This window comes from Equus quagga, chromosome 13, assembly GCF_021613505.1.
Source record: "Equus quagga isolate Etosha38 chromosome 13, UCLA_HA_Equagga_1.0, whole genome shotgun sequence".
NCBI classification, from domain to species: Eukaryota; Metazoa; Chordata; class Mammalia; order Perissodactyla; family Equidae; genus Equus; species Equus quagga.
The window spans coordinates 35,124,123-35,192,299 of record NC_060279.1 but is presented as its reverse complement, the minus strand read 5'-3'; the positions used below and the strand labels follow the sequence as shown (position 1 = coordinate 35,192,299).

The window sequence follows — 68,177 nt, the reverse complement described above, 5'->3', positions numbered from 1 at the left end:
CCTCTGGGATTCTCTCCGGGCCTCTGCCGGAGCCGTGAATGCTCAGCGTGGCCCCTCTGCTAATGGCAGACAGAGAGTTTTGTCTGCTGCCCGGGCGGAGCTTAGTGTGAAAAATTTTATATTGTGCATAGTTCTTAAGGAAATTCACTGGTGGATTTTCAGATAATATTCACCCAGAACTTTAATTATCCTTTTTCTTAATGAAAAAATATTACTATGTTCCTATAAGGACTCCTGGCTTCTTTCAGAATCTATTGGTGTTCTTTATTTGACATTCCAAGAATCCCTACTCCTGCCCCAGTATCTTGATTTGAGAAACTTCCTGCAAAAGACACTTTGTCCTAGTCCCATGTCCTATAGAAATGTAGGAGAAACTCTCTTGAACAAAGGGAGCTGCAAAAACATGGGTTTACTGTGACAAACACAGAAACAGATGTGTAACTTTTTTGATTATTTCCCAAATAAGTTAATCTGTTTCATTATATGAAATTGAGGCTAATTAAGGAATATCACAATGATCAGGCTGTGATGTTTTACCAGATAACAATTACATTTCATTCCAATATTTGAGAGCTATGAGGATAGGAGAGCTAAGGCTTACATGGGCATTTTAGAGGCCAGTAGCAGAAGGGAAATGCAAAATATTTGAGTTAAAGCAGACTTATGTTTTTGAGACAGGATGTGTTGAGAGAAGCAATCATTTTATCATAGTTAGAGAGCTCTGGTTTTGAAATGGGTAAGTAAGGCACAGAAATGAAGTTCTTACAAGATTAGGGATTTCCAAAATATATGTTTGAGTTTACAATTATTACACTGGCAAGGGGTCCCTAGGGATAAAAACAGAATTGTCTACTTAAGACAAGCTTGACAAAAGTTCAAGGAGATAAGACTAATAGAGGCACTCAATTTTCACACCGTAATTTCTCCCGATAGAGGCATTACAAGTGCCAAAGTCCCATTAGTCTATGGATTGAAAGTAGCCCAGATATTTTCATGGCTAGACACCTCTTCTTTATGAAGGTCGTTTGGGTCTGCAATGTATTCTTATATGGGACACTAGTCAAATATCACGTGTCATTCAGGTATTTTCTTCTTCTTTATTCTTCTTCCTTCAATCTTCTTAGCAGATGCCTAAATGAAGAACAGAATTTGAGAAGAAAAGAGTACACGGCACAGTTTAAAGTAGATAACTGAGCTGTGAACAAGAGGAACTTATGCAAATTTTTAGGCTTGAATTTCCAGGAGTGTGTAAATGGACACCTTTTATCAGTGAATGGAAAGAACCATGGCAGAGAGAACCTCGAATCCTGTTGAAGATAGTTGAATTTTCAAGAGATTCTATCCCTCCTATATTCTGGGACTGCTGAGGGGTGCTCCTGAGAAACTTGGCTGTGTTGCTTCACCCAATCTCACAATAATTATATGCTTATGTATATTTTTTAACAAGCTCCTTACACCTGAGCATCAAGCAATCAGGAAGGTTTGGGGAAACACTGAGCTGAGTATAGTGAAGAAATAGCCTCCTGCAGGGTGGAATTCTCTAATTTGGGGAAGCTTTACCATATTTGTAAGGAAGATGAAAGTGAGGAAACTGCCTGCCTTAAGTCTATGATGATCTGATAGTTGGGGAAGCAGTGAACATTCAGATGGTAATACCTGGGATACTTGTCTTCAGTGAGATGTGATTGAACAAGGCTAAAGATTTATAGTGAGTTCTGGTTCTACCATGTCAGTGGTTCTATACCCTTTTCTAAGTTTAGTTGATTTGAAGAAGATTGTTAAATGACTACCCCTTATTACAGCATTATTACCTTCTCTAATCCTCTTGCTACTCTATGAGCAAGAGTGGATATCAGATCTTTGGAGCTCAGGGTGACACATTCCCCAGAAAAAAATGAAAAGATTAAAAAAGCTGGATAACTGACATTTATTGAGATGCTACTATGTTTTAGCTTTTTAGATATCTGATTTTATGTATTTCTCTCAAGAATCTTTGGTGTAGGTGCTGTTATTACTATTTTGTAATTTAAGAATATGAGGTCCAGTGAAGTAAGTTTCTGTTAGTCACAAATTTGAGATGAGGCAGAGCCAAGAGATGAATACAGGTCTGTGTAAACCTAGGACCTTGCCTGTCCCACCATTGACTGACAACTTATGTGGAAACGAAATCATTCATCATCTGGAAATTGAGATGGAGATGTTTTTCATGAGAAAGAATTATATACAGAAAATTCGACCAGCTAATATCAAGTTCACTGAGTTAAGTTAATAAAAATTACACATCAATAGGGTCAAAGACGATGACGGTGCTTGACTGAAAAATATCTTCTTGGGAAAATTTGCACTTAGTTCTCATTCTTATGTACTTATCCTTTTCAAATCCCAAATGCCTATATGTCTTAATCTTAAAGATCTCTAACATTGATTCTATGATAGAATCTAGGGAATAGGAAATGGGGATTGAGTTTCATAATAACCAAATTTATCACCATCTGAGAGCAGAGAAAATCACTCACCTAGATCCATTTTCAGTCAGCCTTGTCAGAGCAAAGTGTCAAAAAGCAGGCAAACTTAAGCAAGTGCATGTAACATGGCTTCAGGTTTGAAGACTCTGAGTCCAGCATCTTAGATATCATTGCAAGCCTTTAGCGTATGCTCTTGATCATCAGATCAATTATAGGGCTTCCTGATGTATGTTTCTGGAACATCTACAGAAGCCAGAATGGAATTGAGCGTGGTGAATCACAGTTGGAAGCAGCACTAGGAAGAATCCAAACACAACTAAGTTGCTAAGTAGGACAGCTACACCATCGAGGTGATCTGCTGACATATGGTAAAATAAGTGCAACAAAAATTTAAATTTACAGATTACTTATGCGTGTTCCTTGCGCTATGCTTAGTACTTTACATATATTATCACATTTATCCTTTCAATGACCTTCTGAAGTTAGTACTTTGTTCCATTATAGAATTGAGGAAATGAAGGTTCTGGAAGGATATACAAGATTACAATGTAAAAAACAAAAAGCAGGGGCTGGCCCCGTGGCCGAGTGGTTAAGTTTGCGCGCTCCGCTGCAGGCGGCCCAGTGTTTCGTTGGTTCGAATCCTGGGCGCGGACATGGCACTGCTCATCAAACCACGCTGAGGCGGCGTCCCACATGCCACAACTAGAAGGACCCACAACGAAGAATACACAACTATGTACCGGGGGGCTTTGGGGAGAAAAAGGAAAAAAATAAAATCTTTAAAAAAAACCAAAAAAACAAAAAGCAAATAGAGTTGGGATAAGAACCTGGCTCATCTGATTGGGGAGTCTGTTTTTTTTTTTTTTTTTAACTAATCCAAGTATATAAATTATGTCATTCACTTGGTGTTTGGCTAGAAGTGGTGACTTTTTCCCCCAGGTTTATTGATATATAATTAATATATTACATATGTAAGTTTAACGTGTACAATGTGATGATTTGATACATGTATATGTATTTTGAAATGATTACTACAATAAGGTTAGTTAACACATCCATCACACATAATTGCAATTTTTTTTGTGTTGAGAACATTTAAGATATACTCTCATAGTAACTTCAGTTACATAGTATAGTATTGTTTACTATAGTCACCATGCTGAATATCAGATCTCCAGAACTTACTCATCTTATAACTGGAAGTTTGTACCCCTTGACCAACATATCTCCATTTTCCTCACTGCCCAGCTCCTGGCATCCAGCATTCTCCTCTCAGTTTCTATGAGCTCGGCTTTTGTTTAAACCTCACATATAAGCTTTCCTTGCATCATTTATGGAAAAGGCTATCTTTTCTCCATGGAATATTTTTAGCTTCCTTGTCAAGTATTAGTTGACTGTACATGCATGGGTTTATTCCTGGGCTTTCAATTCTGTTCCACTGGACTATGCGTCTGTGTTTATGCCAGTACCATACTGTTTTGTATACTATAGCTTTGTAATATAGTTTGAAATCAGAAAGTGTATTGCCTCCAGCATTATTACCTTCTCTAATCCTCTTGCTCAAGGTTGCTCTTTCTATTCAGGATCTTTTGTTCCATATGACTTTTAGGATTGTTTTTCATTTCTGTGAAAAATGCCATTGGAATTTTGATAGGGAATGCACTGAATCTATAGATGATTTTAGTTTGCATAGAATATTAATTCTTCTGGTCCATGAACCTATGATATATTTCCACTTATTTGTGTCTTCTTCATTTTCTTTCATCAATGTCCTATAGTTTTAAATGTACAGATCGTTCACTCACCTGGTTAAATTTATTCCTAAATATTTTTATTTTTACTACTACTGTGAATGGGATTTTCTTTCTTCAGATAGTTAATTATCAATGTACAGGTATGCAATTGATTTTCGTATATTTATATTGTATCCTGCAATTTTACCAAATTCATTTATTACCTCTAACAGGTTTTTTTTGTGGAATCTTTAGGGTTTTTTATATATAAGATCAGTTCTAGGATTTCTGTTTGTTTCTTTCTTATGGTTTATATTTGTTAAACTTCTCATTATGTTCATGTATTATTTTCCTGATTTTGTTTACTTGTCTATCTGTGTTTTCTTGCATTTTTTTAAGTTTCCTTAAGATGATGATTTTCAATTCTTTGTTAGGAAAATTGTTGAACTTCATTTCTTTGGGGTCAGTTTCTAGTGCTTTATTAGCTTCCTTTGGTGGTGTCATATTTACCTAATTCTTCATTATCCATGTAGCCTTGATTGGTGTCTGTGCATTCGAGAGAGCAAACGCTTCTTCCAGTCTTTACAGACTGGTATCAGCAGGCAAAGACCATCTGTCTATTCTCTGTGCTGACAGGATTGCTTCCAGAATCACTGTCATGCTGGGTTCAAGCTCGTTAAGGAGGTTGTTGCTAGGTCTGCAGTAGGTCTACAGTTGGCAGGCTTGTTACCAGGGGCTCAAGTGGGTATGGCTCCCACCAGGTCCCTGGGAGGGCTGCTGCCTGGTCACCGGATGAGCCTCTGGATAGGCAGGACTGGCCCTGGATCAGGGTTAAGAGGGGCTAGAACCAAGCCCCAGGGCTGTTTCAAGTTCCACAGACAAGTTTGAGGTCTGCAGACCTAGCTCTGGAGGCCTAGATGGGTCTATATCCAGCCAGATCCCTGGGTGGGCTGGAATGGTCCATGACTGTGGCTAGAGCGACTGGAACCAAGTATAAGACCCTTCCCTTTCAGGATCTCTGGGAGCACAGACAGAGGTGCCTCCTACTGGGGCCCTGGGCTGGCAGGTCTGCTGGTAGACTATGGGTATGAAGTGGTTGGAGCCACATATAGGGCCCTTTTAGGATCTCCAGGGGTGCAGATGGGAGTATCTTCTGAAAGGTCCCTGTGCCAGTAAATCTGTTCTTGGACTGTGACTGGAATAGGTTGGAGCCCAGTTACAGGGCCCTTTCAGAATGTATAATCTGATCAGGTTTGGCAGGCTTACTTCCAGGAGCTCCCTCACCAGGGCTGGGAGGGGCTGGATCTGGTTCATTGGCCACTTCAAGGTCTACAGCTGGGATCGAGGTCATATGTCTATCATGAGATGCATGAGTGGGTGTGACTCCTCCTGGGTCCCTTGGTGTATGATGCTGGTGACAGACCCAAAGCCAAATGGGGCTGTAGCCAAGTTCTCGGGTGTACAGAACTGTTTCCGAGTTTGTGGCCAGGATCATGGTTGGTGAGTCAGCTGCCTGAAAGCAAGCCTGCCTTCTTAAAATGGCCTTTCTTGTTCATGGGCTGCACTAGCTTCACAATCTACCAGCTGGATCCCAAAGTTCCCATGAAGGCACTTTCATCCCTGGATAGATAACAAATTATTGTTGTTAGGAGGAAGGGTATATGCGAGGGACATCTTTAGCCGTTTTGCTGGCATCACTCAAGAAATGATGACTTTGAATCCAAAATTATCTCCTTAGGTATAACCACTTTGGGGAAAAACTCTAAAATTTCTGTCTTCAAGGGAAAAATATTCTATGTAGAGATTTTTCTCTAGACAAATCTGCTTCTCCAAAGACAATAAAAAGGATTTACTATCATAATATAATAGAAAAACATTCAAAAAATAAGTTAGATTTGCATTAGTTTCAAGGTAAAGAACTAACTGTTGAGAAACAATTCTTCAGGCATCTCTCACTTTTCTGCTCACCTTGAGAGCAGAGGTACAGACCGCTTTTGTTGCAGAATATCTTTTCTACAGTGAACAGTCTTAGAAAAGAAGGATATTGTTTCTCTCTGGAGATAGGTGTGCTTATTTCCCATATAAAAGTTTTAGGTTCCCTATGTCAAAAGAAAAATTGAGCCAAACAATGTTAAACAAGCAAGGAAGACTTTACTCAAGGCTATGTAATAGAGGAGAAAGACAAAAACTCAGTCTGAACTCAACAACTCTGCCATAACAAAAACCGAGATTTTTTAAAGGCTAGAGAGAGCTAGTGGAGGACCTTAGGCCTTCTGTGTTTGCTAATTGGCTTAAAAAAATAAACTTCCATTGCTTTATGAGAGGAGGTAGTTTTGCAACTTGTAGCAAGGTGCCTACCAAAGTTCCTACCCTTCACAGAAACTAGAACATAAAAACATCTTCCTTGATGATTATATTTCAAAGAGATGGTTCCTGGGTTTTTAAGAAAGATACTTCTGGCTTGTAAAACTGACCAGAGGCTTTTAAAAAGATTTACATCTCAGAGGGACAGAAAAAGAATTTACAATTACAAGTTTCCTAAAGTAAATCCTTGAAGAAAAGGGAGGTCAGCCGTCTAGAATCAAGGAGAAGTCTGTCTGAAGTTTAGTCAAGCTGAGGGAAAGGTTAAGACTGTCCTGGTCACCTGTCCTGTAAAACACACTACTGTATGTGCAGGTGTCACTGGCCCTCTCCACATTTCCCTATGGAATTTGGGGATCGACATAAATTTTGATACTCTGGCTACTGTGACTACTATAAGTAATAAATTGTCCTTTGTCTTTGACCTGGAATTCTTCTACTAGCTTCCATGAATTGTAGCAGACATTTTAGCTTGCAGTTAGTGCAAAATCTCAGACTCTTTAACAGTTCTTGACACCAAACCTGCTTAATTTAAGTAAGTAAAGGTGATAATTTTTTGAAGGTTTGTAGACAGTTTATGCCCATGAAGAAAGACTCAATAACCAGGCCTTTTGAAATAAACAGAGCAGCTCCAAAGATTCTCGGTTGTAAGATCTTGTCAATCTCTTTAGGAAATTGTCATTGTATGATTTTCAACTCCCTCTGTCTTTACTCAGGATTATAAACCCTGGGTTAGAGAAAATGTTTTGCTTCACTGGAGCCACAAGCCCACACCTGTGGCCAAGAAGATAATTCCTGTAATTCATTTCCTTAACTGTTTTACACGGAGTCAGAGAGAGAAATTTCCCTAAAGAAAGATTGTTGAACAAATCAAAATAATATTTCTCTAATTTCTATTTCACTGCTAGACTTTCAAGCATGTACACACGTGTTTGCACACACAGAGATATCTCTTCCTTTACATAATTCCAAAAATGTCCATGTTTAATCTAATAAAATACTATTTACTGAGCACTTAAGTGTCGGGCATGTTCTAGTTAAAGGGCACATTAGTGAACAAAAAAGAATCTTTCCTTCATGGAGTCTATATCCTAGCGCAGAGAAAAAAAAAGATAAACAGTAAACAAGATAAATTAGAAAATTATATAACATGTTAGAAATTAGCATGTGCTATGGAAGAAAGGTGGAGCAAGATGAGAGAGTGGAGGTGTTGGGAGTGACGATTTTAAATAGGGTGTTCAGAGAGGCCTCATTAAGAAGGGGACATTTAAGCAAAGGAATGAAAGAGGTGAGCAAGTCAGCAGTTGCATGCACATCTGGGAAAGAATATTATGACAGATACGATAGTCAGTGCAGACTCGAAGGCTGGAGCACACCTGGGGTGTTCTAGGAAGTCCAGGGAGACCATGTGCTGTAATGGAGAGATGGAAGGAGAGAGTGGTAGCAGATGAATTCAGTTATTACCCATAATGGGGGATAAAAGTAGAAGCAGAGGGACCAGTTAGGAGGCTGTTATGGTAATCCAACTGCTCGCAGATTAAGCATGATGGAGATAGAGAATTGGCTATTGGATCAAACAACACAAGGTTAAAAAAAAGTGTATTCACTACTCCTGAGAAGAGACTATCCCAAACTACAAATTAGCTGTAGTAAGGACCTGTGGGTGATGTTCATCCCTCCTTTAGTTCTAACACAGCTCTATCATCTCAATATTATGCAGCTGTTGGACTTGATGTTCAATTTAAGCACTACCATTACACTTTTCAATACAAGAACATGGAATGCAAAATAAGTTAACAGGGAAAATATTTAAAAATTTTTTAATTAAAAAAAATTTTAAAAAGTTGTTATAGTGATATAATTGTTATTTATTTACGAACAGTCTATTCATTTGCCCTTTCTATGTTCCCCTACTTCACTTAGCCTAGTACTCAGTTGGCATTTGATTAAAATATTTGTTCCTGGGAAGTTAGAACCCTTGGAGAAACTACCTTCATGGGACTGTAGATGTCTTCTCTTATCTCTAGGCATGGTAGTACAATAAAGAATGATAAAACATTCTTAACATTTCCTCTCTTCTTCTGATCTCTGTAACAAGCCTATAGCCTAATTTCCTCAGAAAGTCAGGAAGATCACCCTAAGCAACACCATAATTCCTTTATCTCCTAGTTTTTTCAATAGCTTGGGAAACCTGAAATGACCAATTGTTCTCATTGATCTAATGACTCCATTATTGAAGAAGTGTTTTTCCTTTGGGGCCCAAATTCTATAGGCCAGCAGAGAATTTGGGTGAAATGGAGAGAAAACTCTCGGAAGAAATTATTTTGAGTAAAATTGGAGGTTAAATATTGAGAATTGATCCCTCCATCTCACTCCTTGGGTTTCCAACAACCCCACCATATACTAATTAAAGTTTCAGATTATGTTTCTTACACAAGGTGGTATACTTCTATTTCAAGGTGTTTTCTCAAAGCTGGTGCCATATTAAATTCTTAGTAGGTCATTTCAGCACATAGAAGGCAGAATTGTGACAAACAAACAAAAATAAATCAAAATTCAGTGTTAATAAATGTCGTTGGCATTCAGGAGTGAGTGGCAGCCATTATTGATCTCTAGTTTCATAGTATTATGGTTGGAAAAGATACTTGGTGTGATTTCAGTCTTCTTAAATATTTAAGACTTGTTATATGACCTAACATATGATCTGTCCTGGAGGATGTTCTTCATGTCTTCTTGAGAAGATGGAAGTTTGGCTGTTTTTGGCTTTTGGGTCAATTGTTCTGTTTGTTTGTTAGGTCTAGTTGGTCTAAAGTATAGTTCAAGTTCAATGATTTATTATGGATTTTCTGTCTGGATGATCTATCTATTGGTGAAAGTTGGGCATCGAAACCCCATACTACTATTGTATTGTTGTCTAATTCTCCTTTCATATCTGTTAGTATTTGCTTAATATATTTAGGTGTTCCAATATTGGGTGCACATATATTTCGAATTGCTATAGCTCCTTCATGAATTGACCCCTTTAACATTATATGATGACCTTTTTTGTCTCTTGTTCTTGTTTTGATTTAAAGTCTGTTTTGTCTGACATCACTGTAGCTACTCTTGCTCTATTTTGCTTTCTATTTGCATGCAATATTTTTTCCCATCCCTTCCCTGTGAATCTGTGTGTGCTTAGAGCTGAAGTGAGTTTCTTGTAGGCAGTATAGACTTGGGTCTTGTTTATTTATTTTCTTTTGTCCATTGAGACTTTTGTTTGGAGAATTTAATCTATTTACATTTAAAATAATTATTGTTAGGTAAGGACCTACTATTACTACTTTGTTAATTGTTTTCTTACTGTTTCCTAGTCCTTTGTTCCTTTCTTTGTTCCTTATTGTCTAACATTGTGAATTGACTTTTCACAGTGGTGTGTTTTAATTCTTTCCTCTGTGTCTTTTGTGTATCTACTGGAGGTGTTTTGCTTTGTGGTTATCGTGAGGCTGAAATAGAACATACTAGGATTAAAACAGTCTATTTAACGCTGATAACAATTTTGATCACATACCAAACCTCTACCATTTTATTCCCCACACCACATTTCATGTTTTTGATGTCATGAATTACATCTTTTTATGTTGTTTATCCATTAACAAATTATTGTATATATGGTTATTTTTATGGTTTTGTCTTTTAAACTTTATACCAGAGGTAAGTAATTAACATACTGCCACATTACAGTATTAGAGTATTCTGGATTTGACTATATACTTACATTTACCAGTGTATTTTATATTTTCATATGTTTCACGTTAATAATTAGGATCCTTTCATTTCAACTTGAACTCTTTTAGGCATTTCTTGTAAGGCAGGTCTAGTGGTGATGAAATCCCTCAACTTTTATTTTTCTGGAAACATCTTTCTCTCTCCTTCATTTCTGAAAGACGGCTTTGCTGGGTAAAGTATTCCTGGTTGTCAGTTTTGTTCTTTCAGCACTTAAGTATATCATCTACTTTCTTACTGCCCTCCAAAGTTTCTGCTGAGAAACCTCACGCCTGGCATGGCAACTGACAATTGGGAGAGAACTCAAAACCTGGAGCTTCTTCCTGAAAAGAGAAGTGTTCATACCCCATATTGAGCACTCCAACTTTTAAAACCTGAGAGACAAGCCCCCAAAACATCTAGTTTTTAAGATCAGTGGGGCTTGTTCCTGCAAGACCCACAGTGCTGTGCTGAACCAAGGAACGGCTCTTAAAGGCCCCTTGCACAGACCCACCTACACCAAGGCACAGTGCAGAAGTGACTCTTTGAAAAGTGCCCAGACTTTATGTGAAAGAGATTCATTTCTTAATTTTAAAGCATTGGTCTGAGGGTCATGGGCCTGCCGGGATACTCCTTGGGGTCAAAGACTGGTGAGTGCCATCTTCCTGCTCTCCTGGTGCCTTGCTAAAGCCAGGGAATTAGCATCATATTTGGTTATTTTTCTTTTTGTTTCCATTTCTTTCTTTTTTTCTCTTTTTTTCAAGGGTGCCATTCTTGCACTCCCCCTCTGCCTCACTCCAGCCAGTGAGATCCATCTTTGCGCTCTCCCTCTGCTGCATTCCAGAGCAGCACTATCTCCCAGAGGGGAACTTTTACACATGTCTGGTGCCCCAGTTTTTACATCTGGTGACCCAGTTTTTGCAGCTGTACCCAGGGGATGCCCTTGATCACCTAGCTCTGGAGGCCAAGGTGGCTTGTGTTCCTGGGTCCCATGGAACTGTAACAATGGGAGACACAGTTCTTGACAGATTACCACTCCCAGGGCACTGCACAGATAGCCGACTGAAACAAACCCCTAGCCTTTTAGAGAAAGAGGCCTGTTTACTTGTCCAGGAGTTGTGGCCTAAGGAGAAATCTTGTGGTTTGACACATTATAGAGGCCTACAGAGGTGTTCTCAGGGAATGGAGGCTAGGGAACGAAATCTTTGCCTTCTTTCTCTGCCTTGCTTCAGCTTGCTGGTATCTTCCAGAAAGGTACTTATAACCTTATTTGGCTCCCTGATTTTTGCAGCTGCTGCTAGGGGCCACCTCTACATCACTTGGCTCTGGTGACCAATGAGGCTTGTCCTCATGGGTCCCACAAAACTGTATCCAATACAGAAAGAGCTCTTAACAGCTACCACCACCAGGACACAGCAAGAAGCAACAGACCTAGGAGCTCAATCTTTCTGTGAAAGAGGCCTGTTTGCTTATCATTATAGCTTCAGCCTGAGGGGCAGGCTTCAAATTAAACACACATTTAAAGGCTGACTGTTCACTTTTCCTTAGACCTCAGTGATCAGACACTAGCTTTGCACTCTCCCTTTGCCATTCTCCAGAGAGCCAGCATCTCTCAGAGGGGAGCTCTTATATGTGTCTGGCACACCAGTTTTTATGTCTGGTGCCTGTTTTTTTGGCTACTGCCCAGGGGATACCCCTTTATTTGCCAGGTTCTGGTGGCCAGAGGGGCTTGCATTCCCAGGCAGGTCAGCATTCCCTGGGCAATGCATAGACATCAGACTGAAACACATCTCCAGTCTTTCTGTGAAAAAAAAGCCTAGGGCTTTGGCCTTAGGGGAAAGCTTAAGGTTAGACACACATTTAGATGCTACAGAGGTGCTCTTAGGGAATGGAGGCCAGAGGATGCCATCTTTGCACTTCCCTCTGCCTCACTACAGCTTGCCAGTTTCTTCCAGAAAGGAGCTAAGGAATACACAAGATAAAAAGATGCAAAATGTGACATCAAAAACATAAAATGTGAGAGATGGAGAGTAAAAATATAAGGCTTTAGAATGCATTCAAACTTAAGTTGTCACCAACTCAAAAAAAGACTATTATAAATATAAATTGGTATATATAAGCCCTATGGTAACCACTAAGCAAAAATCTACAGTAGAAACACAAAAGACAATGAGAATGGACTCTGAGCATATCCCTTGAGAAAGTCATCAAACCACAAAGAAAGAGAACAAAAGAAGAAGGAAGGAACAGAGGAACTACAAAACAGCCAGAAAACGATTAACAAAATGGCAACAAGTACCTACCTATCAGTAATTGTTTTAAATGTAAATGGACTAAATTATCCAATCAAAAGAGACAAAGTGGCAGAATAGATTAAAAAAAAAAAAAAGCAAGATCCATGTATATGTTGCCTGTAAGAAATTCACTTCAGGCATAAGGACATATGTAGAGCAAAAGTGACGGGATGAGGAAAGATATACCATGCCAATGGAAACCAAAAGAAAGCTGAAGTAGCTATACTTATGTCAGACAAAGTAGACTTTAAAACAAAGACTGTAATAAGAAACAAAGAAGGGCATTACATAATGATAAAGGGGTCAATTCAACAAGAGAATATAACATTTATAAACATATATGCACCCAACATAGGAACATCTAAATATGTAAGTAAATATAAACAGACTTAAAGGGAGAAATAGAGAACAATACAATAATAGTAGGGGACTTTAATACCCCACTTACATCAACAGATAGAACATCCATACAAAATCAATAAGGAAACATCAGCTTTAAATGACACATTAGACCAGATAGACTTAATAGATAAATACAGAGAAGTCCATCCAAAGTGACAGAATATACATACTTCATAAGTGCACATAAAACATTCTCCAAAGTAAAGCCACAAAACAAGTCTTAACAAATTTAAGAAGATTAAAATTGTATCAAGCATCATTTCTGACCACAATTGTATGAAAATAGAAATTAATTACAAGAACAAACCTAGAAAAAGCACAAATATGTGGAGACTAAACCACATGCCACTGAATAACCAATGGGTCAATGAAGAAATCAAAAGAAAAATTAAAAAATACCTTGAGACAAACAAAAATGGGACTACAATATATCAAAACTGATGGAATGCAGCAAAAGAAGTTCTAAGAGGGAAGTTCAAAGCTATAAATTCCTACCTCAGGAAACAAGAAAAAATCTCAAATAAATGATCTAACTTTACACCTCAAGGAACTAGAAAAAGAACAAATGACACCCAAAATTAGTATAAGGAAGAAAATAATAAAGATCAGAGCAGAAAGAGATGAAATAGAGACTGAAAAAACAATAGAAAAGATCAATGAAATCAAGATCTGGCTCTTTGAAAAATAAACAAAATTAACAAGCTGTTAGCTAAGTTCAAGAGGAAAAAGAGAGAGGGCAAAGATATATAAACTCAAAAATGAAAGAGCAGGCATTACAACCACAGAAATACAAAGGATCATAAGAGATTTTGATGCCAAAAAATTCTATGCCAAAAAATTGGACAACCTAAAAAACATTATAAATTCCTAGAAAGATACAACCTTTCAAGATCGAATCATGAAGAAACATAAAATCTATACAGACCAATTACTAATAAGGAGATTGAATCAGTAATTTAAAAACTCCCTACAAACAAGTCCTGGACCAAATGACTTCGCTGGTGAATTCTACCAAACATTCAAAGAATTAATGTCAATTTTTCTCAAATTCTTCCAAAAAATAGAAGAGGATGGAATACTTCCAAACTCATTTTATAGGGCCAGTATTACCTTGATACCAAAACCAAACCAAAATATCACAAGAAAGGAAAATTACAGGCCAATATCCCTGACGAACATAGATGCAAAAATCCTCAATAAAATATTAGCAAATTGAATTCAACAATATATTAAAAGGATCATACACTATGATCAAGTAATATATATTCAAGGGAATCAAGGATGGTTCTACACCCACAAATCAATCAACATGACACACTACATTAACAAAATGAAAGATAAAAATCATACGATCATCTCAATAGATGCAGGCAAAGCTTTTCACAAAACTCAACATCCATATATAATAATAACTCTAAACAAAAGTGGGTACAGAGGGAACATACCTCAACATAATAAAGGCCACATATGACAAACTCACAGCTAATATCATACTCAGTAGTGAAAAGCTGAAAACCCTTCTTCTAATATCAGAAACAAGACAAAGATATCCACTCTTGCCATTTTTATTTAACGTAGGGTTGAAAGTCCTAGCCAGAGCTATTAGACAAGAAACAACAATAAAATGCATCCAAACTGGAAAGGAAGAAGTAAAACTGTCAGTATTCATGGGTGACATGATACTAGACATAGAAAATCCTAGACCCCCAGCAAAAAAGTGTTACAACCAATAAATGAATTCAGTAAAGTTGCAGGATACAAAATCAATATACAGAAATCTCTTGTATGTCTATACACTAATGATGATATACTAGAAAGAGAAATTAAGAAAATAATCCCATTTACAGTTGCATCAAAAAGAATAAAATATCTAGGAATCAATTTAACCAAGGAAATGAAAGAGACCTATACACCAAAAACTATAGGATATTGATGAAAGAAATTGAAGAAGGCAGAAAAAAATGGAAAGATATTCTGGAATCATGGAATGGAAGAACTAATATTTTTAAAATGTGTATACTATCCAAAGTTATCTATAGATCCAATGTGATCTCTATTAAAATTTCAATGGCATTTTTCACAGGACTAGAATAAACAAGTCTAAAATTTGTATGGAACCACAAAAGACCTCAAATGGCCAAAGCAATATTGAAAAGGAAGGATAAAGTTCCATGGTTTCAAACTATGTTACAAATCTACAGTGGTTAAAACAGTATGGCATTAACATAAAAACAGATGCATGGATCAATGGAACAGAATAGAGAACCCAGAAATAAACCCTGCATATATAGTCAATTAATTTATGACAAAGGAGACAAGAATATACAACAAGGAAAGGGCAGTCTTTTCAACAAACGATTTGGGGAAAACTGGACAGCAACATGCAAAAGAATGAAACTGGAACACTATCTTACACCATGCACAAAAATTAACTCAAAATGAATTAAAGACTTGAGTATAAGACCTGAAACCATAAAACTCCTAGAAGAAAACATAGGCAGTATGCTCCTTGATGTCAACTTGGCAATGATATTTTGGATTTGACACCAAAAGCAAAGGCAACAAAAACCAAAAATACAGCAGTGGTACTACACAAAACTAATAAGTTTCTGCACAGGAAAGGAAACCATCAACAAAACGAAACAGCAACCTACTGAATGGGAAAAAATTGCAAATTACGTACTTGATAAGGGGTTAATATTCAAAATATGTAGAGAACACATACAGCTCCTTAGCAAAAACAACAACAACAACAACTGATTAAATAATGGGCAAAAGATACGAACAGGTATTTTTCCAAAGAAGACATATAGATAGTCAACAGGTACGTGAAAAGGTGCTCAAAAACACTAATCATCAGGGAAACGCAAAACAAAACCACAGTATCACCTCACATTTGTTAGAATGGCTATTATCAAAAAGACAAAAATAATCCTAGTGAGGATGTGAAAAATAGGAACCCTTGTGGGAATGTACTCTTCTTGGGAATGTAAATTGGTACAGTCGCTATAGAACAGTATGGAAGTTCCTCAAAAAAATTAAAACTAGAGCTACCATATGATCCTGCAACTCCCCTTCTGAGTATTTATCTGAAGAAAGTGAAAATACTAACTTGAAAAGATATGTGCAGCCTCATGTTCTTTACAGCATTATTTACAATAGCCAAGGTATGGAAACAACCTAAGTGTCCATCAATGGGTGAATGGATAAAGAAAATGTGTTATATATATATATACAATGGAATACTATTCAACTATAAAAAAAGAATGAAATCTTGACATTTTCAACAATATGTATGGATATTAAGGGCATTCTGTTATGTGAAATAAGTCAGGCAGAGAAGACAAATACCATATGATCTCATTTATGTGGAATCTAAAACAAAACCAAAAGTAAAAGAAAAAACAAAGCTCAAAGATACAGGGAATAGAGATTGGTGGTCGCCTAAGGTGGAGGGTGGCAAGTGGGTGGAATGGGTTAAGGGAGTAAAAAGGTACAAAATAAAGGTAGGGTTATAAAATCAATGCATGGGGATGTAACGTACATCATGGTAACTAGAGCTCGTAATACTGTACTGAATGTTTGAAAGTTGCTAAGAAAGTAAATTTTAAAAGTTCTAATCACACATAAAAATATTGTAACTGTGTATGGTGATGGATGTTAACTAGACTTATTGTGGTGATCATTTCACAATACATACAATTATCAAATCATTATGGTGGACACTTGAAACTAATATAACATTGTATGTCAATTATACCTGAATAAAAAAAAACCTGTTTCATGATAGAATTAAGAACTAAGTATATGCTTTTGGAATGAATAAATATGCAAATAGCGTCTCCAGGCCCTCCAACTGAGTACTTCCACACTGGATTGCATCCCCCAGATTTGCTTTTGCTGTTGTCACTGCTGGACCTACACCAGTCCATTGCTCTGTCACTTCGAAAAACATATTCTTCTCCTTTGGAATAGAGGCTGGAGTGCAAGGTAGAAAAGCATGGGAATTCTTGCCTCCAAGCAAAGGATGAAAATCAGGAACTACAGGAGATGCCCATGGGAGAGGGTTAACAGTGTCCAGCATCTTCTAGATTTTTAACGAGTTACCTCACTGGGGCATATAAAATAGGAAACTAGCAAATTCCCCTAGTCTATTGCATGGTTTATCTTTTGGCAAAAGAGCTGTGAGGTCAATTTTCCCCCTGGATCGTAGTTTCTAATTGAGGGAAGGCAGGACCTGTTTCAGGAGGAATATGGTAATGACTCCCTAGGGTGCTGGGTAGAAAAATTACCAATTACCACTAATGTTCATAACCAGAGAAATGCCTATTAATAATACTCATCAAGGTTTAGCTGGGTCAGTCCATTCAGAAGAGACACAATGAGCTCTGTTCAGGGAATATGATGGTGAGTTTTTTGTTACTGGTGGTTTTTGTTAACTGTAAAATTTTAAGAGAATGGGAGGAAGATCTGTAATACACTAGGAATGGTGCTATTTGTGGCAAGTTCTTGGGCATTTCCTTAAAGGTCCTGGGACGTGATTAGGAGATAGGACAACTGGATTCCACTGTACCCTAGGATTCACATTTTGGGGAAAGTGAAACTTTGACATTGGTGACTTGTTTTTCCTTACGTCATAAATAGCTTCAGGAATATGACTCATTAAATGATCTAAAATCTTATAGCACAGTTATGCTAACTCATAGATAATAACTAGTTATACCTTTCCTTTTATATTCAATTCAGAAATTATTGAGATCTTTTTAGAATTGTGATCTATATATAATGATAGTGAAGGATTGAGGGGTGATAATAGGGAAAGTAGCTGGATGGGAAAACAAGATAGTGCTCAGGTTGAGGTCTTAAGATTAAAAAAGGAAAACATTAGAGATGTTGCAGAATGGTCATAGAAGATATCCCTAGTATCAATTTCAAGAAGGAAGAAAAGAAGGAAATAATTAGGGCTCCTTATGTGTAATTCTGGGCTACAATTTTTACTTATCTGCTCATTAATCCTCATAATATCCCAAACTGCAGAAAAGAAAATTGAGATTTAGAAAGATTTAATATTTTCTGAAAATAATGCTACTAAAATAAATATGTGAATTTGTGCCTTAACTTCCTTGCTCATTTAACACCTCTATCAGCCACATGACAAATACTTATGAATCAGTTACAATGATTTATTCTTGTATTAATTTGTGTAATCATTGATTTTCTCACATTGATTTTGGATATTTGTTATTTGCTAGGAACTCTGATGCTCATGGGCTTGGAGAGATGCATGTGAATACATGGTGCCTGGCACATAAACTTTTGTCAAATGAACAACAACATGGTCTTTGTTTTCCAAGAACTCGAATATTCCTGGGCAAGGGAATTATCTAAAATGTGAGAGGTTCTAGAATTTATGTTTCACGAGGGCAGGAATCTTTTTGTTCACTGATGTATCGCAAACACCTAATGGAGTGGTTGTGACTTAGTATGTACTCAATAAATAGTTTTTGAATTGGAAAAAGTGCTACAGGAATGAGACTTGAGAGCAAATGATTTGCTCTTTCCTGAGAGTTCAGATGATCTGCCCTAAACAGGAAAAGGCATTGCTGTGATATGACATGGCTCACTGAATGCTCAATGAACTACATGAAGTTCCGTGTGATTAAAATATTGGGATAAAATGTGGGAGATGGAAGAGATGAACTTGGAGTGTAGTGAGAAACCAGATTATCAATATCTCACCCTCCCCTTTTTTTTTTTGCTAAAGAGTTGGGAACATTATAAAGTTTGCAGAGATCATTACAAGGTTTTGAGTAAGAAGGGAATTGATTAAAAGAAAATTTTAATGTCTCTGCATTCACCACTTCTTCCCAGTTGAACTGTTTCAATTCCCACTTCGCTATTTATTCTCCTATTTCTTGCCACCTTTTCCAAGCTGTTTGTGTCTGCAATGCCACGCCTCTCATTCTCAAGACCCTGTGTCCTTGCTTCCCAAAGAATTCTTGAAATACTCTCTTCCAGATGACCTTCCCAGGTCAAAAGCAGTGGAAGCAAAAATCGATAGACTCCTGCCTTGAATGGATTTGTCCCTTCTAATTTCCTCTTCAGGCCCTACTATGAGATAGGAAAGGCAAACAATATTGACAATAAACAGTATCGTGGATATTTATTTTTCTTTTTAGAAACCTGAATGTCTTCAGATTCCAGAGTTCTGCCTATAGAGAAGAATCAATCTTGTTAAAAACACCAGATATGGGAACCAGGGGGCCTGAAGAGGTAAAGAAAGCTCATTTTCCAAAAAAGCCATCAGTCCATTGTGTTGTATATCGTGTGTTCATAGCTCCACCTGCAAGACAAAGTAAGAAATATCGTTTAATTGCCACCTGGCATGCATGAGCACATGCACACACACAAACTGAAACAAAACATTCACTTTAGATAAGGGCTACTCCTACCTTGTGTACTTCCCCCAGTGTCTTCTCTGCTTCTCTCATCTATTCTATTTGGATTTTAAAACTGCAGGTGTTGACCACTAACTTGATTCTATAATCTCAGTGATGGAATAAGCACAAGGTTTCAAAATGACTGTCTTAGAATGGCTGATTTGTTTAGAAAGGAAACAGCAAGGAAAATAATAGCCAAAGAAAATAACACCAGTAGTAGCACGTCTTCTATGTAGTAGGTGCCATTTTAAGCACTTTACATACACAAAAACATTTACTCCTCACATCTACTCTTGTCCAGATGAAGAAACTTTAACAAAGACAGGTGAAGTAACTTGTCAAGGTCACATAGTCACCAAACGGAAGAACTGGCACCCAAATTCAAGTTGCTTATCTTCAGATTCTACACTTTCATCCTTCACATAATACAACCTTCTTAAACCTAATACTAGGAGACCATATTTGACTGCCAAATTTTCCTTACCATAAATATAACTTTCTGCAGAAATCTGTTATGGTAGAGTAGCTTTTCAAAAATGGAATTACTGAAAAAAATGGAATGGCTGTACTTTAAGAGTTTTTGATATATTTTGCTCAATTTCTTTCCCTAAATTTATAACCAATTTGTAATCCTATTAGCAAATATTTCTGTTGCTGGTCATGTAATCCAAATCACTACTACTAATTTGTTGAGGGTCTAATTTTAACATGCAGTATATTTATATATATTTATATAGTTTGTATTTATAATATATAATTTAAATTTATATAAATATAATTCATGTTTGTATATATATTTTGGTAAAATAATTTAGCCCTATATTCTAATATGTAGAATATAATTGACACTATTTTGTAGAACTTATTTTATTTTACTTTGTATTTACTCTTTGACCCAACAATTGCTTAATAGTGTCTTAAAATTATCAGATGGAAGAGCCTTTTTACTTTATTATCCATTAGCAGTTCATTACATGGGATTAGGAAATATGTTTGTATTCTTTTCAATTTGTGACATCGCATGACATTTTTGTTGTGTCTTAAAATATAGTCAATATTCATAAATATTTCCTGCACTTTGAAAAGAAAGTATATCCTCTTTTATTGGAATACAAAGTTCACTATCCTATAAGAAATACCTTACTAATTTTGCTGTTTAGGTTTCCTAAATCGTTAGTTATATTTTTCTTCTCGATTTGCTTTGACCAGAGAGCTTTATTAAAACTACTCATTATTAGCGTGTCTACCTGTTTCTGCTTGTAAATCGTCTATAGGTTCTTTCTTATGAAGGTTGTACCTCTATTTTGGGGGGCCACAAGTTCAAATCTATTATAATTTCATTGTGAATTGTAGATGTTAGCATTAAAAGTATCTTTTGTTGTTTTTGTTGTTGTTCATGTAATGCTTCTGGTCTGAATTTTAAACTGTCAAAAATCAAGGTCATAACCCTTGATTTTTTGGTTTCTGTGTGCTGGGTATAATTTCTCTGCTCTTCATGTTTTACCCTTCCTGAATCATTTTGTTATAGATGTGTCTTATATAATGCACAGAGTTAAGTTCCGCTTTGAGAATATATCTGATTTTTTAAATCTTTAGTCCTTTTTCTTAGGCATTCACTATTTGTTTGATCAGTTTTAAATGATAGCAATTGTGTCTCATCTATTACTTGTGGAGTAGTAAATAAGCTTTTGCTACTTCACCATTTCTCTGTTCTTTCTCTTCTTATTTTTTAAATGTGCTACTCTTTCTTTGTCAAGTACATAACATTTACATGCTACTTGAATCTACAGTTAAGTATATTTAGTTAAAGTCCACCTCTAGACCATTGGCCAAAGATGCACCAGACATCACTGGGTGAATAGATGTCTTCATCTAATGACTTCATCAAGAAAAGTTAGTGGTTTTAATATTCTTGAAGTTTTACCATATTTAAAACTATTTTGCTATATCTTTTGTATATGAGGACAGTATGTCTATGAATAAAATCTTGGATCAAACCTTCCTTCCTTGAATTTCTTGAAAATCTCCACACTCTCATCATGCATGGTATATTGCTGCCGAGGAATATGATTTCTACATAATTTTCTTTTTATTGTTAGTGATCAGCATTTTTGCTCAAAGGCACAGATCACTTTTCCTTATATTTAAATATAATAATAAGGTGAAAGGATGACAGATCATTTCAACGTGTGATGCTGATCTTTTTTTATTTCAGGGAAGTTTTCTTTATTAGTTTTAAATATTGAGTTTGTTTTATACAGACTCCAATTCTGTGCATGTTGCATCTGCTTTGCCATTCTTCTATGTCTATTATTTTCTCTCTAATCTTTGAAAGTATTTCTCTCTTTCATTAACTATATTTAATTAATGTTGGTTAGTTTTGCTAGAGTTTTCTTCTGTTTGTGGCTGTTTTTGTTATTTTTTTGTCATGTTTTGTTGTAGAGCTGTCATTTGCTGAGTTCTATCAAATATTTGCATGATTTGAAGTGTTTTCAAGTCTTTAGGTTTATTCTTCCTTTTTTGTGTGTTCTAGTATGTTTTACACCATGTTGCTTTGGGCTTTTTTCTTTTTCCTAATCCTTCATCAAAGATAGATTTCTCTCAGGCCAATATTCATTAACACATTGAAAAAGACTTCAAAAGTACTCTAAGTTTCTTTGCATTTTTACTACAGAAAAGACTATAGCAAACTTTGACCCCAGTTTACATTGCTTTTCATGCCCCTATGCCTCATATACAAAGTTTGTTCTAAAGGTAGTTTATGTATCAGAATTAAGTTACTCTACAACGGACCACATTTTGATCTAAGCATGGTGGACTCCACACATATCTATAAACAGAGATGTTGATGGGTAAGGGAAGTGAAAATTAAAGATGATAGGGATAATTCTAGTTACTTAGGAGTATAGCTATGCCATATATAAATACAGATAATGAGACTTTTGGTCTTATCAGTTTGAATCAGCTGAAAAATAAGTTCTTATCTTTATTGAATGTCTATATGGTGGCTGTTCAAGGAGGGCAAACATGAAATAAATAGTTGTTTTCAACCTGACTTTAACCCATCTGTATTGAATTCGATAGAACCTCTTTCTCAGTATTCTTCAGTTATCTGATATTCTCTTCTGTTTTTTGTATATATTTATGGCTATATTACCTGGGGCTTGGAGATAGAATTGGGCATTACTGGCATGGTAAACTCTAAGTTTTCAGACTAGAAATAATTAATTATTTAAATAATTAATAATTAATTAAATAAAATAAATAATTAATAATTTAAAATTATTTTACCCCAAATTTTTGAATATATGATGTGTTCCAGAAGCACATAAAGATCCCAGGGAAAGACTCAATTGATGAAAATTAAATGAATCCTAATGTCCCAAATGTTTTTATTTAGTGATTAAAATACACTCATATATGAAAAATTAAGTAGTCAATATTATATCTATGAATTTCCTCCAAAATAACCTTTTTAAAATAGCTTAATATACCATGAAATTCACCCATTTTGATTGTAAAAATTAATAGAGCTGCATAATTGTCATCACAATGCAGTTTTAGAACATTTTCATTAACCCAGAACGATACTTCTTGACTGTTGGCAGTCAAATCCTATTTGGTCCTATTCCCAGGTTGCTACTAATCTGCTTTCTGCTGACGTAGATTTTCCTTTCCTGGACATTTCATATGAATAGAATTTGAAATGTGTAGTCTTTTGCACCTGGCTTCTTTCATTTAACATAATATTTTTGAAGATCATTTATATCATGGCATGTACCTATAGTTCATTTCTTTTTATTGCTGAATAGTATTCAATTTCATGGCTATACTAAATTTTGTTTATCCATAAATTCACTTTTTCATAGACAATTGGATAGTTTCCTTCTTTTGTCTATTATGAATAATGCTGTTATGAACTTTCACATAAAGGTCTTTGGGTGGATAGTATTCATTTCTCTTTGGTTTATTCCTAAGAATGAAATTCTCAGGTATATAAGTCATTAGGCAAGTTTGTTTTACCATTAAAAAAAAATTAGGTGTTTGTTTTACCATTTTCAAAAGTGACTGCATATTTACATTTCCATCAGCAATATGAGAGTTTCAGTCTCTCTATATCCTCACTAGCACATTTTAGTGTCTATCATTTTAGTTAAACTCGTTCTAGTGCATGTGAACAGTCATCTCGTTGTTGTATTTTCTATTTCCCTAATGACTAATGATGTTGCACCAATTTTCATATACCTATTAGCCACTGATACACTTTGATGAAATGTCTATTGAAAGTGTTTGCCTATTTTTTGAACTGCATGTTTCTCTTATTACTTAATTGTAAAAATTATTTATATGTTTTTGATACAAATCCCTTATCAGATACATATTTTGCAAATACATTTTCCTCTATGTGTAGTGCTCTCTTCATTTTCATAATGGTAGCTTTTGAAGTGTATATTTCTAGACTCTCAGTTCTATCCATTGATCTATATGTATAAATACAGGCAAGTACCATACTTTCTCGATTACTACATCTTTAGAGTAAGTTTTGAAATCCGAAAGTATAAGTCCTCCATCTTTACTCTTCTTTTTCACAATTATTTTGGCTATTCTGAATCCTTTTCATATACATTTTATGATCACTTTGTCAATTTTTTTTAAAGCTTATTTATTTACTTGTTTACTTATTTTTTAGCAAGGAAGATTGTCCCTGAGCTAACATCTACACCAATCTTCCCCTATTTTGTATGTGAGATGCCACTACAGCATGGCTTGACAAGTGGTGTGTAGGTCCACATCCAGGAACCCCAGGCCACTGAAGCAGAGTGCGGGAACTTAACCAATATGCCACCAGGCCAGCCCCCACTTTGTCAATTTTTACAAGAAAGTCTGCTGCGAGTTGACAGAAATTATGCTGAATCTAAAGACCAATTTGCTCAGAACTGCCTCATAATAATATTGAGTCTTTAAAGCCAAGGAAAATGATATCTCTTCATTTATTTAATTCTTCTTTAATTCCTCTCAACAGTGTTTGGTAGTTTTCTGTGAATCTATCTTGCTCCTCATTTGTTAATTTTAATCCTAAATATATTTTTGATAGTATTATAAACAGAATTGTGTTGTTTCATTTTTGGATTTTATGTTGCTAGTAGAGCCAGCCCTGGTGGTCTAGAGGTTAAGATTTGGTGCTCTCACCATAATGGCCCAGGTTTATTTCCCATTCAGGGAGAACCACGCTACCTATTTGTCAGTTGCCATACTGTGATGGGTGTGAGTTGCTGTAATGCATAAAAGCTATTCCCCTGGTATTTCAAATTCCAGCAAGGTCACTCATGGTGGATAGATTTCAGCAGAGCTTCCAGACTAAGACAGGCTAAGAAGAAAGACTAGGCCACCCACTTTGGAAAAAAGAAATTAGCAGTGAAAACCCTCAAATAAAAGTAAAGCATTGTCTGGTATAGTGCCGGAAGATGGGAGGATGGCACAAAAAAAGACTGGACAGAGTTCCACTGTGCTGTATATAGGGTCTCTAGAAGTCTGAATCCACTCAATGGAACTAGTAGCAACAAAAGTTGTAGTAGCCAGAATAATGGCCCTCCAAAAACGTACATGTTATAATCTCTGGAATATATGAATAAGTTTGGTTACATGAAAAAGAAGAATTAAAATTGGAGATGGAATTAAGTTTGCTGATCCACTCATTTGCAGATAGATTTTCCTATATTATTTGAGTGTGTCCATGAAGTCACAGGGTTTTTAAAAAGTGGGATAGTGAATCAGAGAATCTAGGTACTGAATACGTTTTATGTCTTCCCTATTTTTCACAGGTCACAGCAGAAAACATCACCATGGTCACTGAATTCTTCTTGCTGGGTTTTTCGAGCCTTGGTGAAATTCAGCTTGCCCTCTTTGTGGTTTTTCTCTTTCTATATCTAGTTATTCTCAGTGGTAATGTCACTATTGTTAGTGTCATCCGTCAAGATCAAAGCCTCCACACTCCAATGTACTTCTTCCTTGGCATTCTCTCAACATCAGAGACCTTCTACACCTTTGTCATCCTTCCCAAGATGCTCATCAATCTCCTCTCTGTGGCCCAAACAATCTGCTTCATCTGTTGTGCCATTCAAATGTTCTTCTTCCTTGGTTTTGCTATTACCAACTGCCTACTATTGGGAGTGATGGGTTATGATCGCTATGCTGCCATCTGTCATCCTCTGCATTACCCCATCCTTATGAATTGGCAGGTGTGTGGAAAATTGGCAACCGCTTGTGGGATTGGAGGCTTCTTGGCTTCACTAACAATAGTAAATTTAGTTTTCAGCCTCCCTTTCTGTGGTGCCAACAAGATCAACCATTACTTCTGTGACATCTCCCCAGTCATTCATCTGGCTTGCACCAACACAGATGTTCATGAATTTGTCATATTCATCTGTGGGGTTCTTGTACTTGTTGTCCCCTTTTTGTTCATCTGTGTTTCTTATAGCTGCATTCTGAGGACAATCCTAAAGATTCCGTCTGCTGAAGGCCGAAGGAAAGCTTTTTCCACCTGTGCCTCTCACCTCACTGTTGTTATTGTTCACTATGGCTGTGCTTCCTACATCTACCTGAGGCCAACAGCAAACTATGTGTCCAGCAAGGACAGGCTGGTAACGGTGACATACACCATTGTCACTCCATTATTAAACCCTATGGTATACAGTCTCAGAAACAAGGATGTACAAGTTGCTCTCAGAAAAGTGTTGGGGAAAAAAGCATCTGTACAATTGTATAATTGAAATATTGTTATATTTTAGATTCTATGGTAAATAATGCCCTCCTTTTTTCATTCATATTATGTATGTAACCAATTCATTGAAATGATAATTCTCTATAAGATGCATATCTTAAAATATATTTTTTTCCTCACAAGTCCTTTAAATTATTTTTCAGCTTCTGAGGTGAGATCTCAGGATATCCTTCAAATTTCACTTATTCAATTCACTGGAATAACAGAAACACTATGCTTCATTTAGTGCTAAAATTTTCTCCTTTCTCTGGTGTTAGTATTCTTTAATTCATGAGGCCTACATTGGGGCCAGTGGAGGTTCACTTATTTATTAGCTCTGTCAGCCACCACTTCTCTCACTGCTGGCTTTCATGACCAATCTTCAAGGTTTGTGTCGGGGAGAGGGAACGAACAGGTGGAGGAATGTTCTTACTTGACTGTTACAGTCATGTTCTGGCAATGGTGCTCTCAGGACTTTGCAGATGTTGGACACTGAGTCCTTCTTATGCACTGAGATTTCATGGGTTTCTGGAAGCATTTCCTACTTGGAACTTTTACTACCTTTCTTGTGACAGGGTTGAAGCTGTCTCTGGCTGACAGCTTGTCAACTTACCTCTTAACTCTGAGAGTTCTCCACATCTCTTTTAGAGGTCATCTTGGGCAAATCCACTTTAACTGATTTCAGATTGACTTTTTCTCTCAACTGGCCCATATCTGATCTGAAATAAAATTTTGTGCTTCCTTGCCTCTCCCACAGTCCAATGAAGTGCAGACATCTCTCTCAGCTCTGGTACTTCACACCAATAGCCACAGACTCCTACATTCAGATTTCTCACGTAGAATAAGATACCAATCCTCTCTGTATCTTTGACTCTAGGTGGCACAAAGTTTTGAAGTGGTACTCCTTATGAGAGAATATGAAGTGTCAAGAACTCCAATAGCTTCCTCCAAAGAATATATTTCAATATCCTATTAACTGAATTTTTTAATTTTTTTGAAAGTTGGCACATTTTTCTCCCATTGCTTTTGTGCCTCAATTGAAACTAGGTCAGAAAAACTCCCTTGTTTACACCCTGTGCCACTGATGCCTGTTTTTACTCTAGAATAAGGTATTATGATGGGGTTTATTGGTAAATATTGAATCCAAAAAGTTATTTTTTTGTAAAGACTCAAGCCATTGGCCTAACCAGTGGTATAGTCATGGTTAATCACCTTAATTCTAGTCCACACCTTGCAACAGATATTTCTTTGACAATCTGTTGAAAGCAATATCCCAACATGAGATTATCCTCATGCACATAGGAAGGGGAAACTTGCTTACAATTTAAGGAGTTTATGGATTACCCAAGGCCCATTCATAGGCCCAAATCATGATTCCCTTGTTTATGACCATTCTCATCTAAATCATTTCACTCTATTTTTATCATTTATCTTTTCTTTTCTACTTTTGACACTTTGTTATAATGTTCTTTTTTACCTATTTGAGAAATTACTTATATCCTTCTGTCACAGATTTTATATGTTTTATAAATTAAACATATAAAAAGAGAAATTAATTGGCATTCTTGTGGCTACCTATTAGATTTTATCAACGGGTTAAATTCAGCTTCAATGTTGAATTTCAGAAAAACACACCATGGGGAGCAGAGATGCAATTCTGGTTGATTAGGACAGCACACAGAATTTTACTAGAATAGTGCTGTTTTGTTATGCCACATGCATTAAAAAAAATTTGGAGGAGCCATCTAGAATTTAAAGTTTCTGAATATAAAGCATGTAGATATTAGAAAATTAAATTCTATACTGTAGGAAATTGCAGTAATTAAAGAGGAAGTTCCAGAAATAGGCTTTCCACTTAACACCTTGGTCAACTTTCATAAAAGTGACTGAGTTTTGTGTCCAACACTAGTGCATAGAATATTTTCCTCAGCAGCCTCACACTAATGTGATTTTTAAAAATTTTCATCTCTCTTACTTTATGGGTCTAATTTCCTACTATCTTCTTTATGTGTGGGTCTCCTGAGTGATTTTTTTATTTAACTTTTACCTGTTCCTTAGTATTCCTATTGTAACAGCCTTAGAAGAGAGAGATGTTGTTGTTCTCTGTAGATAAGTTTTTTTATTGCCCACATAAAAGATTTGGGTTCCATAGGGACCAGTCCAGTGGCATAGCAGTTGAATTCGCATGCTCTGCTTCGGCAGCCTGGGAGTCACTGGTTTGGATCCTAGGCACAGACCTATGCACTGCTTATCAAGCCATGCTGTGGCAGGTGTCCCACATATAAAATACAGGAAGATGGGCACAGATGTTAGCTCAGGGTCAATCTTCTTCAGCAAAAAGAGGAACATTGGTGGCAGATGTTAGCTCAGGGCTAATCTTCCTCCAAATAAAAGATTTTGGTTCCCTGTGTTAAAGCAAACTGTGCTAGACAATGATAAACAGGCCAAGGACACTTTATTCAAGGTTAACAGAGGAGAAAGACCAGAACTCAGTCTAAACTTGGCAACTCTGCTATAACAAAGAGTAACAAGATTTTTAAAGGCGGGGATGAGTTAGTGGAAATGGACTGGAGGAACTTAGGCCATTTGTATCTGCTAATTGACTTTATTAAAAGGAAAAATAAACTTCCATTGCTTTATGACAGGAAGCGGTTTTATAAATTGTAGCAATGCACCCATCAAAGTTAGGTTCCTACTCTTCCGTAGAAACTGGAATATAAGAACAGCATCTTCCTTGATGATTATATTTCAAAGGGATGTTTTCCAGGTCCTTAGAACGACACTCCTGAGTTGTAAAACTGATAAGAGGGCGCTGGTCCGGTGGCATAGTGGCTAAGTTCGTATGCTCTTCTTTGGTAGCCTGGGGTTCACCAGTTAGGATCATGGGTATGGACCTACACACTGCACATCAAGCCATGCTGCGGCAGCATGTTACATAGAAGAACTAGAAAGACATACAACTAGCATATACAACTATGTACCAGGGCTTTGGGGAGAAAAAAAACAAAAGAAGGAGATTGGCAACCAACGTTAGCTCAGGGCCAAGCTTCCTCACCAAAAAAAGCATACCTTAAAAAAAGAGAAAGGCTATTTGTTTAAAGAAAAATCCTGACGAGAGGCTTTTAAAAAGGTTTATATTTCAGAAGGACAGAGAAACAATTTACAATTACTAGTTCTTTAAAGTAAATAAATAAGATGAAAAGATATAATAAAAGAGAGGTCAGAGGTCTAGAGTCAGGAAGAAGTCTGTCTGAAGTTTAGTCAAGTAGAGGGAAAGGTTAAGACTGTCTTGTTCACCTGTTCTCTGGGTCACTCTCCTGTAACACACACTACTGTATGTACAGGAATCACATTTCCTCATGAGTTTGGGGCTCATCACAAGTTTTAATACTCTTGCTACTGCAATTACTGTAAGTAATAAACTGTATTTTGCCTTTGACCTAGGGGACTTCTACCAACTTCCATGAAATTTTAACAGACTAACTTCTTAGCTTACAACTAGTGCAAAATCTCAGACATTTCACACCAAATAAGGTTAACTTAAGTAAGCAAAACTTATAATTTTTTGAAGGTTTGTGGACAGTTCATGTACATAAAGAAAGATTCAATAGCCAGGCCTTTTGAAGGAAATAGAGCAACCCCAAAACTCTCAGCTGTAGGATCTTGTTAATCACCTTTTGAGGAATTGTCATTGGATGATTTCTAGCCCTCTCTGTCTACTCATGTTTTTAAATCCTGGGTGAGAGAAAATACTTTGCCTCAGTGAGGTCACATGCACAAACCTGTGGTCAAGGGGATAACTTCCTGTAATTCATTTCCGCAATTGGTTTACATGGAGTCAGAGAGAGAAAGTTCCCTGAAAGTGGGATGCTGAACACATGAAACTGATAGATCTCCATTAGATTTCACTGCTAGGCTTTCAAGAATTTACATATGTGTTTCCATACATAGAGACACTTTTTCTTCACATAATTCCAAAAATGCCCATTTTTAATCTAATAAAATATTATTTACTGAGCGCTTACTAAATGTTAGGCACTTTTTCTTTAGCTAAAGGATATATTAGTGAACAAAAATGAAGAACCTTGCCTTCATGGAGCTTATATACTAGAGCAGAGAAAGAAAAACATAGACAATAAACAAGATCAATTAGTAAGTTATATATATACTAGAAGATTATGCGTGCAATGGAAGAAAAGTTGAGTATGGCTAGTGAGTGGAAGTGTTGGGAGTGATGATTTTATACAAATTGTCCAGGAAGACCTCATTAGGAAGGATACATTCAAGCAAAGACATGAAAGAGGTGAACAAGAGAATTGTGGTGGCATAAAATGTTCCTCCTTTTTGTCCACCTGTATAACAACTAAAATTCACTATTAAGCCACAAACAAAACTGCCTGTCTAGGAGTTGGGGGATCCAGCATCATACCCCAAGGGATCCCAGGAGTCTTTCCCACTTGTACACTGGGTAAAATGTAGACAGATGTTTTTGTGGGCCATGGAACCAGCAGGAGTCTGTGAACTGGCTTCAGCCTTTCTTGGTTGCAGTTGAGGAACACCCAAAGTGGGATGACTTGGGCAGACACCCAAGGATGAAAGAGCATTTGTGAAGCCCTGGTTTACTGAGAAGAGATTTTAGCACCATGTTGGAGGAAAAAATAAAACAACAAAAACAAGGTTAGATGCATAGGAGATTTTAAGAGGAAATTTGTTGCACCCCTCCCTCAAGGAAGCACAGTATGGGATAAGCTAGCTGGTGACAATCTCTCCTAAGTGGAAAGGGACAGAAATGAGTTAGTCCCTAGTATCCCCACCTATGTGGGATGCTGATGGAGAAACTCATTTCTCTCCCAGAGCACCCAGAGTATTGGGGCAGGACTTCCATGACTGAGTGGAGATAGGAGATCAGGAAAAGCAGATAAGAATATCAGAGGGCATTTAAGGGATGTGGTTCCTGTTGTTTGTGTCCAGAATTTCAGCAGGAAGTCCATTCACAAGCCACTGGGAAAGCCTCACTTGAGAATCTCTCCAGCTAGCCTGTGGGCACCCCCAACACTCCAGCTGCCAAATTCATACCTCCTCCAACTCCACAGCTGGCTCCTTGTTCATGCATCTGAGATGGCTGTGAGAGTAAGCTATAGTAGACAGGGAAGGTACACAGAAAACAGGAGATGGCCTATGGGCAAGGGAGAAAGCACAAAGTTGAGCTGTGGTGCCACCTTTAGGAAACAAAAGAGAGATTTTTATCATCCAGTCTGGTTTGTTGTAAAATCTAGAAAAGACATGCCAAGCTTAATAATTCTGTCACAAAGGAGAGCAAGAAGCATGGAGCAGCTGTATCCATACAAGGACAGAGAAAGACTGGGATAAAAGCAGGACCAACAAAAAGCATCTCCCTTCTGAAGGCAGCTAGTAAGGATTGGAGGAGGTGACTGCTACTTCAAATGCTAAAACAACAATGTAAAACTCCAAGGAACATGAAGAATCAAGGAAACATGACATCATCAAAAGATCACAATAATCCCCTAGTAACTAAACCCAAAGACATGAAGATATGTGACTTATGCAATAAAGAGTTCAAAATAGCTGTTTTGAGGAAACTCAATGAGCTATAAGAAAATACAGAAAAACGATTCAACAAAATCAGGAAAACAGTACATGAACAAAGTGAGAAATTTAACAAAGAGGTAGAAATCATAAAAAAAGAGTCAAACAGAAATTGTGGCACTGAAGAATTCAATGAATAAAATTAAAAATGCAATAGAGAGCATTAATAGCAGAATAGACAAAACAGAAGATAGAATCAGTGACTAAGAGGATAGGAACTTTGAAATAACCCAGTCAGAGTAGAACATACAAAAAGAATGAAAATGCATGAAGAAAGCCTATGTGATCTGTGAAACACCATCAAAAGAACAAATATCAAAATCATTGGGTTTCCAGAAAGAGCAAAGAGGAAGAAGGGGCAGAATGTTTATTTAAAAAAATAAAAGTTGAGAATTTCTCAAACCTCAGGAAATACTTGAATATACAATTTCATGGAATTATTTTTCATGAAACCATCATCACCTCATTATTTCAATTCAAAACTGTCTTCTCCAAGACACATTATAATGAACTTTCAAAAATCAAAGAAAAAGAGAAAATCCTAAAAGCAGCAATGGAAAAAAATTGTAACCTACAAAGGAACTCTCATTATGCTGCCAGTGGATTTCTCAGCTGAAACTTTATGGACCAGGAGAGAGTGGGATGGTATATTCAATATACTGAGGGAAAAAATTGCCAGCCAAGAGTATTCTACCTGGCAAAGTTATCTTTCAGAAATGGAGGAGAAATGAAGATTTTTCCAGACAAATAAAAGCTGAACGAGTTCATCTCCACTAGACGTGCCTTACAAAAAAATGCTGCAAGGAGTTCTTCAAGCTGAAATAAAAGGATATTAATTAGTAACATGAAAATGCACAACACACTGGTAAAGGTAAATATATAGTCAGATTTAGAAAATTTGAATTCTGTAATATGATGGTGCATTAACCACTCAACTATAGTAAAAGGTTAAAGGAGAGGAGTATTAAAAATTAGTATCTCTACTATCACTTCTTAACAAATACACAATATAAAAAGAGTTAATTGTGGCTTAAAAACTTAGAGGAGTAAAAGGTAGAATTTTTTATGCAGTCAAAGTTATGTTGCTTTCAGTGTGAAATGGACTGTGACATATATATATTTTATGTGAGCCTCATGGTAACTACAAAGCAAAAGCCTATAGCAGGTTCACAAAAGATAAAGAAAAGGGATTCTGAACACACCACTATGAAAAATCGCTAATTCACAAAAATAGGCAGAAGGAAAGGAAAAAAGGAAAAATGGAATAACAACCAACCAGGAAGCGATTAATAAGATGGTATTAGTAAGGCTTTACATATAAATAATTACTCTAAATGTAAATAAATTGAATTCTCCAATAAATAGCACAGAGTATCTGGATTGATAAGAAAACAAAACAAACTACATGCTGCCACAAAAAACTCACTTCAAGGACATGCATAGGATGAAAGAAAAAAGGATTGAAGAAGATATTCCATGCAAATCTAAACTAAAAGAAAACAAGAGTAGCTATAATTATATCATGTAAAATAGACTTTAAGCCAGGAATGGTAAGGAGACAAAGGTCATTATATAATGACAAAGGGGTGAGCCCCTTAAGAGAGTATAACAATTATAAACATATACACACCCAACATTGGAGCATCTGAATATATTAAGCAAATACTAAAAGATCTGAAGGGAGAAATAGACCACAATACAATAATAGTAAGTGAGCAGAGATAACAAATATCAGAGCAGAAATAAATAAAATAGAGATGGAAAAGATCAACAACACTATGAGTTGCTTGTTGAAAACATAAACAAAATAGACAACACTTTAGCTGGACTCACCAGCAAAAAAAGAGAGAAAACTCAAATAAATGTAATCAGAAATGAAAGAGGAGACATTACAACTGATACCACCGAAATACGTAGGATGTAGGAGATTACTATGAACAATTATATGTTGACAAATTGGATAACCTAGAAAAAATGGATAAATTCCTCAAACATACAATCTACCCAGACTGAATCATGATGAAATAGAAAAGTCTAAATAGACTGATAATGATGAAGAAGATTGAAGCAGTAATCAAAAATCTCCCAACACAGAAAAGCTCAGGATTGAAGGGTTTCACTAGCGAATTCTACCAAACATTTAAAGAAGAATTAAGGTAAATCCTTTTCAAACTCTTCACAAAATTGAACAGAAAGGAACAGAATTACCTGATACCAAAGCCAGATAAGGACACCACAAGAAGAGAAATTATAGATCAATATTCATGATTAATAAATGCAAACATTTTCAATAATATATTAGAAAACTGAATTCAACAACACGCTAAAAAAATCATACCCCATGATCAAGTGGGATTTATTCCAGGGATGCAAATATGGTTCAATATATGCAAATCAATAAACATGGTATATTATATTAATACAATAAAAGATAAAAATCATATGAATGGGGCCAGCCTGCTGGTAGAGTGGTTAAGTGAGCAACTTCTGTCATAGTTCTCTTTTGCTTTGAAATGACGTGAATATCATATTTATATTTTGGGGAAAGGGAAGCCTTTCTTACAGGAGAAGTTGTGGGATTTTCCATTTGTTATTCATGTCAATTTTTTCTAAAAACATACAGTAACATAAATGTTAATAAAACTGTAGATGTTTGTTTTGACCAACATTTTGTCTTTTTTTTCAGCTTTATTGGAGTATAATTGACAAACAAAATTGCAATACATTTAAAGTGTACAATGTGATGATTCGATATACGCATACATTGTGAAAGGATTCTTCCCATTTAGTTAATACAGACAAAGATCACCTCACATATTTATCTTTTCTGTTTGTTTGAGGACATTTAAGTTCTACTCTCTCAGCAAATTTCAATTATACAAATCAGTGTTACCAACTATACTCACCATGCTGTACATTAGATCCTCAGAACTTAGTCACCTTATAACTGAAACTTTGTACCATTTTAGCAACCTGTCCCTATTTTCCCCATGCCCCAGGCTCTGTTAACGACTTTTCTACTCTCTGTTTCTCTGAGTTCAACTTTTTCTTTTTTTTAGATTCCACAGGTAAATGATACTACACAGTATTTGTCTTTCTCTATTTGGCTTATTTTACTTAGCATAATGCCCTCTAGGTTCATCCATGTTGTTCAAATGACAGGATTTCCTTCTCTTTTTAAGGCTGAATAATATTCCATTGTATATATACCACATCTTCTTTATCTATTCATCTATCAATGGACCCTTTGGTTGTTTCTATATCTTAGCTGTTATGAACAATGCTTCTATGAACATGGAAGCACAAATACATCTTCAAGATAATGATTTCATTTCCTTTGGATAAATACCCAGAGGTGGAATTGCTTGATCATATGGTAATTTTATTTTTAGTTTCTTGAGAAACCTCCGTACTATTTGCCATGGTTGCTATACTAGTTTACATTCCCACCAGCAGTATACAAGGGTCCTTTTATCTCCACATTCTTGCCAGCAGTTGTTATCTCTTATCCTTTTAATAACACACAGCCTAATAGGTATGAGATGATAACACATCGTGGTTTTGATTTGCATTTCCCTGATGATTAGTGATGTTGAGCCCCTTTTCATGCACCTGTTGGCCATTTGTACATTTTCTGTAGAAAAATGTCTATTTGGATACTTGGTCAACTTTTTAATTGGATTGTTTCATGGCTATTAAATTGTCTGAGCTCCTTATCTATTTTGGATATTAACCCTTTATTGGATATGTGATTTGCAAAAATTCTCCCTTTCCCAAAAATATAAATATGATATTGACATCATTTCAAAGAAAAAGAGAACTGTGACCTTTCTCTTTGAGATAAGTAATAGGTACTTTCTTTGACTAGTTACTGGAGGCAGAAAATATAAATTATTTTCCTTAAAACTAGCACTCTAGTTAAATGTAACATTTTACAGCCCACTTCAGGTAATCTTTCTTTTCAAGCTTATGTTATAGTTGTTCATTATTGAAAAAATAATAGCTGGTGTGGGCTATCTGGCCAGAGCAAGTGTACTGCTAGTGCTAATTTCAAGTAGTTTTCCTTAACTTTCCCCCTTTTCTGGTGACACAATCACTTTCAAATCACTGAGAGAAATTTTCAGAGGCAGGTGTGTTGATGCACTTGAAAAGGTACATTGAGGGAACCCTGGAATTGTGAGAGTATTTTGCCTTAGAAGAAGTTACTTGTCTGATTGTTTGAAGAAAGAAAGGGTAGAGTTTGAAAGAAAGGTCTCAAAGAAAAGCTTTGAAAGTGTGAAAGAAAAACTCCCATTTTCCAGGTACAGATCCCCACAGAGAAAAGAGAGATGACAACTTGGGGTCTAGGATGCCTACCCAACCCACTAAGTTCTGACTCAGTGTTCCTGAGGCAGCTGGTGATTCAGGACAGGGTCGCAAATGGGAATTAAATAGGGACAGAGCCAAAACCTGGGGAGTACCGGTGTGGGGGAGCCTTTATGTGTCTGGGGGAAATGAATTAATGTCCCTCAAAGAACCATGGCACCTGGGAAGCCCTTTGTAAAGAGTGAACCAGCACTGCCTGTGGGTGATGTAAGAACAGCCCTGATAATGATGTTGTGAGTGGCAGGAAGCACAAGCAGCATATAGAGAACCAGCCTTCTCTCTGCTTTTGAATGGAAACCCTCTTGACTCTCCTTTTAAATGTGCCAATCCCCAGAGTTTCTGAAAAATTCAGCTTAGAAGGCCTCAAGAAGGAAATAGTGACTATCTTGCTAACAAGGCATGTGGGGGATTGAGCTCTAACGTGGGAAAACAAGAGTTGTAACTGTATATTCAACTTGAGTTGTAGAGCTTCATAAAATTATATGGCCTTAAGTAGTATTTAAGGAAAATTAATCAACTATACATTCACCATTTTAACACAGTTCACTCTTTTGATTTTGGGGTTTTTTGTTTGTTTTTGCTTATTATGTCTCTGTATCATACACAGAAAAAAAATATTTTTACATCATTGAAATTGAAAGCATACAATAGAAATCCTCTCACCTAACCCAATAAGGTTAGGTAGTTGGTTGATTAACTCAAAAAGCCTGGTAGAGTAGAATATCAAAAGAATGACTCATACAATTGAAATGCTTTATTTCAACTCAAAATCCTTAAATATACAAATTTTTGTAGATACTTTCATTTAGGGATAAGATTTTTCCTTCGAGTATTGGACTACAGGATGGGAGCTCTTTAGAGCACTATCTAGCATAAGCTCACCCATAATTCATTAGAAAAATTCTGATAAATTCAAAGATGACCAGAAACTTAGAGACACTTGCAAAATAATCTAAGTAAATAACACTTCTAGATTTCTATGATTTTTGTTTTCTCCTGTGATCTTCTTGTTCATATTTAATTTTTCCAAAACACTCGACCTAGCTGTGTTAGAAACAAATGATCCTTTTTTGCAATCATACTTCACCAGGCTACATAGTACAAAATTACATTTCACAAGGAAAATAAACAGAATAACAAATACAACTGTCATAGATAGTTTTGAGAACAAACATATACAATTTAAATTGTAAGGGTTGAAATACACAGACACACTAGAAAGTAATTAGATATGAGTGTTCATTGTGCCATGGGAATCAAGCAGGGTGTTTTACAGAGGGAGTAGACCATGCTGGTTAACGTCTTATATAAGAAATGTTTTCCTTGTTTATATGTAATTTTCACAGTCACACAATTAATGATAACAGTTTTCCCTTTGTGTGGTACAACATAATTTTAACAAATCAGGAGATTTTTATTCTAGATGGGTTGGGTTGCTGGGCAGAAAAAGGGTTTAATGAACAGTAGTTGATTCTCCTAACCAGAAGACAAGCACTGTGCTAACTAGATAATTCACATATTCACTCAAGAAAACCTCAGTTGTCCAGATGGAAAAATTCAAGGCAGATCAGTTTCAATAGTCTTAAATATCATCTCTCAAATTACATGGCTTGAAAACAATAGAGTTGAAATTTAAAATCAATTCTGTTTAGTATTTATAATTCAAATTATTACAATAAAATGCTAGATTCATATAAGTGTTGCTTTATGACTGTCACAGAGTTGGTCCACTGAAAGATTCGGGCCATCTCTGTCTCATCAGAGCATTATGTTCCTCTTTAACAGCAAACGCAAGGATGTTATTGTTGGTTGTTTCATGTCCATTGTTAAAATTACATCCACTAAAAACTCATATCACTGTGGAAATAAAGCAAAACTACGCACGAAAAATGGAATGTGTTTAATTTATAATTAACATAAAATATTTAGTATTAGATTTTGAAAAATATCTACAATTCTGGTACAATTGACTAATGTTTTTGTCACTGGAAAACCCAGTTACTTAGTACTGAAACATTGTTCGCCATTTAAGGCTCAGTTCAAATTTTCTTTCCCCTCCTTTCATCTCACTTATTCCAAACTTTTGTTCTTTCACAAGGAATAAATATTTGTTCTTTTGGTACTCATAACTCTTTGTCTGTATCCTTTTAACAGATCTGATTATCTTGTATTTTCACAGTTTTTTTCATTGTTCCTCTTTCTACTTACTCACTCCTCCACCTCCATGAAGTATCGATTTTTTCAGTTAAATTTTTCCCCTTTACATGGAACCTGGTGCACATTGGGCTTACTACTAGGTGAATGCCTGTGTCCTGCATAAGATGCTTCCAATAACTTCAGATTTAATTCTCTCTATCCAACCAGAAAAGTAATCCTTGGCCACCTCTCATTTTGAGTATTGCATCTTCCCTTAAAGAAACTAAATTTGTCTCTTTTTGGCAAGTGTGAGTTTCTTTCCTTCTCTCTCTTTTTTTAACCAATTATTGAACAATGTAACATGTAGATTGACTTGCACTTTTTCTGGAATAGGAGGAAAGGAAAAGGCAACACTAGTCTTAGTCCTTGGAAACATTGTCCAAGTCATGACTGGACTGATAAAAGGACAGAGAAAATTTCATGCCTTTGACTTCTTCTGTGACTTCTCTAGTTCATTTAAAAAATTTTTGTTAGATCAACTTGGTTACCACAGGCACTCCCACAACTCTTTTCAGTGCAGTCTTCACCTCCTGGTTCCTCAGACTGTAGACAAGAGGATTAAGCAGGGGGGTAACCACAGTGTAGGTCACCGCCACTAACTGATCCTCGTCTGAGGCAGACTTGGGTTTGGGCCGAAGGTAGATGATGGAGGCACAGCCATAGTGGACAAAGACCACGGTGAGGTGTGAGGCACAGGTGGCAAAAGACTTCCTTTTGCCCTCAGTGGAGGGGATCTTCAGGATGGTGTTAACAATGAAGCCATAGGATATGAGAATTAACAGAAAAGGCATCATGATCACCAGGATGCTGAGGCTGAATAAAGCCAGTTCTTTTACATGAGTGTCTGTGCAGGCCAACTTAATAACAGGTGCCATGTCACAGAAATAGTGGTTGACCATATTGGGGCCACAAAAAGGCATGTCACAGATGAGGTTGGTGGCCACCAAAGCAATAAAGAAACCAGTGACTCCCGACAGAGAAACTAACCCTAATCCTAGCCTTTTGTTCATGATGAGTGTGTACCTCAGGGGATGGCAAATTGCCACATAGCGATCATATCCCATCACAGCAATGAGAAAGCAGTTGGTACAGGCAAAACCAAGGAAGAAGAAGAGCTGGGTGGCACAGGCCGTGAAGGAGATAGTCTTGGTGGCTGAGAGCAGGTGGACCAGCAGCTGAGGGATAATGACAAAAGTGTAGCTGGATTCAGAAAAGGAAAGAATGAATAGGAAACCATACATGGGAGTGTGTAGAGTTCTGCTGAGGCAGATAACAGTCATGATGGTCGCATTGGCCACCAGGATTGTCAAGTACAGGAGAAGGAAGATGACAAAAAGCAACAGTTGGAGCTCCCCCAGGCTAGAGAAGCCCACCAGGATGAACTGTGAAACCACAGTGGTTCTATTGAAACCTTTCATCTGAATAACTTCTTTCTGTGAATGAGTTTAGGAGAGACAAAGTCATAATTATCATTGTAATAAGAACATTTTCCCAATGCCTTCACTTTAAGTATCTTATTTTTAGACTGGGGATATTGATAGATCGCTCTCCGTCTCTGTCTCTCTTTCTCAATATATCTAGATATAGATATTCCCTTTGATGATTTTTATAAGAAATTATTAATCTCCAATAATGAGAGAATGACTAACTATATTATAGACATACACAAATATTAAAAGAAGCAACCATTTGATATTTCCAAAGACTATATAAGGACATGAGAAAATTCTGCTAATATAATAAGCGAAAATGGAAACACAAAGCTATATTTATAATAAGATTAGAGGTGATTTTGATTTACTTTCTGATATATTTTTATATTTTCCAAGTGTTTAACAATAAGCATATTTTAATTTGATGATGCTAAGTATACTTCACTTTTATCCAGTCCATAGTATTTCCATCTATTTTTGGCTACATAAACATAAACAAGAACAATCTGCTGCTTCCAAAAATGTTATTATTTTTTGCTAAATAAAAAACAAGTTACTTTTGTAATATCCATGCATCTAAATTATGCATGCCATTTATAACATGTGGTTGTGCAGATGATTATTGGTAGCATGATATACTGTGCTCTGATCACTGGCAGTCACAGTGGATGGACTGCCGGAATGGTAGCAAGTAAAGAAAGCTCATATCAGTGACCAAATATAATCAGCAGGTAAGTACAATAATGACAGCAAACTTATGATTGTTTATTTTTGAGTTCAACAACAGTTCAATTGTTCTCTGACTGAGAACAGTCAGAGAATCCAACACATCATTTGATCTACGTCAGAAGGCATCTGAGAGGATTTGGGATGGGAGTGGTGATTTGAGGGAAAAGGGAGACTTCCCATGCTGTGATTAGTAAACTCATTTCCATTATTCATTTGTGAATGGGGCTATCTATGGCACTTTGGTTCTTAGAGACAGAACGGCAACAGCATGGGTCCTGGTTTGCCTCAGGAAAAGGACCGTCTCTCCAATGCTGTCTCCACATCACACCCTTGAAAATTTTTCTACCAGTGCATAGCTCAGTAAAAACATGAGAGGAAGCAGTAGTAAGTGCCTCTGGAAAACAAAATTTATCAAGAACTAACTTCAAACATTTCCTTCCCTTTATTTTATATAGCCTCATTTCATAATGTCTGCTTTTATTTAGAGAAAACGTGCTATCATGCCTAGGCTGTTTTATGCTGTAAGTGTTAACAAAATACAAATAGCGCCTATTTCATAACACAAAGCAGAGGAAGATTGGCAACAGATGTTAGCTCAGGGCAGCTCTCCTTCAAGCAAACAGAGGAAGATTGGTGCCAGCTGTTAGCTCAGGGTGACTTTTCCTCAGGGAACAAGAGAATAATAACATTCAGAGCCCTAATCATTTTTGCTTTCAGAATCAGGTTCAGAAACTCAGGAGAAATCAGGCATACTACCTGTACCACACAACATCTCCCAACTCGTTGGCTACTTTAATGGCTGCAAAATATAAGGAGTTGCTTGACATAACACACTTGTATGTTCACAGTTCATCATCTCTGCCATGGTTCTTTGCTTAGAGAGTTCCACACACACACACCTCCACACACCTCCTATAATAACCTTTTTCCTTTGTATCATACTTTTCAGAAAACAAGATGCTTTCATATAAGCTACCTTACTTTGAGCCTCACAACCTGGTAGACAGCACAAGTATATTTGTCTCCAAGTCATAGGTAAGGTGAGTGTACTACATGCCATCTCCTGAGCAAAGCAACCTGGGAACATCCTCATCTTTGCACTTAACATCTTGAATTGGATTCATCTCCTTATATGTTTGGCTCCCTCTATATACTGTAGCTTCTTATGGACAGGGGCAATGTTTTTTAATAATAGTTGAAACTCTAGCATGTAGCATAGTTTCTAGTTTACCATGAACTCAAAGTTTTTGACCTGAATAGGATCTAAAAAAACTAAATAATATGCTCAAGTAGTAGAGTCAGTATCAGAATTTAAGTATTTTAACTTCTAATCCACTTTCTACCTACCACATTTTATGCCATCCATTCTTTACTTTGTCAGAAGAGTATGAGTCCCACATACTTTTTCCAAGGGACTAAAGAATGATTCCATGCTGCTTGTTCAAGTAAAACTTATTTTACCATTTCTGACTTTCCTGGCATAATCCAATTTTAATTTTTCAATTTTCTTGGATTATGAAATTTTTTAATATAAGATTTATTATCTCTAAGCCTTCAATTAGGAGGTGAGAAAAAAAGAAGAAAAGGAATAGAAGAACAGGGAGTCAAGGGTATGGTAAACACATGCAGAGATGGGGAAGGTCGGGAGGCTGTTGCTTCATTTTCATCAGTTTTGTGAATCAAACTGCTTCCACAGCTCCCTAAGTCATCAACTTCTTTTTCTGTGATTCAAGCACAAATTTCCTTCTAAGAAAGCCTCTATTCTTGACCACAACCATAGTAGTGCTTTTATACCTTTTCTTATGCTATTTCATACACTTGTATAGCCTGTTGTTTTCTGTACCCAAATCCCCTTCGCGTCCTATGTTCTTCAATAAACCTTCCCTGACTACTAGAGTCTAAACAGATGTTCTTTCTCTTCATAACACTCAGAAATATTAAAATCATACTTGTATGATGAATAGCTTAGACACTATCTTGTATTTATAATTAATTTGCATATACATATAAATACATATAATATTCCTCCATAAATTATCTTTGGGGCAGGGGCCATAGCAATGTACTCTGAATGATTTGCAGGCCCCACCACAGAAGAGGGCACATGATAGACTCTAAACAAAAACTTAGTAAATGATGGTATGATTTAATTTTCATTTTGTTTCTGAGTTTTCTCATATACTAAGATTTTTTTTCTAGAATGTGTTCTCTGCTCTTCTACTACAATCAATATCATTCCTAAATTCCTTGTTATTCTCAAAATCATCTTTTTGTAAAAAAAGAGAAATCTATGCTGATGAGCTTTCCTGCCACCTAAGTTACTTCTATCACTTGATTTCTCAGCATTTTGATTTCATGTATGCTGTGGTATTTGTGTATATGTGTTTCCATTTGTATATGTGTGCATGCTCCATCAAAGTGGAAGCTTCTTCCATTTTAAGATAAAAGCAAATAAAGTTTTACTTTGGTGCATAATCTTTTTCATAATAATACAAACTATTATGCAAATGCATTCAAATTTGAAATTTTTGATGGAAAATGTTTCCTTGTTCGGATAGTAACCGACAAAGAAAATACACTTACCTACGTATATTCAAATGATCATGGAAGTTGACATATGACTGAGTTTAATGACTCACAGTCTTGTAGGTCTTTGGAATGCTGAAAGAGGCAGCAGTAGAAGGTCACTTGTAAAAGCAATGGCATCTGTCCTGAAAGATTACAAATGATTGGAAAAAAAATTACTGAAACATTTCATAGCAGGTTTATTTGGGCACTTAGATGCCCGAACCTTTTTAATTCTTAAATAAGAGGCTGAAAATAACCCAGTCTGTATTCATATGTCAATTCAGATTCTATAATTATGTTGAAGTATGTATAGCCTTCTGGGATTCTAGGGACTAGGGCCCTCTGAGACTCAATGAGAGCTAAAGCAAGAGGGAAAATGAATGACTAAACTGGGACAAGGACATCTTATTTAATACTGGAAGAGAATGATTCAGATTGCAAAAGAAACTTTCCATCTCCTTAAAGCACTAAAAATGTAAATAAGTATTCTTTCAGCATAGAGAAGTTTAGTTACTTTCATGCTAAAAGGTAACAAAACACTGAGATGCCAAGAGAAAACAAATTCTTCAACCTAGAGATTTACATGAAGACTGATTTGATAAAGCGTAAGAGATGGAGGCAGGGGTTGATAAATGCAGGCATGCTTGGCACTTTGGAAGATTCCATAAGTAATCTCTGTCCTGCTTCTATACCCAAAGCCTGAATAAAAAGTCAAACAACTGGATTTCTTAATTACCTTCAGGGAATTTTTTAAGGTAATGACTTTTATTCATCAACCATTCATTGCGTACTATGATCTGGAAAACACTGCATTAGGGATTGCACTGATATGAAGATAAATAAATGACATGAATCCATCTAATCTAATAGAGAAGACAGACATAAGCATAACTATGTGTAATAAGAGGTACAAGGAAGCACGTGCCAATAAACAACAGGATAGCTAGAAATATAAACACCCTGCACACGGTGAAGGTCATCTTGAACACAACCAGGACTGAGATTCAGTCAATGACTTAATGAACAAAAACATTGGGAATAAGAAAGCTAAGTAGAAACTACTGAGTCTTTTGTGTCTAGGACTTTCAAAGGAAAAAGAGTAATAGGAAGGCTGAGAACTCCTATTTCTGGTAGCAGCTAGTCTGATTATTTGAGGAAACCATCTTTCTGAAAACAACTAAATTTGTTGGCGAAATATTTTTAAAATCTCCATAAATATACTTATGAGCTGAAAGTACAGTAGGAATTTCCAGGTCAAAATCTGAGAAAAAGCAAGAATCCAGAGAGATGAGTGCAGTACTGGAAATTGTATCTACACTAAGGATGTTTACTTACCTAGATGGAATTACAAACCCTATCTGTTGATTTGAGAGAATCATAGGATGAGGTAGACAGAAATGAAAGTCCAGGTTATCAAAAATAGGAGCCAGAAAGTAGATGTACTTTAAAGCTGGAATTCTGAAGGATGACACCTAAGATAAGGATGAGGCAGGACCAAGGTCATTCCTTAGCTGACTGTTAGGAGGAGTGATGGGAAAGTTGCCCATGTAGAAAATCCTGAAGAATAGATTAAAAAAACTCCTGGAACTAGTAAGTGATTCCAGCAAGGTTGCAAGATATAGAGTTGATGTACAAAAGTCCATTTTATAAAATTATAAAATATTGATGAAAGAAATAGAAGATTTCAATAAATGGAGGAATATTCCATGTTCCCAGATAGGAAGACTCAATATTGTTGATACATCATTTCTTCCCGACTTGATCTATAGCTTGAATGCAAACCCAATCAAAATCGGCAAGCTATTTTGTGGGTATCAAAAAACTGTAAAGTTTATATGGAAAGACAAAGACCCAAAATAGCCACCACAATATTTTCTAGTTTCTGTATCTGATATTTTGGCATCTGGGCCTTGGAGATCAGGGAGGGACTGAATCTCTAGGATTAGAGGGTTTCAATTATTGGAGATAACAAACGACTTTTCTTAGCGCATATCTTTCATATGCAAATTAACAAATCCAGAGCCCATACTCCCAAAATTCTGCTTTTTCAAGCTCTTACACTATTCCCTTGTCCTAATTACCCCATGACCAGGCATCAGACAACTGGGGACAGCCCCTACACCTAGAAACCCATTGAAATAATTGAAACTGGCCAATGCTAAACCTGCTTACCCTGCCTTGTCTATTCCTTCACATGAATATCACACATTTATTTCCCAGAGCTTTTGCGTTAATTCCCTTATCATACATAATTTCCAATTTATTAGCCATAAGTCAATGTTTAGTTAAGGCTTCAATTAGTCATTCTAGCAGACTGTTAATGCCATTTCTGGATGCATGAGCCAACATATTAAATTCTGAATTTCAGGCAATTGCTCCTATGTCAATGAATTTGATAGGATTGAGATTTTGGTTTCTTCCCCATTGGTCTAAGATCTTTATAATTTTCTCCTACCTATGACCCCTATCTCCCACAGATACAAATTGGCAGGCCTTTTAGGTTTTTTGGTGTTTAAACTATCTGAGAACGGACCTTGTACCTCTCTCTCTGGTTTACATCGTGATCTAGTTCCTGTTATGGGCCTAGAAACAAAGTGAGGTGGTGGGGCAATGACCCCAGGTGCAACCACTGAGTCTTTCATGCAGAGAACGGTTGATTCCTTCAGTTGTGTATGTGTGGGGGTGGGAGTGGTATCTTCCTCAACAGACAAAGGTGGTTCAAAGGAACTAGAGAATCAAAGTCTCAGCCTCACTCAGATCTGCTGAAATGTATCCATCACTTGTCTCAAGGTCTTAAAACCTAGATTTGTATTTAGGCTGTGAACTTCACGCTCAGCCATAGTTGCCCTAAGACCACAGATTGTGTGGACCCATTCAAATTCTCCAATGAGGACATTCTGATTTTCCACATATCTTTTAAATTGTTTATTCATTGCTTGTAACTTCATTTTTGTCTATGTTCATGCTCTACAATTGTAAAATATCCCGGAGCTGAAAAATTCTCTGTAATCACTCTTATTGCCATACCATCTAAGTGAAAATTACATGACTGACCAACATCTTGCCTTTTCTCTATAATTCATCCCATGCTACTACTGGTGCTTGTCTGGGTAATTGAAATGGCATCAAATCCCAGGATGAGCTCATCTCTTTTCACCCCAGCAAGGAGATTATTCGTGTACTCTTAGATATACGAGACATCCAATCCTAGATTCCCATTTTGAGGACTTTTTTTTCTGAAGTCATCTCTGTTCCCAGACACTGTATCAACCAAGGTCCTAATAGAAAATAAATGGCACATTGAAATTGAGGCAATTCAAGGTATAGGAGAATCCTATATACAATGGAGTAAGCTGGGGTTAGCAGCATCCTAGTTTTTATGTCCTCTTTAATTACATCCTATCACTATAATTCATACAGGTCAGCCTCCTCAGGGAGAAAGCAGGGTAAAGAATGGAAGATAGTGGATCTGGAGTGAATATGCATATATTGAACATCAGGACAATATTAACTCCAAAACTTGACAAGGATAGTACAATAAAAGAAAATTTTCAGGTCAATCTCTTGATTAGAGATAGTGTGGAAAATTATTATTTGTTGCTCTTTATGTAACAGCATTAATATCTCCATGCATAACCATTTGATCGCCAGTGCTTCACTGTGGGGAAATTATATTTAATTGCCTCATTGACATCAAGCTTGGCCATGAGATTTGCTTTCCTCAGGAAACATAAAAGTTGATATGGACCACGTTTTAACAGAAGATTTAAGAGCTATGGAATGGATTTATCCGCTCTTTTCTCTCTCTACAATGAGAACAAGTTGCTACAAACAAGGGCTGTTTCTTCCTTCTGGATCATAAAAAAGAAGCAGAGCCATAATGCAGAGGTGCAGCCATCTGATATCCAAAACACATGCTCAAGAAATAAACCTTTGTTGTTGTAAGCCACATAGACCTTAGAATTGTTTGCTACTGGAGAATAATCTGGGAAAGGCCAACTAATAAGATGCAAAAATAAAAACATATACTCAAGACTTACAAAAATCAAACAGAGAAATATAGTGTAGCTTTATTAAAATGTGACATATTAGGCTCTATAGCAAAAAAAAATTACAAGTGATAAAGGAGATTGATTTATAATGTATAAGTGTTAATTCATTAGGAAGTCACCATAATTCAAATATATATAATATTTATATAACATCGGTATATAAATATTAACAGAGGTAAGCAAAGACATTTAAAAATCTGCAATCATTGTGGGAAGTTTAACATATCTCTCTCAGTAATTGATATAAAAAATACTACAGATTAGTGAAGATATAGATAAACAATCCTAAAGATTTTATTTAGGAAACACTGCAAAATGCTGCATCTAACTACTGCAGAGGCACATGGAACATTTACTATACACTGGACACAAAGTAAATTTCAACTGACATCAAAGGATTAAAATCACACAAAGCATGCTTTTAGCCTACAGTCTGCATATACATAACAGAAAAAATAAAACCTCCACAAGGGCAAAGATGTTTATTCATTTTGCTCACTGATCCATGTCAAGTATTACAAGGATGCATGACATATAACAATCAATAAATATCTGTTGAATAGATAAATGAATGGAAAATATAACTAGAAACCCTCTCCCCCTATGTTTGGAACTTCTAAGCAACCCGTAGTTTAAGAAGAAGCCTAATTTTAGAGGGAAAATATTTCAAATTATTGCACAAGAAAAGTTGTGAGATTCAGCTATATTAGAGCTTAGAAGGAAATCTATAGCCATAAATATCTACATTAGAAAGGAAGAAGGACTTACAATGTTAATAAGAGAATACTGAGAAGAACATTATCCATAGATATGTAGAATTTAGATGAAAATCAATTCCTCGTAAAATAAATCTTAATATGACTCATTCTGGAAGAAGTTGAGCATTTATATAAACATTAAAGAATTTAATAATTTATAACCCACTCATTAGAGAAATGTCCAGGCCCAGATGGCTTCAACAAAAATCATATAATTTTGGGTGGCCCTCGGGTGTAGTGGTTGGGTTCACGTGCTCTGCTTGGGCGGCCTGGGTTCGCCTGTTCAGTCCTGGTGCAGACCTATGCACAACTCGTGGAGCTGTGCTGTGGCAGGCGTCCCATGTATGGAATGGAGGGGGATGGGACGGATGTTAGCGTGGAGCCAATCCTCAGCAGGGGGAGGAGGATTGGCAATGGATGTTAGCTCAGGGCTAATCTTGCTCAGAAAAAAAACAATTACATAATTTCATGATTCACAAATTCTTCAGAGAACATAAAGAGAGAAAAATTCTCAAGTCATTTTATGAGGTCAGATAATCTTGATATGAAAACTCAATGAGAATCGTAAGGGGAATGAAAATTTCACACCAATGTATACACACACTCACATATTAGCACATACTTTAAAAAGATAACACAAAATGACCTAAATTTAGTTTAATCCCCAAAATGTAAGGGATTCTGTCTTTTTGACATTAAAAAAAAAGTTACTGTAATTCCCCACTTTAACTGATTAAAGAAGGACAATCGTATGATCATTCATAACAAAAACTTTTATCAAATTAGAAATAGAAAGCAGTTTCTTAGTCTAGTGAAGTTTATCTACAAAGAAGCTAGAGCAGGTTCAAATCTAATAGCAAAATAGTGGAAGTTTCCCTTTTGAGGTAAATACCAACAGCCTGTTAATATCACTTCTATTCAATATTTTACTTGAGGCCCCTGAAAGTATAAGAAGATGATAAAAAGAAATAAAAGAATAAATAGTGGGAAAGAAGAATCAAATTGTCCATTATTTGCATATGATGTTATTGTGTGTGGGAGACTAAAATAATTTACATATTTAAAAAACGAAGACTGAAGATGAAGTCTCCTGTATCAGTAAACTCATGTGGGAGGGTTATTCAGTTCTCATTCAGTGCCAAGTTAAGTATCTCATAATAAAATGTCCATAACCAACACCAGGCACTTCGGACTGCGTAATCAAGAAAAACATCATGGTGGCCCAGCTGGTAATGTACTCTAGAATCCATTCATTTTACCGTTGTGGTGTAGCCTCCCCATTGTGGACTATGAAAGTAAAACCTGTTAAAAAGACAAACATAATATTATAAGAAGACAATAAAATTCATCTATACTCTCACTACAAAGATATCACCTCTATTAATGTTTTGCCACATAGCTCCTTGACTTTTCCAAATGCATACTATGCAGAAAAAAGTTAACATAGCAGATCTGAACCGTTATCCTTAGGAACCCTTCCTGCAAGTTTGGCCCTTGGATGGACTCTGGGAAGTTGGCTGGCAAATTGCTCCTTATACTTACGCAAAACTTTCTCTAATTGATAAAGGTAGCTCACTCTACCTGATCTATTTGTACAAAGAATGTGGAATTTTGATACATACTAAGCAGAGGGTGCCAATGTAACTGATGCCCAGTAAAATTCTTGGACATTGAGTCTCTAGTGTGTTTCCCTGGGTATAAACATATCACAGATATTGGTGCCTTTTCGTTGCTGGAAGAAGATGCAGTCTGCATGATCTTCACGGGAGAAGGACAGCATAAGGAAGTCTGCACATGGATTCCTCCAGACACCTCCTGTGTCTTATGATTTAGCTGTGTGTGTATTCTTATGAAACTCTTGTAATCTTAGCTGTGAGCACAACTATCTGCCGAGTCTCGTAAGCCCTCTTGGGGACCCCCAATAAACACATATAATATTTTTAGAAAATGAGATCATATTATATGCACCATTTTGTACTCCATCTTTTCACTTAGAATACATAGAGAATATATTTTCATATCAATAAATATAGATCTACAGTAATATTATAAATTATTGTGTGGTATTACAATTATTGCACTTCAGAGGGTTTTTTATTTTTTACTCCACTGTGACTTAAACAAAAACACCTTGTGATATAGCTCTGAATCCGTGTTCACCACTGCCTGTGGAAAATTTAAGAAGTGGTATTTCTGGGCCTACCCACATTTTTAAGTTTTTGATACGTATTGTAAATTGACTTTTAGAAAGCATAGACCAATGTCCACATTGAAAGGATGTGTAAGAGAAAACCTCATTTGCTATTCCTAGAACAACAAAATCATTAATTAAAAAATACTGAATGATTCAGAGTGATAATAATTTCTTATTTTAAATTGCATTAATTCAATTGCTTATACAATTGAACATTTAAACTTTTTTTTGATATATTGGTTATGTTTTCTTTTTTGAACTGCTTCTTCATTCATATTTTCTACTTTTTAAATTGTTTCGCTTTACTTTTATTCTATTTAAATTTCTTTACATAAAAGAAATAATTATTCATCTTTTACAAGTGTTTAAATATTTTTGCTCATTTTGTCCTTTATTTTGATTAACTAATTGATATCATTATATAAAGCATTTATACTTTCAAATAACTTCCTTTATGCTTATTACTTCTGTTTTCATGTTTAGAGAGCTCCCCAGGATTAGATGTATTTCCTTAAATTTTCTTTTAAATTTACTATAATTTAAAAAGTATTTTGATATCAAATCAATTCTATTTTAGAAGAAATTATGAAATGGAATTAGCATCCTTTTAATAGTAAACAATATGCATAACTCCCTTCCTTTAAAAATAATCCTTCCTTAATTATTTTGCTACATAATAATATTACTTTAGGATTTTCCATTCTGTACCCTAACCTGTGGTCTAGTTTGCTTTAATAATATATCATTTTAATAACTTTAATTTTTTAAGTGCTTTTTTCTTTCTGGTGGGTCAATTCGTCACTGCTCTTCAGAATGTCCTTGGATATTCATCTATAATTAGTCTTCATTTGAAATTCAGGGATATTTATCACAGTATCAAAAATAGACATTTGATTGAAATTTACCTGAATTTAAAGAGGAAATAAGGACTAATTGATTTCTCTACAAAATTGAGACATTTTCTCCTTGTGTAAAGTATGTCTCTGTATTTATTCAAATTTTATTCTGTATTCCTTAGAAAAATTTCTTCATGGCTTCATTTTAATAGGTCTTGCAAAGAAATTGTTAAATGTATTTCTAGATGTTTTGTGAAGGGAATAATTTAGGTTTCCCATTTTTCGACCACCTTCCATTGACCTTTCACACAGCTATGTTGATCTCCCAAAGGAACTCATATATCTTAGACCTAAGCCTTTCCTTTCCTCTTGATATCCTCATTTGTAGGCTATTCAGGCATTTACTCTTAAACTTTTAGAGCCCTGTGGGCACATACAGGGCATCCAGCCCTTCTCTCTCCTCCGCTGGATCACTACTCTGTAGAGTTCATCCCTTCTACAAATTCATTCTGAGCAGTTGCACCAAAGATCACCACCAATGATGTCTCTGTTGCTCTCTTGCTGAGCACAGATACAACATCTGGTCTGTAGTTGTGCTATCACATCCCCTGGGAATTATTACTGCCTTTTGTTTTGATACAAGTTCTCTCCACCTTGCTAATAAAGATTCATCAAGGGAAATGAGCAACTTTCTTGACTGAGATGTAAGGAGTGGAGAAGTAAAAAGTAAAATCAGGTTCCAAAAGGTTTTCCATGAGGGAAAGTTTAAAGTAAAGTGGAGTGGTTGGAAAAATCCTCTCAGGAAATACAGAAGTTTTTTTGGAAATGATATAGGAAGTCACCTAATAGAGCATTGAGGGAATTTGAACTAACACATGAAAGCTGAGTCAGTTAGTGCAGAATGGGCTAGAGATGATTTCCTATGTGATGGGGATTTCTGGAACCCCATTTTGCCACGAGCTGATTATTCTCTTCCTGTTACATAGATGCTGACTGTATTTCTGGTCATTGGATTCAGTGCCCTATTGAGACAGGTACACTTGTGCCACAGTCACATTTCAATTGCAAGGATAACAGGAAGAGGATGGTTCTGCACATATAACAATGTGCATGGGTGTTTTTCTGAGGAATTGTCTTTTCAAATGAAAGATGTCCTGGAGAGATGTCCAGAACTAAGTTAGCCCAGGTAGAGTTAAATCTTTTATTTTAAAATGGCTGGTTATCTACAAATGTGTGAAACTATTAATATATCATTGAAATCATCAGGGAAGATGCTAATTTAGAAAAAAATAATGCTTTGATTTTTTTTGTCTGAGTGTATTTACTCAATCAACCTAATCAACTCTCCATCTTTGTGAATGTTAAGATTGTTATAATTAATAAATAGGAACTCAAAAGTCTGTATTTTTCTTTTTTTATAATCTTACAGTGACTTATGTGAAATATATATCCCTGAGGTGGGAGAATCTTTGTGGCTAAGAGCAAACTTACTCATCTTCCTCAGTGTGAATATCTCTGTGGTAGTTATTTAATTGTTGTCTCTCAGCTCTAATTCACTCTTCTCTACTTTATTTGTAGCTAACATAGGTTGATATTCTTCAAGTTACATTTTCTTGAATTTTGATTGCTCGCCTCAACATTAAAGGGTATCTTAGAAGGCCAGACTTTTAGGCTACAAATCCTCTTTGGATTTAGTGTTATTATATTGTACAAAGTCATGGTAATTCTCTAATCTCTAATTCTGCTTTGGTTTAGCCTTTCCTATGCTGTATTCAAAAGACATGTAGGAGATGAATGGGAAATAGACACGACAATTTATTATTATTGGTCAAATTTATATCTGAAACTCAAGTGCAGATTCCTCTGTAAGCTCAGCTGGAATACATAGCCTATTTTGAAGGCCTAAATGACTTTGCTTTCTCACCAAAGCCAACCCCAAATCGAAATATCTTACTACTTTTCCTGCAAGTTATATACGACTGAAGAGTGGAGCTAAAATTAACCAAGGGTGGGCACGCACGAGTATGTGTGTGTATGTGTGGTGTGTGAGAAAAGAGGAAGAAAGAAAGATGTTCAATTCTAACCCATGAGTTCAGGCTCAACATCAAATTAATTCTGTGGTCACATGAAAAACCAAGAGCAAGGATAGAATGCCAGAAGGAGAGTCATTCTGACATACATGACCTTTAACACACAGTAATTCTACGCACTTGTCAGTGTTCTGGTATCTAACTCTAAATAATAGTATCCACAAGTCTTGGAAAAGAAGAAAGCAAAAAAGTAGGAGGTTTTCTTATTTCCCTTCCCTTAAGACCATATCATATTACTATAGAGGTTAGCTACACAGTATGTTATGAAGGCTATTCATCTTATGCCGAAGAATGTATTTTTTCCACAGATGTCACATGGTTTAGTCCTCTACTGGTAAAGATGAATACTTATGCATTCTACTCTTTATTAATTAAGAAAGTCATAGTCTTGGCAAGAGGTCATGTGAGAGCGTTGTAGGGGCATTAATAAAGGAAACATGATGTGGGTTCAATATCAATTCTACTCATTAGTAGGCAAGATATTTTAATTCTCTGAGTGTCAGTTTTTTCATCTATAAAATATGGATCGTAATATATATTTCCCAGGGCTGCCCTAAAGTGGAAATAAAGTAACATTTTTAAACAGTAGCACACGGTGCAGATTTGAACAATTAGTACATTAAACTGATTTGTATTAGGAGTCATCAGTTCATTTCCTTTTCATGAGACAACTTGATAGGCTGGAGGCCTGAGCTGAGCAACTGGCACAAGGAAAGCAGAACTTGGTGATTAAAGAAATTAATTTTGCTTCAGTCTCTGTGATCTTCATGCCCTGCCCTTATCAGTTTTCAAGCTTCAAAGAACTGGAAGAAACACAGTTGACTTACATACTTGGCAGAAAAGCTCTACATTCCACAACAAAACAGACCTGCAAATGAAACATCTCAGTTCATTCTCTCTTGCTTCAACCTCTGGAAGGTATATGTTATTGATGAGGAGACTAGTGGAAAAAAATTAGAAACAAAATAATTCAGTCTGGGGCTGGCCCAGTGGTGTAGTAGTTAAGTTCACGTGCTCCACTTCAGCAGTCTGGGGTTTGGAGGTTCAGATCCTGGGAGTGGACCTACACAGCATTCATCAAGCCATGCTGTGGTGGCATCCCATATACAAAACAAGAAGATTGGCACAGACGTTAGCTCAGAGCAAAGCTTCCTTGCCCCTCACTCCCAAATGAATAAATAAATAATTCAGTCAGAAGACTTTTATAACAAATGACTCTTGAACAGAAATATAGAGCAAGAAGGCAGCTCTCTCCATGGAACTCATTGTTTGTTCTCATTCCTGAAAAAAGAAGAGAGAACTAAAAATGTCTAATTCAAATTGTAGCCTGAAGCACACATGCAGACTCCTGAGTTGCATGGAGAACAGAAAGAGTTTGCTCTTTACACAGCGTTTTCTATTTGGTGAATGTTTAATGAAATGGGTTTAAGCTTAGCCTACCTTTCTTGGCCACTCTGTGTGATTTTAGGTCTTCTCTTTACCTGTGCCCCTATGAATATTGTCAAGGAATTCTGACCAAATTTAGATTTGTGTAGTGCATAAAAATTAGAAAATAGTCAGCACCCCTTAACACATTAGAAATGCAGAAATGGATAACTTTTCTATAATTTTCTTACTTGAACATTAGTTGGATATATCTTATGCACCAAACATTGTAGCAGGCACTTTACAAATATTATCTCATTTAAAAATTGTGATCTGAGGGGCTGGATCAATGGTATAATGGTTAAATTTGTGTGCTTTGCTTTGGCTGCCTGGGATTCATGGATTCAGATCCCAGGAGCAGACCTATGCACTGCTCATCAAGCCATGCTGTGGCAGCACGCATACAAAATAGAGGAAGACTGACAAAGATATTAGCTCAGCAATAATCTTCCTCAAGCAAAAAGAAGAAGAATGACAACAGATGTTAGCTCAGGGCCAATCTTCCTTACCAAAAAAAATAAATAAATAAATAAATAAATAAAAATCATCATCTGAGTATATTGAAAGACTGAGATTCAGGAAACATTCAGAAATGGAGAACTACAGACAGGGGAACTTCCTGGGTCCTTAAAACTGAGAGTTAGGATTGTGCAATATTTTGCGGTGTTGGTTTCTAGTCTGGCTAAGATTGGGTAATAGTATTTGCCAGGGCCTGGAATTCTGAGCATGTATATGTTTTTCTATAATAGACATCCATTATTTTCCCCTCAACTGGAAAAGCTTCTATGGGCTAATGGCAAGAAGCTGTTTTTCTGAATTTTATATTTGGAAATGAATGAGAAATGATCTCTGTTATTGAACACTATGCTCAATTGCTTAATCTTGTCTGCTCTGGGAATTTTTCCCTATATGCATTGTACTTTACTACTTGGAAAGAGTAGGATGTAGATTAATGTTGTGGCAGAGAAATAGTTCTTCCCACAACTCTACGGAGAGCTGATTTGAACTCTTTATTTCTCAAGCTGTAAATCATTGGATTGAACAATGGAGTTAGGATAGTATAGGATATTGATATGAGAGCATCCTGACTTGAGGAGAAGTTGGACTTAGGCCTTAAGTATATAAAGGAGGCACAGCCATAATGAACAGTGACAACAATAAGGTGAGAGGCACAGGTGGAGAAAGCTTTGTGCCTGCCCAATGTGGAAGGAAACTGGTGTATGGCAGAGATGATGTGAATGTAGGATACCAAGATCAATAACAGGGGGATAACCAGGACCAATGCACAAAGTATGAAGATGACAATCTGACTAAAGTGGGTATGGTGAGACGCCACCTTGAGGACAGGAGAGATGTCACAGAAGAAGTGTTGTAGTTGGTTGGAGGAGTAGAAGGGCAGGTAAAATACCAGGGATGTGATGATCTGCGCAACAATAAAGCCACAGGCACAGGCAGCAGCCACTAGTCCTACACACATCCCATGTCCCATGAGCACTGTGTAGCGCAGAGGGTTACAGATGGCCACATAGCGATCATAACCCATGGCTGCCAGCAGGAAGGAGTGAGAGCAGCCAAGGAAGAGGAAGGTAAACATCTGGATGGCACAACCCAGAAAGGAGATTGTCTTCTTTTGAGCCAATAGGTCAGTCAGCATCTTGGGTACAATTACAAAGGTGTAGCAAGTCTCAGAGCAGGAGAGGACGGCAAGGAAGAAGTACATGGGGGTATGAAGGGCTCTGACCAGCACAATGGTGGAAATGATGATGGCATTGGTGCCTAGAGTGAACAGGTAGAGGAGCAGAAAGACAATGAAGAGCAGCCACTGCAGCCCAGCCAGAGATGAGAAACTGAGGAAGACAAACTCTCTCACCAAGGTCTCATTGACCTGCTCCATGGAAGGTACACATCAGGAGACAATCTCAGAGAGAGGAGGAGACATTGCCAAGAGAAATCCCTGAAAATTAGTAAATTCACAGGAAACTGATCATCACAGAGCATGAATTCTCAGATTTTGAGTTCTAAACTCACTATTCCTTCTCCTTCCAGTGTTTTTAAGGTGTAAAAAAGTATCTAAAGTCAGGTAAAGTGTACCTCCAACTTTGAGTCTCCACAGTAATTCCAACTTCGTAGGCAAAATGTTCTTGACATTTCTCAGATTCAGTTTTCCCTTCATCTCCCTTCCCAGGATGAGAATTTTAAATTCTCAGCCTCTCACTCTCACTTTAGCCTGCAACTCTTGTCCATTTGGCTTTCTTGCCGAACACTCTTCCCCTTTCCTGCAGCTTCGAAACAAATCATCTGAATACACTACATTTACATATAACATTATGTATGGTGATCGACAGCTTTTCATTATCATTCTCCTTACATCTAAACTCCTACCCTTAGTTTTAATCTATCTATAATCTAGACCTGCATTCTCTCCAACTCTGTTTGCCTTACTTCCTGGCATGAGTTATCAGCTCCACCTTCTTATACTCTCATTATGCTGACTCTTGCTTCTGTATCTTTATTCTTTTCCCAAAGCTGGAAAATAGTTACCCAACATGGAATCCATCTTCATGTCCTCTAATTTATATCTCGGTCAGAGCCCTGTCTCCTGAAGAGAGAACTATGCTCTTTCTTCAGGAATCTTAGCTATTTTTATCATTTCTTTTGACTCCTACCAAAATCACATTATGGCTATCTCTCCCATCGACAGTCTCACATACCTTCAATCCCTCTTTCTCCTTTCAAACTTATGAATTATAAATTGTATCATATTGTTCCCCCTCTCAAAACTTTTACTCACGACTATAGCATGAGGTTCAAGTCTTTATGGTTTTCAAGGTCTTGTTTTGGAAACCAAACTATGTTTCTGTGATCATCTATAGAACTTTCTGGGATGCATCACTATTGCTCAAATATGTTGTGTCCTTCTTTGGTTATATTCCTGGCTCATGTTAGTTTTTTTTACCCATTTTTTATTTGCAAATATTTTACCATTATGATGAAGCCTCATCCAAATCCACCGTTTTCTGGAAGTTTCATTGATATCTCCCTTTAAAAGGAATTTTTTCTTCCTCAGAATTCACATAAGATATTATTGGCAGTTTGATGTATCATTTACTTAATTTTTAAACATTGTATTGATTTTTTCTCATCTCTCTTTTCCACTAGATTATGTACCCTTGAGGGGAAGATGTGAATTATATGTATTTTCACTTGAATTCTTCTCAGCATCTAGAACCATATAAATATCTAATAGCTTCTAAATATAAGTTTCATATAAATAAGAAAGCTAACTTGGCATGTTGTTACATATCTTATTCGTGTTGCCACAACCTTCCTAGGATTCACAGAGTAAGAGAATCCTCAGTGTTATCTTATCCTGGGCATGAGGATTGCTCAAGACCAAGAATATCCAAGATTACAGAAGAATTTCTGTATCATAGAACTGAGCTTTACCCTTTTACCCTTTCAAACCAAAAAGAGAAATTTCAGTTTATAATAGGAAAATAGCCTTCAAGAAAGCATTTGGTCACTGGAATTCTATGTACCTGGGTTTATTCCCAATTCTTAGTACATTTGCTGTTCTCTAAAGTATACTTGAATGTAAATAAATGAGAGGAAAATTATAAGGTAACCTCATGTTTACCCAATTTAAAAAAATATGTCATTCAAAATCATTATCTTAACTAATATTAAAAACAACAAAAAAAATGGCAATGTACCTTATCCTTAGCTGAGAATAACTAAATAAAGAATATCAAGCACTAAGCAACAAGTATTAAGTAGTGTGATTACAATTGTGTGTCAGGCATTAGGTATGTGTTAACGATACAAGTATAAATAAGACGCTGTCCAAGGCCTCAAGTTGCTCACAGTTCAAGAGTAAGATGTATTCAGGAGAAGAGATTACTATAAAATGATGTGGATGAAATGACAGATATGCACTTGCAATTGTGCGAGCACTGAGAAAACAAATCTTTTATACTTCCTTAGAAAAGAACATTTTTTTGTACTTGTTTCTGCATTTCTTTACATCTGTTACAGAAATGCTACTCTAAAGCATTTTTGGAACAATATCATGAGACTCGGCACTATTTAATTTTGACTTTAATCTAGATGTTCAAAGATTTCAGGTAACCACAGTTACATCTCCTGGCTTATGGGAGAATGTTCTCTGGTCCCTGATGTTTTCTGCTTCCATAATTATTCCCCTCACTCACTCACTCCCCCCAACTCAAAGCCTGTGAAAGGAACCAATCTCCTCTTCCTCCATCTTATTACCTTGATTCTTTGCTCAATGCCTAACGCAAGGATTTTTATTGCCTAGGTGTATTTACTACTAATATACTGTTGTCTTTCTAATTCCAGGATCCAAATTCTCAAAACTACTAATGAATTTCTGCATATATGATCTCAATTTTATCCTAAAAGGCAAACCAAAGTTGAATAATGTAGGAATAAAATGGATTTTGAACTTAGACAGATGTAGGCTTTCATCCTGACTCTACCATGTTCTAGTGGTAAGATGTTAAATTCTCTAAGTCCCATTTTCTCATTTGTATGGTGAGAAAACTATAGCCCTGCTTCCCAGGGCTATAGTAAAAATTAATTGAACCATGTATATGAAAGAAACAAATTCAATAAGTATTGAATGCTTAATAAATACTTACCTTTTATTACTTTATTGCTATTCTATGGGGATTGGGATCAGAAATATTTTCATCAATGGTGTAATGAGCATTTAAACTCATGGCAAGTTGTTGAAAATGCCTTTTTTGTATATTCCCAGGGAGGGAAAATTTAAGAGGTATTATCATTTCCTTGAGTGTCTCCAAGCCTGACTGAAAGCAACTTGGTTTTCCATGGAGTTCTATTCTGCACTGAAAGGAAAGAAAGAGTTACTGGTCTTGAAGTACCATGCAAGTCCTTTGGTATCTGGTTGCTCTGTAGTCAGTCATCCATGCTGGTCATCTATACCTGGTAGAAAGCAAAGGAGGTTTCCCAATTTTTTTAACTTTTGGGGGGGGGGGCTTTAGGACAAATTTAAAAGATAAAATTGTCATATATAAATAAACATTTAGAAGTTTCTTGTTATAGATGCTTCATAATGCCAGTAATGCATATTTTATCCACCATGTTTTATCTACATATTTAGGAGTCAACCTCAGCTATTTATTGAGTTCTAAGGACTGGAATAGATTATTTCATAATTCTCATACTTTATTATTTCATAATTTCTGTTATGTCTTAAACTGTACAGATATAAATAGGAATTAAACTATTGTTCCTTTCTCAGAGAACAGAGAATCAAACAGCTAGCCACATTACAAGATGAATTATGATAAACATTATAAAAGAAATAGAAGCAAAATGTCCTGAAAATCTTGAGGAAAAAAATAAATAAGTTCATGGAAGTCTTTGAAGAACAAATAGTATTTGAACATCACCTGTAAGCATTTTAATTAAAAATATGTCCTGAGTTTTAGTGGGATTACTTATGTAGGCATTGTGATAGAGCTGATTGATTTTTTTTTCTTAATGTTGACTAACCGTTCAGAATTGAACAAGTACCTGTTGTTTTGCTGTATAAACCCGCAGAGACATCTCATTTACAAAGGAAATACATAAGTTTGCACGGGTCTGTGAAACAAGAGATAATTATTTTCTCCTTTTTCTCTTCTTTTGTTTCTTTACCATAAATTCCATATTAAGGTCATAAATTCAAAATAACAACAAACAAACAAATAAACAGCTCAATTAGGTTCTTTGGGGAGGATCATCCCAGCCTATCAGTCTATCAGTATTGCTTTTGATATTTCCAGGAAGAAAAAGAGGACACAATTTTGTTACTAGTTTATCAAACAAAATTTAGATCCATCTTTTAGAAAAATAATGTGAACTAACATTTTTTACATGTTCTCCATATTCTAGATAGGGTGGAAATACTGTTATATATATTCTTTCATTCGGTCCTCATAATGACTTCATGGGGTAGGTATTCCTTTTAATATCTGCATCATAAAGAAGAGACACTTGAGAATCAAAGTGTTTGAGGATTTCTCTCAAGTTCACACAGCTGGTGGAACTAACACTAAACCACAGATCTTCTGATTGGTGTAGGAGTATAATCTGTGTGTTTGTGTATGTGTGTGCATGTGTGTGTTGCTGAGAAAGGGAAAGAAGTATTCTGTCACCCTGCTTCCAGGTGAAAGTATTTATAGAAAAGGGTTTCTATTACAATTTTCTTATGGTCTCAAGTCTCAACTCTACCATGGATTAGTTCCTTGACTTTGACATGTCTGAATCAATTTCCTCATCATTATAATGGGGTTAATTCTGATATCAGCTAACCTAACTTCCAAAGTTTCTCCAAAATGAATGAAAAAAATATTTTGCAATGGTTGAGTATTACACAAATATTAGTTTTGTAATTATAATTTAGATTGAAAAGGGGCAGGCAGTTTTGAGAATATTACTTTGGCTCTGTCTGCTGCACTCCACTGGTTTTAGAAAGGATTTAATAGGGTAAAGATGATTTCCCTTCACAGGACTGGGAAATGTATGTTCCATTAGTCCTTGGCTCTTCCCCAGGAGGATCCCCAGAAAGCATAAATGTTATGGCTGTAGGGAATCTTCAAGATCTAGCCTAGTAGTCTCATTTGACAGATGAAGAAATTGAGCTTCAGAGAGTATTTATGAAAATCTCAAGACCAGAAAGCAACAGAGTGGATGTTAGCAAAAGAACAGAGGTCTTTTGTCTTTCAGATGAATGTGATTCCCACAGTATTATGCTGCCTCCTGAAGATGTTTATTCTCTAGATAATGACTTCCTCATTGCGTATTGCAGTTACTCCTCTGTTCATTTTCTGTTTCCTGAGTCTACCTGTTTTCTATGAGCTTGTGCTAGTGCTTCTGACTGTCTCTGAGTTTGTGTTCCCAAAAGGCAGTGTTTCTGTGTCTTTATATCTGTCAACTGTAATTATTTGGAGAGCACTCACCAAGTTGTTGAACCTGTATTAGATATTGTAACTTCATCTAGATCCCATCTAATGCAATAATTTCTGGAAAAAGGTTGTTATTCAAGATTTTGTAGTTATGCACATACAATGATATACTATTCAGCCTTAAAAAAAAGCAAATCCTCCCTTTTGCAACAAGATGGATGAACCTGGAGGATATTAGGCGAAGTGAAATAAGCCAGTCACAGAAAAACAAATTCCACTTAAATAAGTTATCTAAAGGAGTCAGAATCATAGAAACAGAAAGTAGAATGGTGGTTGCCAGGGCCTAAGGGAAGGCAAAAATAGCTTGTGACTATTTAATAAATATAAAGTTTTAGTTATGCAACATGAATACATCTCAGAGATCTGCTGTACAACATTGTGCCTATAGTCAACAATATGCTATTGTGTACTGAAATATTATTAAGAGAATAGATCTCATGTTAAGTGTTCTTACTATAATGAAACAAGAGATTTTGTGATTAAAATATTGTTGAATGCTCTATTGCATTAAGTCAGAACCATGACAATGTCTATGTAAATCTAGGAAGAGCAATGCGTCACTTAATTTTTATGCATAGCTTTGCAGAAATTCACTTTAAAGCTCAAATAATCCTAGTTAGCATTATTTGGAGTCTATATCCTTAACAGTGGCTGTATCTGTTTTTTACGGACTCTGCACCAGCATGGGCCCATCACCCTTTTCTGTCTCTTACCTGAAATGTGAAAATATAGGTCCTGCTGGAGGACAGATGTTTACTTTCATTTTCTGTCCATTGTCCAGTTTTTAAATGTTGTATGTACTCAGTCCAACATGGATGTCTGTTACACATAGATGGACTCCCATTTTCCTCTCTCTTTCACTAAGAGGAGCCAGAGGAACAGAGGTTAATACATTCGGAATCCAAGTTGAAGTGGAGAAAGGGGAAAGGTCAAAAAGGGACAGAGGCTACTGATCTCTACTTAGGAATAGAGATGTGATGATGGTCTGGGGACTTAGACCCTGACCAAATGTTACCAGTTTCCTTCTATCATTTTGTGCCAGTTGACCAAAGACACATCTAATAGTGACCAGAGAGCATTTGGCACTTTCATGTATTTATCGGTAGCGGGTGGTTCTTCTGTGTGTCTCCTGATGCCAGTCATTGCCATGGAGATGTTGCACTGGGTTTAATTAACAGCTGAGGTGATTGTGAAAAATAGATGCAAGTTACAAAATGCCGAATTGCTCAAAATTGGGCCCAGACAAGTTACAAAATGCCAAATTGCTCAAAATTGGGCCCAGACGTTGGGGATTGGGGAGAAAAATACTCTAAGCCATTCTCAGATGGAGCAATTTTAGAAAATTTGACTAATTTTGAGTTGATTTCTCAATTTTTACAGGTTAGCAAAGGGACAAAGGGGTAATTTATGCAGATAATTTATGGTGATAGGTGTAGTATAAAATATGTTTGTTTAACTTAAAGTGTGTCTTTTTGTACTTATAATTAGGGAAGTAGTTTCCTGTCAGGATGATAGAGCAGATTGAGCAATGTTGCTTTTTATAGTGAAGGCCCTGGTCGGAATAAACTGAAAGGAGTCTCATTTCCTCATCCTAACCCCTAAATTCACGACTTCTACCTCTCCATTCCCTTTCCCAGAAACTAATATCGTGCATTATTATATGTAGGAGACACTAAATATATATGGGCTGAATGTTGGGTGAATAAATGGTCATGGACAGCATTACCCCCAATCATATAAACAATCTCTCAGTTAAAAGAAAATACCTTCACTCATTTTCTAACCTCCAAAGTTTCTGGTTTCCACTTGCTTTGTGGCTAATCTGGGAATATATGTGATTTCAACATCACTTTCCAACCATATGTCAATGGATGTTGAACTCTAACAATGGCTTTGTGCATAGTAAGAATTGATAAAGTATCGGACAGATGAAGAAATAACGATACTGAGAAAAAAGAGAGAACAAAAGGGACAGCAAGAAATAATGCCTATGAAGAAATAAGAAGAATGGAATGCAACATATTTGAATGTGAATGCTGTACATTTTTTTTTATTGATGTCCATCATTCATTTCTGCTACTTTTTAAAAACTACTTACATATAAAAAGGTACGATTGACATGTAAAAAACTGTACATTTTGAATGTACGCAACTTGATGAAGTCAGGGATAAGTATATACTTGTGAAACCAACACCGTCACCAAGGCCATAGACATATCCATCACTGCCCAAAGTTTCCTCCTGCCACTTTTATTATTACGGTTATTATCATCATTGATATTTTGCTGTAAGGATACTTAACATAAGATCTATCCTCTTAGCAAATTTTAAGTATACGATACAGTATTGTTAGCTGTAGGTACTATGCTATATAACAGATCTCCAGAACTTATCTTGCATAACTGAAATTTTGTAACCCTTGACCAGCATCTCCACATTTCCCCTCCCATTAGCCCCTGACAACCACCATTTTACTCTCTGCTTCTGTGAATTTGACTATTTTAGATTCTACACGTAAGGGATCATACAATATTTGTCTTGCAGCGTCTGGCTTCTTTCACTTAGCATAATGTCCTCCAGTTTCATCCATCTCATTGTAAATGGCAGGATTTACTTCTTTTTTAGGGATGAATAATATTCCATTATATGTATATGCCACATTTTCTTTATTCTATTATCTTTTATTATGGATCTTTAGGTTGTTTTCATATCTTGAATAGTACTGCAATGAACACGGGGGTGCAGGCTCTCTTTGAGATTGTGATTTCAATTCTTTTGGATATATACACAGAAGTGGGGTTGCTGGATCATATGGTAGTTCTATTTTTAATTTTTTGAGGAAGCTCCATACTATTTTCCATAAAGGCTGTACCAGTTTACATTCCCACCAACAGTGTACCAGAGTTACCTTTTCTCCACATCTTTGCCAACACTTATCTTTTGTCATTTTGATAATAGTCTTTCTAACAGATGTGAAGTGATATCTCATTATGGTTTTAAGTTGCATTTCCCTGATGATTAGTGATGTTGAGCACTTTTTCATGTACTTGTTGGCTATTTGTATGTCTTCAAAATGACAAAAGGATAGTCTCTTCAATAAATGATGCTGAAAAAGCTGGATATCTACATGCAAAATAATGAAATTGGACCTTTACCTTACACCATACATAAAGATCAACTCAAAATGGGTTAAAGATTTACATATAAGACCTGAATCTGTTAAACTCCTAGAAGAATTCATAGGGAAAAAACTTCATTACATGGTTCTTGGCAAGGATTTTTTGGACAATACCAAAAACACAAGCAACAAAAGCAAAAATCAACAAGCGGGATTATATGAAACTAAAAAGCCTCTGCACAGCAAAGAAGCAATCAACAAAATTAAAAGGCAACCTATGGGATAGGAGAAATTTCTCGCAAACAATGTATCCAATAAGGTGTTAATACAAAATATATAAGGAACTCATACAACTCAATAGCAGAAAAACAAATAGCTTGATTAAAAAATGAGTAAAGAACCTAAAAAGACATTTCTCCAAAGAAGATCTACAATTGGTCACTCCCACTACTTATAGTAATGGTGCCTCAGTTTTATTTTTGTTTGTTGTGCCCTCACTCTCATTCAATTGCTTTGCCCTAATGTTTTATGGGGGAGCAGGTGACATTTATTAAGTCAGTCAGGACACTGGAGTTTTCTCTGGCTATAGTGTTTGGTTCAGGATGGGCATGTGATCCAACTCTGGACATTCAGGAACAACAAAATTCAGTCTCCCAGCTTTTGTTTTCATGTCTGAAGAAGTGAATTCTCTCTTCCTCTGGACTGGATTTTGTGAGTTGAAGGTGTCAGAGACTGCTGAGTTTAGGCTAAAATGTAGCAAAGGCTGACGAAGCAGAACTGTGAGATGCATCCAGATTACTGAGGATGACCATTTGAACTCTGCATCAATCTGTGCCTGAAATCATTGTACCACTGGACTTTTCAGCTTACATGAACCAACAGATTTGTTTTTTGCTAATGCCAATTTGAGTTGGATTATCTTTTATTTGCAACCTGAAGAATCTTCCAGTATAAGACCCTATTGCATTCCAGGGCGGATTTGAGATGACTTAAAATACGTATTATTAAGGCAAACATAAATATATTAAGTAAATACATAAGAAATTAGATCAAATATAATAATCTTATTAAAGCAATAATATATTAATAAGGTAACACAAATGATTGGGTTGTATTGTTCACAGATTTAAAACAGATGAGGGTTGTGGTTTTTAATTTAGAAGTACTAATCGTATTAATGAAATCACAAATAATTATTAGCTATCTAAGCAGAATGGAAGAAGGTCTACGAAACAAAATGACCGTACTACACCTTAAAACATCAGTCTTATAGCCTAAATTAAAAACGTAGGTTTATTTATCTGGTCTCAGCCCACCCAGTTCTCTGGTTTATATGGATCGTTAGCTTGGATTAAGATTATCCAGATCTCCCTCCAGCACAATTCCCACTCTACAAACTCTTCAAGGCCTTGGGGTTAGGGATGCTGAAACAAAACACTCCAGCCTGCTTACTCATGTCTCTTTTCCCTTCCATACAACAGACACAAAAGTGTGGCTCTGAGGCCCGTGATATTTTTACCTCAGTTTCTGTTATCTTGTTCCAAAGTGCACTTGGAGAACAAAATCATCTGATATGCCACATTGCTCTTCTTACCTTTCCCTTCTCTTCCCAATAGTTCCTTCTTTTAAAATTATTCATAGTATTCTTCCACATCTTTGCTTTGTCTTCCCTCTGGCAGTCGGAACTTCAAAAGTTTATCTCACCTCCTTGCACTATGGGCATCTCCCCAAGAGGAGCCAAAAGTGAGAGTCAAATATGCTCTCCTTTTTCCTCAATTGTTCTCCCTCCTCATCCTCTAGAGTCTTCTTCCTGTGCAGCTAGGAGGATAAACCTCAGCCCGAAAGAGGAATAGTTGTGAAGGTGGGGAGAGAAAGAAATAGGATTCTAAGTGTCAGATCTATGTTGTCTCTGGGCAGCAGTAAAGATGGCCCACAGCCAGATCCTCAGTGTATTTTTGGCTAGAGGGCAGCTTGTGAAAGATAACAAGGAGGAAAACCTAATAACAATATACCAGAGGATATTGGTATAAGTTAAATTCTCATAATAGGAAGTAACTGATGCATGGAAACAGATTACAAAAAAGAAAATAAAATTCATTGTAGAAATTTATTCATTCATTGTAATGATTGTAGAGAATTTTGCTATAAACAAAATATTCAAAAATTTTATTAAATATATATTTTCTGAATAACTACTCTGTGACACACTATTCTGGCCATTGAGGGGATGTTAAGATGAATGAGTTACAGTTCTTGTCCTTATAGAGTTTTAATGCATTTATGGAGTATGAAACCATCAGGAAACAATATCTTGTATATTAAAACACCAAATGATTTATATCCATATATCCTAACTATCAATTATCCCTTTTGCTTTGTCTTTTCAATTTAGCCTTTTCAACTTGATTCTTTCCGAAATTTTAAGTACATTTTACTAAAGTGTAATATACTATACAAAAGTACGCAAATCATTGTGTATACTGAATTCACAAAATGATACACCCATGTATCCATGACCAGATTTAGAAGTAGAACGCTGCCCTTCTCCTTGCCTGAGGAGCCTTTATTCTAACTTCTATCACTATGCCAGTTTTTAAAATTTATGAATGTATGTTTGGTTTTGGCTTCTTTCACTCAAATTATGTTTGTGAGATTTACCCATGATATTAATTGTAGTGGTAAATTTTCACTGCTCTATAATATTATAATACGTGAATGCACTTCAATTTATTTGTTTGCTGTACTATTGATGGATATTTAGGTTATTTCCAGGTTTGGGCTAAAATGAAAACTACTGTTAATAACATACTTGTATATGCCTTTTAATGACATATGACTCTTTTTGTCTGGTCTACACTACCAGTGGAATTGCTGGGTTATGCCTTACTGTTGTAGACTGAATTTTTAGCCACAGCTCTTTATCCCTTTCTATATCCTCTGTTATGTAACTTTGCAGCTACTCCCATTAGAGGCAGAGTATGATTCCTCACTCTTAAACTTTGAGCTTGGTATTGTGCTTTGCATTAGTCAATGAAATGTGGGCAGAAGTGATAATTCACCAGTTCCAAGACTTGGTCAAAAGAAGGATTGTAGATTTTCTGCTATCACCATGAGACAAGCTCTCTGCAAGTATCTTCTGTTCTTTTAACCTGGGCTCTAAACTTATTAATGCTGACTCAGATCTGATTCCAACCTACCTAAGTAGGTCAGACCCAAGAGACATAGAGTGTGAAGCAGTCATCACGCTGAGCTCAGCTCCGGTCAGCCAACCCTAAGTCAACCTGCAGACACACAGTAAGAAACAATTTTTTTTATTGCGGTACAAACACATAACTTAAAATTTACCATCTTAACCACTTTTAAGTGTAAAGTTAAGTAGCATTAAGTATACTCGCATTGTTGTGAAACAAATCTCCAGAACTTTTTCATTTGACAAATCTGAAACTCTATAACCATTCAATCTTTTCCTAGGTGAAATAAGTCAGTCACAAAAAGACAAGCAAGAAATTTACCTCACTGTGCTTGGAGGTAATTTGTTGCATAGCAAATATTAAATGAAAGTCTGCTATATTCCACTATGCTAGACTATGTCAAATCTCTTTGCAAAGAAGTTGT

The 68,177-nt window shown here is 36.2% G+C and overlaps 3 protein-coding genes across 3 annotated transcripts; 1 reads left to right on the top strand and 2 right to left on the bottom strand.

The window, feature by feature from the left end:
* Positions 1 to 25,238: 25,238 nt before the first annotated feature.
* On the top strand, positions 25,239 to 26,206 carry LOC124249304 (olfactory receptor 10R2). Its single transcript, XM_046680177.1, has one exon. The coding sequence runs from the start codon at positions 25,280 to 25,282 to the stop codon at positions 26,204 to 26,206; it is 927 nt and encodes a 308-aa protein (XP_046536133.1). The 5' UTR covers positions 25,239 to 25,279.
* A 12,628-nt stretch (positions 26,207 to 38,834) lies between these two features.
* On the bottom strand, positions 38,835 to 39,782 carry LOC124249462 (olfactory receptor 10T2). The gene has a single exon (XM_046680432.1). It carries the CDS (start codon positions 39,780 to 39,782, stop codon positions 38,835 to 38,837), a length of 948 nt encoding a protein of 315 aa, XP_046536388.1.
* A 15,616-nt stretch (positions 39,783 to 55,398) lies between these two features.
* On the bottom strand, positions 55,399 to 56,343 carry LOC124251500 (olfactory receptor 10K2). Its single transcript, XM_046684370.1, has one exon. It carries the CDS (start codon positions 56,341 to 56,343, stop codon positions 55,399 to 55,401), a length of 945 nt encoding a protein of 314 aa, XP_046540326.1.
* Positions 56,344 to 68,177: the final 11,834 nt, after the last annotated feature.

Coding starts and splice junctions, on each gene's coding strand:
- LOC124249304 (XM_046680177.1), top strand. CDS start 25,280: ATGGTCACTGAATTCTTCTTGCTGGGTTTTTCGAGCCTTGGTGAAATT.
- LOC124249462 (XM_046680432.1), bottom strand. CDS start 39,782: ATGAAAGGTTTCAATAGAACCACTGTGGTTTCACAGTTCATCCTGGTG.
- LOC124251500 (XM_046684370.1), bottom strand. CDS start 56,343: ATGGAGCAGGTCAATGAGACCTTGGTGAGAGAGTTTGTCTTCCTCAGT.